General features: G+C 36.8%; 2 protein-coding genes and 1 pseudogene across 2 annotated transcripts; 1 reads left to right on the top strand and 2 right to left on the bottom strand.

Moving 5' to 3' along the window:
• Positions 1-29,741: 29,741 nt before the first annotated feature.
• On the bottom strand, positions 29,742-55,849 carry LOC120121232 (annotated as a pseudogene).
• Positions 55,850-56,744: 895 nt separating this feature from the next.
• On the top strand, positions 56,745-58,767 carry LOC120121234 (40S ribosomal protein SA-like). The gene is made up of 5 exons (XM_039140649.1): positions 56,745-56,957; positions 57,531-57,793; positions 57,900-58,097; positions 58,184-58,400; positions 58,488-58,767. Exons 1-5 carry the CDS (start codon positions 56,816-56,818, stop codon positions 58,586-58,588), a joined length of 921 nt encoding a protein of 306 aa, XP_038996580.1. The 5' UTR covers positions 56,745-56,815; the 3' UTR covers positions 58,589-58,767.
• Positions 58,768-60,965: 2,198 nt separating this feature from the next.
• On the bottom strand, positions 60,966-67,589 carry LOC120121233 (phosphoinositide phosphatase SAC2-like). The gene is made up of 16 exons (XM_039140648.1): positions 67,328-67,589; positions 66,218-66,422; positions 65,959-66,124; positions 65,090-65,312; positions 64,582-64,658; positions 64,205-64,392; positions 64,010-64,107; positions 63,777-63,910; positions 63,557-63,682; positions 62,890-63,205; positions 62,523-62,644; positions 62,327-62,437; positions 61,962-62,123; positions 61,586-61,750; positions 61,355-61,454; positions 60,966-61,233 (listed from the first exon to the last, which is right to left on the bottom strand). Exons 1-16 carry the CDS (start codon positions 67,457-67,459, stop codon positions 61,111-61,113), a joined length of 2,448 nt encoding a protein of 815 aa, XP_038996579.1. The 5' UTR covers positions 67,460-67,589; the 3' UTR covers positions 60,966-61,110.
• Positions 67,590-68,996: the final 1,407 nt, after the last annotated feature.

Raw genomic sequence — 68,996 nt, 5'->3', positions numbered from 1 at the left:
TTTTTTAAAACTTATGTAATTTATGTTTCAATTTTTTTAACAGTGTACTGCGAATTTAAAATGATAATATACTTGTAGTTATTGTACATACCTAATATGTACTGCGAATTTAATGTTGTACCCACCCTTTAACTACAGAAACATGTTCAAAATGAACCTTCGTTTACATATCCATCAACTCCTGAGCACTGAACTTGCACAACAAATTTTTGCCATGGATAATACTGATGTAGACAATGTTAAGCCAACCGGAATGCCATGAAGTACATAATGTTGATGAATCTGACAGATTGGTTGGTCAGCTTCTGTTCACGTGATCAAGCTTGGCACTTTTACAAGGGATTCGCACGGGAACATGGGTTTAGTGCACGTAAGGAACAACACGGCTTGACGTGGAAGGGAATGTGAAGACACAAGAATTTTTTGTTCCAAAGAAGGGTTTCGAGTATCAAAGTCAAATACTGTTGATCGTCAACGTGCTCATACGCCAGTCACAAGAACAGGATGTAAGGCTAGAGTCGTAGTTACAGCAACACAATACAAACGATCAGTGGGTTATAAGTAAGTCTGATCAGAAACATAATCATGCATTGTGCACATCTGCTATGACACCATTTATGCGTTCTAATCGAGCTGTAAGTAGGCTGATATCGATGAGGCAACAACATTGAAAGAGGTCGGTGTTGGCACGTCACAAGTAATGAACTATTTACGCAGCAGGCAGGGGGCTATCATAATGTTGGATTTACACATAAAGACCTCTACAATGCACTTCAAAGAGGTAAAGCAAAGGAAATCGTCGATGGGGATGTGAATGCGTATTGCCTACTTTGATTATAGAAACATGATGATCCCGGGTTTTTTATGACATACTCGGTAGACGAATCGGGGGCATTGTATAATCTTATTTGGTCTGATTCTACATCGAGATCGGATTACACATGCTTCGGTGATGTAATTGCGTTCGACACAACGTACAAAGATAATTTTGTATGGTCGACCAATTATGCCTATTGTTGGTGTCATCATCACCATAACACAATTGTGTTGCCACTGCCATAATCGCTGACGAAACGTCTCAATCTTTCGAGTGGGTGCTACAGAATTTTTAGAAGCCATGATGAATAAATCACCTATTTCTGTTGTAACCGATGGGGATAGGGCAATGCAGAGGGCTATCAATCTGTTATCCCTTATGCTAAGCACAGATTATGTTCTTGGCATCTTCTCGCAATGCACAAGCTAACATTGGTGACCCAAAGTTTACAGCAGCATTCTCAAAATGCATGGCTTCCTGGTGGACAACCAAGGAATTGATATTCAATGGCGTTCGATTGTTTCAGAATTCACGTCCAAAAGCCTCCATGGGTGATTGAGAAGGAAATACACGACACTTATGGGCACAAGCATATCTAACCGGTCATTTCTTTGCCAATATTCGCTCAACAAAGGTGCGAGTCTATGAATGCTTCACTAGCTATTGCACTGAACACAGAAGACATATTTAGATGTTGTTCGTGCAATTGAAGATGGAATTAGTAATGCGTATGACGAGTTGAAGCGGATTACTTAAGTTCCCATACGAAGCCTTCCAGATCACAAACTGGTCGACCTTGAAAGCCATGCCGCGATTTTTACCGCGAATCTTTTCGTGTGTTCCAAGATGAACTTACACGGAGACATTGTACCGGATTGAGGCAGAGATTAAGTCCTTATCAGATGAATGTCAACATTATATTTTGTCAAAGTACGCAGAAAAAAATAGGAAATTGAAATTAGTTTTGATTCTCGTACGAAAACTCTAATTTGCTCCTGCAAAAAATTCGAGACGTTGGACTTCCGTGTCGCCATCAACTTCACATTTTGAAGCAATTGGACTACACATATTTGCCCGGGACTTTGATTCAAAGTAGGTGGACTAATGATGCGAAGGCTTCTGCACCCAGCTATGTTGATTTGAATGTGTCTCCAAAAGTGATGCAAATGGCAAGGTCGCTGCTCTACGTTCAACGTCAAGTAGGTTATGCTACATTGCATCAAAGACAGACGAGTCTTTCAAAACCGCAAGAGATGAGATGAAAAACTAATAGAAGAATTAGAAAACTCGTTGGTTTGAATCATTCAGTCAACCAGAGCATTGTAGTAAACAATGTTCGTGACCCTCAACGAAAACAACGCAAGCGAAAAGAAGTGCCGAGAACAGGTCGAGAAGCAATTAGGCGATGTGGGTACTGCAACGGTGAGGGGCATAACAAACTAACATGTCCTCAAGTCAAGCTAGTTTGAGTACAAGCACACAGCCTACATCAACTGATTTTTTTGAAGACGGAATGGAATGACAACGATCTCCTATATATATCGTAAGTATCAACATCACTCCTATTGTATGTACATATAAATATTTTGAATGAAGGAAGAAAAACCGCGTTACTTCAAATTACCGACACTTTTTAAATGGTATGGACATAAAGTACCGACACAATATTAAAAAGTGTCGATATAGGTTGTAGACCTATTCGCTCATAAACCGTATATTTTATACCGGTTATATTACAAATTATCTATTACTTATAATTATGGGTTCCGATGTGTAAAATGTCGACACTTTTTTAAATTGTATCGACACATTTTTCTTCCAATATGGACATAAAGTACCGACACAATATTAAAAGTGTCGATATAGGTTGTAGACCTATTCGCGCATAAGACGGTATATTTATACCGGTTATATTACAAATTATCTATTACATTATAATTATGGGTTCCGATGTGTAAAATGTCGACACTTTTTTAAATTGTATCGACACATTTTCTTCCAATATGGACATAAAGTACCGACACAATATTAAAAAGTGTCGATATAGGTTGTAGACCTATTCGCGCATAGACCGGTATATTTATACGGTTATATTACAAAATTATCTATTACATTATAATTATGGGTTCCGATGTGTAAAATGTCGACACTTTTTAAATCGTATCGACATTTTCTTCCAATATGGACATAAAGTACCGACACAATATTAAAAGTGTCGATATAGGTTTGTAGACCTATTCGCATAAGACGGTATTTATACCGTTATATTACAAAATTATCTATTTTATTATAATATGTTGAAAGTGTCCATACTTTTATAAAAAGGATCGAAACTTTTTTAAAGATATGTAATTTATGTTTCATATTTTTTAAGTATGTTTCTGTTTCCACCTACAATATTAATTTAATAATTTCATTTGCACAAAAAATTAGTTGATTGTGTTGATATTTTATAAAATAATATTAAGAATTTTTAATTTAACAATAATATATACCGTAACGTAAAAAATTAATCATTAGACGCCTATAATTACTAAATTAATATCTTAAAACTCACTCAAATGTATGTACACATAGAAGCAAATATGGAATAATTAATGAAAATATACATACAATATAATCACACCAAAATTTAAATACACAAGAATGTTCAAATAATGTACCGACAAACAAAATTAATCCGATGAAAAAGGGTGTTTTCTAACGAAGTCCGGAACATTAGAGGCCTTCAACAAATTTTCCAAATACTCTCGTATGTTTCCGCCTTTTTCTGAGGACATACATAAATAATTTCAATTATCAACTAATGAGGTGCAATTTTACTAACAATAAATTAAATTCGCATAAGCATGAATAAATTTGTGTCATACCTAGAGCTTTGTCGTTCGAATGGGAAGCAGCGTCAAAGGTATGTGGACATATGTAATTGTATTTCTATATAAACACATAAGTTGTTAAAATAATCAATGTCTGAACACCTGTTCAACTGATCAGAAACATATTGCATAAATGCTACCTACCGGATTATAAATCATTTTTTCCGCTGAATCATCGACCAAAGTGTATTTAGCTCGTTAAAATCTGGACACGCGTTCCAAACATCATTGAGATCTTTACAATAGGTAACAGAATCGTATGTTTTGCATTTTTTTGATCCTGTTCACAAACAGTCGAACATAAATATGTAGGAATCATAGACAAGGAAAGTCAGCAAACTGTAATGACATTCATCTTACCCACACGAATAGAAAATGCTCGGAAAATACAGGTAGTTTCTCAAGTACACGGTCGACGTTATGCCTGAGATTGTAATCAAGATTGATGAATGTTAACATTCAAATGTATATTAACGATTTTGACTACAGTAATTCAATTGCCTCAAACATGTTCTAACCTCATCTTTGAAGACCAAAGGGCACAACAAAATTGTCGACACAAAATTGCATAAATTCAAATAATCCTCTTCTGAGGACAACATCTACAACATGAAGAAAATGAGATTAAGTTTCTACGCTTATATGTTAAAATAATGGATACAAAAGAATAGAATTAAAAACCTGCCGGCAGTCTTGGGATGTAGGCAAGGACACCATTGAGATCAAAAATTAAAGTTTTCTTGAAGGCGGCGTTGCAGACACGATATACTTGTTTGGATCATCATCTTCATCATCATCGTCATCATCATCATCATCGTCATCTTCATCGTCAGCTTCATCTCTGCGACCGATTGGTTGTCCACATCTGTTAAAAGAAAATAAAATAAAGTTCAGAACGTGTAAATGTTAGAAACATAGATAATGAATTACCTAACTCGTTTGATGTCGTTGACGTAATTCGTTACGCAACATGGAGACTTCACGTTGCAATGATGAAATATGGATCGAAATATCGGATCGCATTCCACTCACAGGGAATCAATATGCTCCCGAAAATTGACCATGTATTCCATCACGGTCTTAATTGTGACATCCTCTGCAACTGTTGCTTCTTCCATCATTGCGTCTCCACTTGGTTGCTCTTCTTCATGGCCAACGGGGTCCATTTCCTCCCTCTCTTGATCTAATCCGACCTCCTTGACACGCTTCCAACCGAGTTTTTCAACAAAATCATATCCCGCTTTTTTAATAAATACCATGTCATCTGCGGGTTAATCGAACAGGGGCGTCATGCGAAAAATCAACTTCCTTCTTCTTCAACAGATGGGTGATGACACATCCATATGGTAGTGTAGTTGAAATTGTTGCTCCCTTTGTGACCATATATACAATTGTATTAAATATGAGTTTTGCAATGTGTGGAGCCGTTTTGGATTTATACTTTGCTATCCACCAATAATCGCTGTCTCGAAGCGTTGAATTTTCCCCCACTAGGCCGGATATACCATGTGAGCATTTTGTGAAACACTCTCGACTCTACATCGAGGTGAATTGGGCTATTTCTAGTAACCCGTTAATTGTAGACCAATCTACACCATTTTCATCTGAATCCCCTGTATTCGCTACACCTAAACCCTCCGCAATAGACTCTGGAGATATATATATCCTTCCCCATGACATGTGTATTAATTCCTATTATATTAGTCTTATTAGGCTCGTGCTGTAAGGAAGCATTGTTTGTAGAAGACTCTAACTAGGTTGGGATAATATCTTGGTTCTACACCAAGGAATTCAAGCCAACCCCAAGATGTAAATGTGGATTTAAAACTAAATGCATATTTATCATCAAACAAGAAACCCAGGTCAATGACACGTTCGGGACGAATCTTCCTTACTTTAAAACTCGTCTGCCATCTTTGTTTCTCCATGTCGGATCTAAAGTCAGAGTTTCGAAGGACCTGATTTCCTCAGAAGAATCGTTTGTTACAGAAGGAGGTGGTTGAGAAGAACTGGGTTGAGAAGAGCTTTGAGAAAGACCTCGCTTCTGACGCTGACGTTTTGGAGCCATTTTGGTTGGATGCTACCCCTATTACAATGGAACACAAACACATTCAGGATAAAAACTCCAATATAGAAATCAATCAAACCCATAAAATATCGATAAATTTACCTGAATATCTGATCGTCACTTATGATAACGGTAGAAGGAAGAAGAGGAGAGGAAGATCTGCCTGCTTGCATTTATGTTTAGGGTTTCTCGATTAAGAGTACTATATAAACGGTGGAAAACACTTGATATTTAAATTAGTATCGACACAAAATATATTAGTGTCGACACATTATTTAGACATATTCTCTCATAAAACCGGTATAATTGTACCGGTTAGATTAAAAAATTACATATTACATTATACTTTTGGGTTCGATGATTTTGGGATCGACACTTTTTATATATGGATCGACACTTTATTGATTCACCTTGTAAAAATTCATTCTGGAAAAAAATATCGACACAAACTATATTAGTGTCGACACATTATTTAGACTTATTCTCTCATAAAACCGGTATAATTGTACCGGTTAGATTAAAAAATTACATATTACATTATACTTTTGGGTTCGATGATTTTGGGATCGACACTTTTTATATATGGATCGACACTTTATTGATTCACCTCGTAAAAATTCATTCTGGAAAAAAAATATCGACACAAACTATATTAGTGTCGACACATTATTTAGACTTATTCTCTCATAAAACCGGTATAATTGTACCGGTTAGATTGAAAATTACATATTACATTATACTTTTGGGTTCGATGATTTTGGGATCGACACTTTTTTATATATGGATCGACACTTTATGGGTGCACCTTGTTTTTAATTCATTCTGGGAAAAAAATATCGACACAAACTATATTAGTGTCGACACATTATTTAGACTTATTCTCTCATAAAACCGGTATAATTGTACCGGTTAGATTGAAAAATTACATATTACATTATACTTTTGGGTTCGATGATTTTGGGATCGACACTTTTTTATATATGGATCGACACTTTATGGGTGCACCTTGTTTTTAATTCATTCTGGGAAAAAAATATCGACACAAACTATATTAGTGTCGACACATTATTTAGACTTATTCTCTCATAAAACCGTATAATTGTACCGGTTAGATTAAAAATTACATATTACATTATACTTTTGGTTCGATGATTTTGGGATCGACACTTTTTATATATGGATCGACACTTATTGATGCACCTTGTAAAAATTCATTCTGGAAAAAAATATCGACACAAACTATATTAGTATCGACATGACCCTTAATGTGTATAAGAAACATGTACAACAACATACTGCTAACTTTTCTCATCTCATTCATATTATATTCACATAAAAAATATAAATCGTATACAAAATTATAATCGTATACAAAATTATAAATCTTATACAAAATTAACTCGACATTTACATCATTGCATCCTTTTGTTATTCTTATGTAATATTGCGGCTTTTGTTATCTCCTGTCTTCGTTCATTTTGATTGTGGCTTACGAGATCATTTAATACTCGCGATCGATCCCAGTCTCCAACAACCTATATTCAATTGTCAGAACGTTAAGTATTGTCAACTACAGCATTCAATCTACGACTTTTAACAATTTTACCACAAACAATTTTTTCTATCCACTTACAAAATCACCAGTTGCCCCTGTAGAACCGATCGATTCCATCCACATCATCACATACATGCCGCAATCATATCTGTTACAAAATTTGAAAACCACACATGTCAATTATGATGAATACTGCATAAATTAAGCTTTCTATTTGTGATAACATCTCATACCCATTCAATTGCTTATTCTTCTTATGCTCCACAAATTTGAAGTTTTTCAAGGGATACTTTCCTAGAGATCCCATGACTCAACCCAAATGCGTTTCTTATTATAAGAATCTAATATTTTAATCTGCATTAAAATAGAAGAAGTTATGCACCAAAAAAATTATGCATTATAATTTACATAATGTCCTTTCATACATACATACATACCAATCTCTTAGCATCCTTCACTCTCTGTTTAGCTGCTTCAGTTGTAACATACTATCATATATTGTTACAACATGATCTACCATATCCAACACCAACAGATACCAGTGTGAATTATGGTAGTTTATTGTGATCATTATCTGCAACAAATTTCACACCCAATTTGACAAAATTCAACATTCTATATCCGAAAACATCATTTGCAATTGGTATGGTGTCTTACCTTCTCACAGTCCGTGAATTTCACATAGTTATCCAATATGACACCCCAGAAGGTAGAAATATTCTCAACACTTTCTTTATTGTTGGCTTCCAACGCCTGTTGCTGTAATTACGCAACAAACATTATTAATTTACCGTCTATAACACTACTTTTCAATATTTATTAATTTAACTCACCACTAAGAGGTATGGAAGGTAGCCAATCCTCCGGTGTGACTTTTGAGAATCGTAGCATATGGTCCAGGCGAGCAAATCGATAACCTAACAAAATTAATTACACAATCAGAACATATTCAATAAGTTTTATTTATTTTCTACTTTCTACTTACCACACCGCCAACCCATTCTGTAGGCTTCAACGTTGCAACGTCGTATACAGTAGCGAATTGATTTCCCATTGATATTACAGAATATCTGTATGAATCATTAGGATTAATATCTTGTCATGAAATATTTAAATATCACTCACAAAACAATATATTTCACTTACCCCGATTCTAACTCGCTATTCCATAAATAATCACAAATTGCAGCTTCGATGTCATCAATTCCAGTTGGAATGTCCGCTTTTTCAACCTACAATTTTGCATACAAATTTTTGTCACAACAACATAATAAAAATCAAATTAAGTATTCTTTTATTAAACTTACCTTCTGCTTCTTCTTCTGGGGTGCAGGACATTCCGAATCCAAAACTGCTGCTATGACACTCTCCGGTGTAAAGCACATTGGGCCTCTCCTTCCTCCTCATTTCTTCCATCTCTTCTTCTTCCTCCTCCCTCTTTTCTTCTTCATATTTTTTCAGTTCATCGTACTTTTTTTCTACATAGCTCTTCATATCTTTTATTTCACCCTTCAATTGAGCTCCTTCATCCGAGTATTTATCAACCACCCCCTTCACCCCCGTAAGTTCATCCTCAAATCAACACCTCCTTCACCACTCCCTCAAATTTCTCTCCCGTCACCATCTTAATATCACCCCTTAACACCGAAACTTCTTTCACCACTTCACCCCTCAACACCTCTACTTCTTTCACCACTCCATCTATTTTTCCTTCCACTACCCCCTTATGCCTCTCGAGTTTCTCTACGACTTGATCAAGTTTCTCTTCGACTCTTGATTGTCTTTGCATGATTTCAAATTGGATTTTTTTGATATCAGCCAATTCAGACATCAAAATGTCGAAGTTACTCTGTTTTGCTTCACCGTCGTCCCACTCACCTTCATCCCCCAATACTTCTTCCCTCAATACAACCATCCCTCCTTTCTTCTCCTCTGCCTCCACTGCCTCCTCTACATCCTTGCCAATAACCTTCAAAAAATTAAATTACAATATTAAGACATTGATTATATTCTTAATATTATTTAATTACATTTATTACCATTTCTTGCTTCTTCCCTCTATCCAACTTCAACTTCACCATCACTCTAACCACCTCTTCCTTCCCCCATGCACGGATGCGTGCCACTCCGGTTCTTTCATAAGCCGGCACTGCCTCACAGCCCGACCAAAAATTGAACAGTGCAACCTGCATTTATAATAAAATTAGAATTTTTATATAAAAACACAAAAAAGTGATTCAACTCATTTACCTCTAAGATTGCTATGCACCCTTTGAGGTATCTCTGGCTGCCCTTTTTAAAGGTGATAATTGATTCAATCAATCTCGAATGGATATATTCAGCCCAATTGAATTCACCCTTCAAGCCTTCATCGCAAATGAGCTTCATATATTCCTTGTTCGTTGACGTATCACCCGTTGGACAAAGAAATATACCGACAAGGTACAATAGAACTCGGGCCTTCAGCTCATCCCCCAAGTAAGATCCACTTTTGATATCCTCTTCAACTTCAGTATATGTCACCTTATGATTCAAACCATATTTGGAGGCAAGTGCTTTCCAGTTCTTACTCCTACAGACTTCTATAACACTTTTGCCTTTGTTTGTACCCCCAATACGGCTGCAGCAGTCGATACCCCCAGAGGGAATGAATAATCACCATACTTAGCCATACATTGACTGACGTCAAATTGTGCCATCAAGGATCGACACAATTCCCTCCGAATAGGTCGATCCCTTACTCCGATCAACGATCCAAAACCTATTTCTCCCAGCACATTCAACTGACCCTTCTCCTTAAGGTGTTTAATTAATAAATTCACCCTTTTAATGCTGCATCTTGTCGAAACTTCCTACATTTTTTAACAATATTAATGTTATAGTTCTTATATATTTTGTATCAACGTATTTAAGTTTAATGAATACCTTATTTTCATGTGCTTTCCTCCGTTCTTTGTATTCTTTACTATCATTCCTTGACTGTGTGATGTAAGGTTCCTTTTCAGCATCACTCATTGAATTCCATTTGGACCTCACATCTTTTTTCACCTAATATTAAACATAAACGTTTCTTAATCAATACATTAACACTAAATACTAATACTACTCAATGTCAATTTCATTTTACATACCGAACCGCTCTGTGTGCCATCTCCCTTCATCCTTTTGCATTCGGCCATACTGTTAACATTTAAAATTTGTAATCAATTTAAAGTTTATCGATACTTTAATCCAATTACCATTTCAACAATAATAACAAAAAGACATTGATACTTACTAGAAGTACATATATCCACCCTTTGGTTGCTTTCGAGTCTCGGCCTCAATTTCAAAGTCATCTGCTCCACCAACAATTTTCCAACCCATTGACTCCATTTTTCCTTCATATATCAGTTTACGCAAATCAAATTATTTTGTTACATACACTTTCAATATACAAATATAGATAACTACTCTTGTGGTAAAACGGTTTTCTTCAAAAGAATTTGAATGGCCACACCAAAATGTGTCGGCACATTTATACAACCTATAATATCATTTTCTACCTATATATTTAATAAAAGTATCGACATTTATCGTTTTCCTTGAATATCTATTTCTACCTGCAATCGGTCCCAAATGCTTCCTTACTCCAAACCCCAAACAACACATAAAAAACCCTATCGCGATTACTGTAATAATAAAAAATTAGGGTTTCGACAACATACTTTTCGATTCGACTGCAGCAACAAACAAACAAACTTCGCTTTAGAAACGCCTTCTGAAATGCAGCAACAATTACTCTTCGATTTCAAAAACTCGTCCGTTCTATCTATTTTCAGAGGATATTTAGCTTATATTTTCATCGGATATGTTATTTATATTTAATCGATACAAATACAAAAGTGTCGATACTTTTATGTCAGTGTCGATACTTTCGAAAGGATAATTACCTATTTCTTTGAAAGTGTCGATAATTTATTACACGTACTTACGAAAGTATCGACACTTTCAATATATCCGGTATCATTTTACCGTTTTTATCATTTTGATACCGGTTTTATCATATTTTTACCTGTTATATCGTTGTGGATCGATATTTTTTTTAAAGTATCGACACATTATAGGCGCTATAACTGCTTCTCTTTTAAATTCACAAGTGTCGATCCTTATATAACGTATCGACACTTTTAATTTTACCGGTTTTATCATTTTGTTACCGGTTTATCATAATTTTACCTGGTATATCGTTTTGGATCGATATATTTCTTAAAAGTATCGACACTTTTTAGGATTTAAAACTGCTTTTAAAGTTATGTAATTTATGTTTCAATTTATTTAATAGTGTTTTATGTTTTCCACCTACAATATTAATTTAATAATTTAATTTACACAAAATTTTATTTGATTGTTTTGATATTTTATAAAATATTATTTAGAATTTAAATTTAACAATATTAACCAAATATAATAATAAATATGTTTTCAACAGTGAAATAAGTATGGACACTTTTATAAAAATGATATATACTTTTTTGAAAGTTATGTAATTTATGTTTCAATTTTTTTAATAGTGTTTCATGTTTTCCACCTACAATATTAATTTAATAATTTCATTTACACAAAAATTATTTGATTGTTTTGATATTTTATAAAATATTATTTAGATTTTAAATTTAACAATATTAACTAAAGATAATAATAATATATTTTCACAGTGAAATAAGTATGGACACTTTTATAAAAAGGATAGATAATTTACAATATAACAGGTAAAAATATGACAAAACCAGATTCATTATGACAAAACCGGTAAATTTACTTGATATGTTAAAGTATGGACACTTTTATAAAAAGGATAGATACTTACCGATAACCAAAGTTTACCGGTTACCAAATTTTTTAATAGTTTTTCATATTTTCTACCTAAAACATTATTAGTTGTCAACATAATAGGTACCGCTAAACCGAATTTATTAAATACATTTTAATGTATCCGGTAATGCTGTATATTAGCCGTATATTAACCCGCCTTTCCTGAGACATTCCCCTGCCAAGCCTGATATCGGCTACTACTCATCATTGACGGGGCGGAGTCATGATTAAATTATAAGGGGATAAATAGGAATTTTAATAGTGATTTACGTCTAAAATAACAGTCATTATATAACGATAAAGATATTATTTGAAATTGTTATTGTACAATCGTAATGCTTTAATAGCATCTATTATTGTAATAATTGTAATAAACGCGACGCAACCAAAAAGATTATCTTAACTATAATTTAAATTCTTGGGATAAGTTGTTTAATTTTTAAAATAAATAGGATATTAAAAAGTAATTAAATCATAAAAAAATTAAGAGATTGAGATTTAATTATACTAATTTTAAAATTTAAATATCTTAAAAATAATTAAATCATATAAATTTTGGGTCAAGAATTAATTATATTTAATTTTAAAACTGATTAAAAATTAGTTGACCCTATTCCTATATGTAATGGGGTATGGAGGAGGTAAGATAGTAGGTTGCCCCCAACGTCAGGTTAAGAGCAACTTCCGTTGGAGACCTCCGGCAATCAGGATTTTAATTTTAAAACTGATAGTATCCCAAAAATAATTATACTAAGAAATTAGGGGGATAAGAACTTAATTGTAATAATTTTAAAATGTTCAATGGCCTAAAATGTAGTTAGCCTGTCAATTTTATGTGGGGCAGCTGCCCCTCCCAAGGTGGCTCCGTCCCTGATCATTGATTAATTACATTTCTTATTGTTAATTACAGTTTACTTGTCATGAGATATTTAAATTAGTAGATACAATGAATGATAATAAATTTAATTAAAAAAATTATTATCATTTAAATATTCGACTCAATCCAGTTTTTAATCCGACCGACAAGAGTCAGTGATCACCGAACATTATGATATAAAATACAAAATGGATTTTGCAGACTGATTACAAGTCACGTAGGAGAACATGCTTACATGAACACATGGGTCAAATTTTTTTTCCGACCTTTTATTATGTGCGAATTATAGATATTATACTTGTAATATATTTTTGTCACTTTTTACCCATATACTTTTCAAAATTTAAAACTTCAAGCAAACAATAGTAGGTAAATTTATTATGTCAATTTTCAATATTAATCCTTGTATTTTCAAGTAACACATTTGACTGTCCATTTACCATTGGGATTAAGATTGGAATTTCAAAATAATAAAAAAAGGTATATGTCGCAACCGTCTTTCGGTTGGGCCCCGGAATTGGGCTTCGACTTGAAATAATTGGATTGGAGTCGCCACCGACCATTTATTTTAAAAAAATAGGTAGATCAGATACCTTATTTCTTACCTGATCTGCGTTTTACCAAAGACGTGTCGGATTCGGGAGCCGGTTACAGTCAAGGAAGGGTTAGCACCCTTGAACTGCCCTTTCGGTACTACGTAATTTCCAGTTATCTTTAATTAAGAAAATTGAAAGTTTAACTTAAAAGGTACAAACAACGATCCGATTACTTACCTTTGATTGATTTAAACACCCCTCAGAGAAATAAAGACATTAAAAAACGAAAATGAATAAAATAAAACGAACAAAGGAAATAATAATGAATATAAAATAAGGAAATAATAAAAAAAAATTAAAAGTGAAACAAATAAATGAGATGAAAGTAACAATAAATAAAGGATAAAAAAACGAATAAATATATACATAATAACCAAATATTGAATAATAAAATAATAAGTAAAAATATATAATAAAATATACATAAGAAAGATATAATAATAAAAATAAAATATATATATATGTAATGAGAAAATAACAAAAAATATAATATAATATAACATAACATAAAAGATAAAAGATCAATAATAGAGAAATATAATAAATAGATAAAAAATTAAATATATATAATATGTAATAATAAATATAATATTTAAAAAAGAATCAAATAAAAAATAAAGAAGTATACGTAAATAATAGAAATGTATATGAAACCAAATAAATGACACAAAATAAAAAAAATACAAGGATTAAATTGAAGTAAAAGCTAGTTGAGTGTCAAAATTGAGAGAAAATAAAAATTAGATGTCAAATTAAGATGGATTCTAGGTCAAAAAAGCCTTTAAAAATCATAGGGGGGCCAAAACTGGGATTAACCCACTTCGAAGCAAAAATGCACGGGTCAGAAAAGACCCACCGGGTCGACTCGCGGATCTCAAATGACCCATGGGTCATGTATATAAGCCAATATTTACCAAATGCTTCATTTTCTCCTTAGCTTAAAACCGAGCCCCCCTATCTCTAAAGTTTCTCTCGTTTATTCAACCGTGTTCTTTATTTGAAGAACACAGCCACCGCTGAAATCCAGAAAACGACCAATGGCCACCCCGCGCCGCCTCGCCGGCCGCCGTTGAACGGTGCCGGCCGTCGTTCATCGGCGGTAAACCCTAAAATTTTATTTTTTCGAAAGCCCTTCACCTCCTCGTTTCAAAAAACCAAAATCGTTTCTTTAAAAAGTAAGCCTCGGGGGCCAGATCTGGGTTCGAAAATCCCGACCTATACCCCTGTTCATCGGCTTTATTAGCGTATTTGAGGTTTGGAACGAGCACAAAATAGAAACAAAACACGAACAACTCCCACATGCAAGCGTATCAAACAAAAAAAGGTAAGGTTTTTACCTCTGTAGCCTTCGAAGTTTTCAATAAAACTACTTGGATTGCTTTGAATATTGGTATAACTTTGCTCGAAATTTTTTGTTTCGTGTAATCCCCTTGTAATCTTTGGTATTCGTAGGATCCCCCTTTACAATGGATGATTGCATCTATTTATAATGAAAAAAAAACCTATTTTTAAATTACACTTTTGAATCCTAATGGAACTCTAATGTTGGATTGTTGCTTTGGTTGATGATGATGGTTGTGATTCTTGCGCCGGATGACTCGGGGACCGTTGGAGAGGCATGCAAGCTGTGGTGTCCTCGAGCGGTTGGAAATAAGGGATGCGTGGCTGCTGGTGAGGGGCGTGCTAGGGTTACGTGGGACTTGGGTTTGGTCCACTGTTGGGCCCTGAAAAGAAAAGAAAAAATGTAAATAAATATATAATATAATTTATAATATAAATATATATATATTATATAACATAAGGACGAAATTTAGTGTCTTCAGCTGCCCCTCTTTGCTCATTGTCGTGTGACGAAAATAGAGCAAAGATTAAAAGACATAAATTTCGTCCATATCGAATATCCTCTGTCGTAAAGTTAAAATTCGATGTTGAAACTGGTTTGTCAATTCGAATCGCGAAATGACTCCCTCGTCGTGAGGCCGAGTTGAACTGGAAGTTTATGAGCACAATATCCTTCGTCGAGAAACTGAAATTGAACTCAAAGCTTTTGGTGAGTGGCCTCTGAATCGTCTTCTGGATCAAGATACTTCGTCGTGAAGGTGGAACTTGAACTGAAGACTTTGGTGTTGACGCTACAGATGACTCCTTCGTAGTGAAGTTGGATTGATCTGTTTGTGAAGTTGGAATTGGCTATGGAATTGAGAAATTGTTTGCTGACAGACGGTCGTCCCTTAGCTGGGAAGTCGAGCTTGTGCTGTCTTGAGTTCAATATCCTTCGCTGTGAAGTTGAAATTGGCTCTGAGTTGGAGAAATGTTTGGTGACAACCAGCGGTCCCTTCGTTGTGAAGTTGAACTTGCGTTGTCTCGAGTCCAATATCCTTCGTTGTGAAGTTGAAATTGGCTCTGAATTTGAGAAATGTTTGTTGACAACCAGCGGTCCCTTCGTCGTGAAGTTGAACTTGCGTTGTCTGGAGTCCAATATCCTTCGTTGTGAAGTTGAAATTGGCTCTGAATTTGAGAAACGTTTGTTGACAACCAGCGGTCCCTTCGTCGTGAAGTTGAACTTGCGTTGTCTGGAGTCCAATATCCTTCGTTGTGAAGTTGAAATTGGCTCTGAATCTGAGAAATGTTTGTTGACAACCAGCGGTCCCTTCGTCGTGAAGTTGAACTTGCGTTGTTTGGAGTCCAATATCCTTCGTTGTGAAGTTGAAATTGGCTCTGAATTTGAGAAATGTTTGTTGACAACCAGCGGTCCCTTCGTCGTGAAGTTGAACTTGCGTTGTCTGGAGTCCAATATCCTTCGTTGTGAAGTTGAAATTGGCTATGGGTAAAACCTGCAAAAATATGCATATATGTGATGTTATGGATGTCATGCTCTTAGGTATGCCTAAAATGCATATGCAACATATGTTATTCTGAGCTCTGGAGAGTAATCTCGATCTCCGGTGGCCTGTCGTTATTGACTCTTGATTTTTGAAAGCTTGAAGTTCCAATCTTTGATCTTGAATTCTTCAAATGTTTGATGATTTTTTTTTTGAAGATGCTTCTCAACTATCTCAAGCATGTGCATGAGCCTTGATCGGCTTCTGGGTACCTGTACTTTTCAATCAATCTTTGTACAGTAATATGCGATTATCTTTCATAAAAAATAAACAAACCATTAGGTTTAAATCTAATTCAAGATGCTCAAAAGGAATTGGAGGAAAGATGGTCTTTATTCATATGGGAGGAGAAGAACAAATAACACATGGCAAACATTCTAGAAAATGAATACGCGATGATGTGTAAATGAACGTCTTAGATCTTGATAATGTGGGCACTTCTGAGCTGAAAAGCCGTTTGATGATTTTGAATGCAGCCTTTGCCGAAGGATTTTTGAAAATGCGACAACGTTTGGGAGAGTGCGACATTTCTCCGATTTGTTGAGTTCGTAGAAGATTCATGTGCCGGGATGTTTCCACCGTTAATATCCAAATCGCCCTTTCCGGGTTTTCAACTTGGACCCATCCTTGGTTGCAAGACGCCCTTTGCGGGTTTTCATCTTGAACCCACCTTATTTTCTCTTCTTTTTTCAATTTAGGGCACCCTTTCGGGTTTTCACCCTAAACGTTTTTCTCTTTTTGTTTTTTTTCGTTTTTTTCATTTTTTTTTCAACTTAGGACGCCCTCTCGGGTTTTCATCCTAAGCGAAGTATTTCTTGACTGCGTCCGAGTTAATGGGATGTGGCAGCTCAGGTCCATCCATTTCAGCCAGGATAAGGGCTCCTCCGGAGAAAGCCTTCTTCACGACATAAGGTCCTTCCCAATTTGGCGTCCATTTTCCTCGGAAATCTTTCTGGACTGGCCAAATTCTTTTTAGCACTAGATCTCCCTCGTGGAATATTCTTGGGCGCACCTTTTTGTCATGTGCTCGGATCATTCGTTTCTGATAGATTTGACCATGATGAATGGCTTTCAGTCTTTTTTCATCTATCAGATTAAGCTGATCATATCTGGATTGTGCCCACTCTGCATCATCCAGTTTGACTTCTGACAAGATCCTGAGAGACGGAATCTCGACTTCAATGGGTAGCACTGCTTCCATTCCATAGGCTAGTGAAAATGGAGTTGCCCCAGTTGAAGTTCGTACCGAGGTTCGATAAGCGAACAAAGCAAAAGGCAACTTCTCATGCCAATCTTTGTAAGTTTCAGTTGTTTTTTCCACTATCTTCTTAATTTTTGTTTGCTGCTTCTACTGCTCCGTTCATCTTTGGTCTGTAAGCAGTGGAATTGTGATGTTTTATGTTGAACTGTTCGCAAGCAGCACTCATCATCTTGTTGTTTAAGTTTGTTGCGTTATCGGTGATAATCCTTTCAGGTAGACCATACCGACATATAATTTCTTTCTTCAGAAACTTGCAAATAGTGGATTGAGTGACACTGGCGTATGACGCAGCCTCTACCCATTTCGTGAAATAGTCAATTGCTACGAGAATGAAACGGTGACCATTCGAAGCCTTCGGATGGATTTGCCCGATAACGTCCATGCCCCACACAGAGAAAGGCCATGGTGACGTCATTACATGAAGCGGATGGGGCGGAACATTTATCTTGTCTCCATAAATCTGACATTTATGACATCTCCTAGCATAGTTGATGCAATCACTTTCCAGTGTGGACCAAAAATATCCGCATCTCATTATTTGTCTTGACATCATATGCCCGTTTGCATGTGCTCCACAAACCCCATCATGTACTTCTTCCACTATCATTTTTGCCTCTTCAGCATCGACGCACCTTAACAGAACTTGGTTATGGCTTTTCTTGTATAAAACCTCTCTATCAAGGACATATCCAGCTGCCACCTTCTAAGGGTTCTCTTCTCGATTTCAGTGGTTTTTTCTGGATAACTCCGATGCTTGATATACTGCAGAATGTCGTAGTACCAAGGCTTAGTGTCTTTCACTTCTTCAATTTGGTAACAATGAGCTGGGTACTCATACGACATGTTAATTGGCATCATTTCAGACACCCCGCCAGCCTTGAATGTGGCTGCCAAGGTAGCTAGAGCGTCAGCCATTTGATTTTCTTCTCTAGGCACGTAGTGGAAGGTGACTTCGTCGAACTTTTCGAGCAGATCCAACACTAGTTTTCGGTACTCTAACAGCTTTATATCCTTGGTTTCCCACTCTCCTCGGAGCTGATAGATTACTAAGGCTGAGTCTCCATACACCCGTAAAGTCTTTATATTTTTCCCCAGTGCAGCCCGAATTCCCAAGACACAGGCTTCGTATTCTGCCATGTTATTGGTACAATCAAAGTTCAGTCTGCTGGTAAATGGGTAGTGACTCCCTTCTGGGGAGACTAGAATTGCCCCGATTCCATGTCCTAGTGCATTTGATGCCCCATCGAAGTGCATTCTCCAGGAACCGTCCGTTGAAATGCTTGCTTCCTCTAAAGATATGGCCATTAAGTCATCGTCTGGGAAATCAAAGTCTAGCGGCTCATAGCTCTCATCAGTTCTGCTCGCCAAAAAATCGGATATGGCGCTGCCTTTTACCGCTTTTTGGCTCACGTATTCGATGTCAAATTCAGACAAAAGCATCTGCCATCGGGCTAACCTTCCGGATAGAGCAGGTACACCCATCATGTATTTTAGAGGGTCTAACTTGGAAATCAGCCAAGTGGTGTGATACAACATGTATTGTCGAAGTCTTTTTGTAGCCCAGACTAGGGCACAACAAACCTTCTCAATAGGAGGATATCGGACCTCGCAATCGGTGAACTTCTTGCTTAAGTAGTAGATGGCTCTTTCCTTCTTCTCAGACTCGTCGTGTTGACCCAGGACACACCCCATGGAGCTCTCGAATATGGAGAGATACAAGAATAGAGGTTTTCCTGGGATAGGGGACATCAGGACAGGAGTGCGAGATAAGTACTCTTTTACCTTCTCGAATGCAATCTGACAGTTTTCATCCCATGCCCCAGGGCTATTTTTTCGAAGAAGGCGAAAGATTGGATCACACTTGTCGGTTAACTGAGATATAAACCGAGCTATGTAATTCAATCTTCCTAAAAAACCTCGGACCTCCTTTTGTGTTTGTGGTGGAGGTAGACTCTGGATAGCCTTGACTTTATCAGGATCAACCTCAATGCCTTTTCTACTGACTACAAAGCCTAATAGCTTCCCGGATGTCACCCCGAAGGTGCACTTGCTAGGATTCAGCCGTAACTGAAATTTTCTCAATCTCTGGAAGAGCTTTCTCAAATTCTCGACATGTTCATTCTCAGTCTGTGCCTTGACAATCATGTCGTCGACATAAACCTCGATTTCTTTGTGCATCATGTCGTGGAACAGGGTCACCATAGCTCTCTGATATGTTGCCCCAGCATTCTTTAATCCGAAAGGCATCACTTTGTAACAGAAAGTTCCCCACATTGTGACGAAAGTGGTCTTCTCCATGTCTTCGGGATGCATCTTGATCTGATTGTACCCCGAAAATCCATCCATGAACGAAAAGTATGCGTTCCCGGCCGTATTGTCCACCAGAGTGTCTATGTGTGGCAGAGGAAAGTTGTCCTTAGGACTTGCCTTGTTAAGGTCCCGGTAATCAACACACATGCGTACTTTCCCGCCCTTTTTCGGCACAGGCACTATGTTGGCCACCCACTCAGGGTATTTGGCCACTTGGAGAAAACCGGCATCAAATTGCTTCTTGACTTCTTCCTTGATCTTAAGGAGCATTTCTGGTCGCATTCTTCTCAGTTTTTGCTGCACTGGTTTGAATTCTGGTTTGATTGGCAGTTTGTGAACTACCATATCTGTGTCTAGTCCCGGCATGTCTTGATACGACCAAGTAAACACATCTTCGTACTCTTGAAGTAAGGCTATCAGGTTTTTTCTTGCCTCAGTCGAAAGAGTTGTGCCGATTTTAACCTCTTTTCGATCTTTCTCAGTGCCCAAATTAAGATTTCGATCGCCTCCTCATGTGGCAGTATTTGCTTTTCTTCTTTTTCTATCATTCTTAACAATTCGGTAGGCAAGTTGTACTCTTCTTCATTATCGCATTCTTCAAATTCCCCAAGACAAATGGTTGATTCAAAATCCACCTCCGGATCAGGGTTATTAGTGCCCACATTATCGTTATCTGGGAACCTGAAAGGAGGAAGATGTGTATGTGTGAGAGGATAATATCCCACACGGAATGGTCAAGAACTAACTTTGAGAATAACTGGAAATGAAGTACTGGAATGAAGGAGATAGATAATGAATAAAAGAAAAATTTGTTTGCCATGGAAAAGAAAAAATGCATCCTTTATTAAACTTAAACAAAATATTTATTCACCCTTACAAAAGATCACCTATTGCCCCGGGTATAGGCAAATAGGGATAGTTCGAATATTACTCTGAAAGATTCTTGTAAACCACAGGTAGTTCTTCCACCGACCAACTGCTAGGCACGAACCCATGTGGCAGAAGGCATATCCCGGATCTATCTCTGTTGTCAACATCTTCTGTGGTCACGGCATTAACGTTCAGATCTTCTATAGTTGTTTCTAACTCGGATGTGGTGGTCTCAAACACATAACCACCTGACTTGAATGTTCTAAAAAGCGGCGGGAATGTCATAGGCTTCCATTGGAGTTCGTTTCCAGTCAATCTGGCCAACCTTCTCTCCCGGTTCTTTTGGATCTCCTTTCTCTTTTCATGATAACTGGGCTGAAAACCGAGCCCAAATTGGTCTAATTTTGAGATTGGAAGGACAGGATTGATCATCCCTTGCAAATATTTCCCAAAACCTTTCCCGGTTCTGGCGCCTTGGCCCAGGGTTTGCTTGATCTCCATCCTTGTGCATTTGGAGAGTCGAGGTCTTGGGATTCTCTTTCCTTCCGCCACGAATGTGGCATTCACAAACTCCAAGGAGCGGAACGAACATTCTACTGCTTCCTCGTCTACTTCGATGTATGGAGCCTCCGTGGTCACGCTTGCCACGATATCTTCCTCAGCGTTGATGATTACTAAGGCCCCGTCAATGACAAATTTAACTTTCTGGTGCAACGTGGAGGGTACTGCACCTGCTTGATGAATCCACGGCCTTCCCAAAAGACAGCTATAGGACGGCATGATATCCATCACAAGGAACTCAACATCATAGGTGGCTGGTCCGATGGTCAATGGTACCTCGATCTTTCCGATTACCTCTCTTTTGGTCCCATCAAAGGCTCGGACCACATTCTGACAAGCTCTCATATGAGAGGTATCTATTGGTAGCCTCTTTAGTGTAACCAAAGGCATCACGTTCAAGGCCGAGCCATTATCGATTAAGACACTTGGTAAAGCGTGCCCCTTACAGTAGGTAGTAATATGTAACGCCTTTGTTCGGCCTCTTCCTCCGGATGGAATCTCATCATCTGAATACGAGATGAGATTATCAGCTTGAATATTATTCACCAGTCGATCCATCTTGCTGACTGGTATGTCTTGTGGCACGAACGTTTGGTTAAGGACATTCAACAACGCTTCTCGGTGTGCTTCCGAGTTTAAAAATAGTGCTAGCATTGAAGTACGTGTAGGTAGGTTGTGGAGCTGTTCTACAATGTTGTACTCGCTGTGCTTCAAGATCTTGAGGAACTCTTTAGCTTCTTCCTCATTTATAGGTTCATTGACAACTAGCACATCTTCCTTGAACGGCTCCAGTGGTCTTTGCCCCACTTTACTATTACCTCCTCCGGAAGTACTCACCTGACACTCGTACTTCCATGGCACTTGCCGATTGTCCTTATATTGAAAAGGGCGAGGTACGGAGATTACCACCTTGGCTGGTGTTGTTACTGTCATGCTTGCCTTAGGGGTAATTATCAAAGGACTACCCCTACCAAATTTTCTATCTGATGATTCTCCGGTGGCACAAACATCTGTTTCCAAAGAATCTAGAATTTCTTCGTAAAACTCCAGCTCTTTCTGGTTCATCATGAGTTGGACTAACGATCTAAACTCTGGGCAATCTTGAACTTTATGTCCTTCTTCGTTGTGATAACAACAATGGTTACAACCTTCATTTTATGTCGTATCTGGATATGGTGCAAGAAGCCCCGCCTTCACCATTTGGCTCCATACCCATGTCAAAGGAGATTTGATCTCTGAAACACTCGATTTAACTTTCCTGCCCCCTTCGGTAGTAACGGCATTGATTCCTGTCTCCTGATGATTGGGCAAGGGATTCTGGGCGACGTTTGGTGCTCCGGAGTTGAAAGTGATCCAATTTTTGTTTCGCATTCGTTGCACAAGTCTTTTGAATGCGAGACAACTTTCAATCGAATGCCCCTGCACACCGCCATGGTATTCACAGTGAGCACTCTCGTCATACCATTTCGGGTAAGGGGGATTATTGGATTCATAGGATAAGGCGACACTGCATGAGTGTCGAAGAGCTGTTGGTATAATTCTTTATACGTCATGGGAATGGGGTCGAACTGTTCCCTTTCCCTTTCTCTTCTTGGTTCTCTCTGGTTCTGTCTAGAAGTACCGGATGGTACAGCTGCTGTGGAATTTGAGCTTGAGATCGTAACCCCTTTGCTGACACTGTAGGTGTTTACATTGTTGATCTCTCGCTCTTTGTTCTTCATGGGAGGTTTTTTACTGGAATCTCCTCCCTCAATCTTTCCTTGTTTAATGGCCAACTCGATCATTTCACCGGCCATGACTAAATCTGAGAAACTTCCCGACGTGATTGCTACCAAATGCCCGAAGTAAGGTGCCTTCAAGGTCTGTACAAATAGCTTTCTTGTTTCTTTTTCATCCAAGGGTGGATGAACTTGCACAGATAAATCCCTCCATCTCTGTGCGTACTGTCGGAAACTCTCACTGTGTTTCTTCTCTAGGCTTTGTAACATGACCCGGTCTGGTCTCATATCGTTGATATGCTTATACTGCTCCAAGAAAGACTTGGCTAAGTCTTTCCACGTCTTGATATGAGTTTGGCTAAGCTGGTTGTACCACCGAATAGCTGAACCGGACAGGCTCTCTTGAAAACAATGGATCAGGAGTTGGTCATTCCCGCCATATCCTGTCATCTTTCGACAGAACATAGTAATATGGGCTGAAGGGCAACTGTTCCCGTCGAACTTCTCAAACTCAGGAACTTTAAACTTTGGTGGAAGCACTAAGTCTGGAACTAGGCTCAGCTCCATTGCGTCCACTCCATAATAATCATGGTCTCCTTGGACCATCTTTATTTGATCTTCTAATATTTTTATCTTTTCTTCCATCTTTTTAGCTTTATCTTCCTCGTCAAAGTCTGGGACATGATAATCATCCGGATGATCATCAGGGATGACTGTAGAAGTTTGTATCTTCACAGCAGGTGCAACTTTCGCTTTGGTAACGAATGAGTCCCCGGGTAGTGCTGCTTTCCCTTTAGTAGCAGATGCGTCCCCAGGTAATATTCCGGGTGAGAGAACCACTTGCGGGGTTGGTGGTATGGCCACCCCCTCGGAAGAGATGACCCCTGATGCACTAGCTTGTTGTAGACCTGATAACTTGGCTACGATTTGGTCGACCAAGGACTCCTGATTTTTCTTGATGGACTCAAGAGTACTTTCACTGTTCTGAGCCATCTTATCTTCTAGTTCCTTTTGAAGTCTTGCCATGTGCTCTTCGATCTTTTCCATTCTGGCTTCTATTTGTCTCTTTTTTGCTCGAGTATTGTGCGGGTGATGTGTATCTGATGCTTGTGGTGGTACACTCGGTGTCTGAGACATGTTCTGTTAGTTAATACGAATGTAAAAACATGGAAAAAACATAAAATAAACAGACATGAAATATAAAATGCAAGAAATGCAATGCATGATGTATGCAATTGGAGGCATTGATCCAGAAAAGTGTTCATTATTATAAATAACCCTTGTTCAGACAAAAATGTCTTATCTTTTAAGAGACAAAAAAAAAATAGATTAAAGGTACATTCGGACTAAATCCTCTAGACCCCGAACAACTTCCAGTAGGTTGACAAGTCTTCTGCCTTCATCTGTCACTGGTTGAATACCTTGTCGAACCACACCAGCTTCCCTTGCTAGGCCGTGAAGATGACGGGCTGCTTTTTGCACTTGATCCAGGAAATCTCGGATGGTTGCGTCTCGGGCCCTCACCCTTCGCTGTGCTTGTTCCCAACGGAAACGCCATTGTAATCCTCCGTCGAATGGCACTATCTGAAGCTCATTTGCTTGCCTCTTGAACCCATCTACAATAGCTTCTAACTCAGCTATTGTCTTGCCATCTTTCTCATGTCGTTTTTCTAAGTCAGCTATCCGAACTCTCAAGCGCTGGTTCTGATATTGACTATCTGCCAAGCGTCTTTGGGCAGTCTTCATTTGTTCTTTCCAAGCTTTCTCATCAGGCCCCTCAAACTTCCTTTTCAGACTATGAGCTTCGTCTTTCCAGTATTCAGAGGTTACCTTCAACTTGGAGTTATCCTTGACCTTATCTTGATACCCCTTTCTCAAGTCTTCGAGCTCAAAACGGACTCTTTTTTGTTCTTTTTCCAATTTTTCTGCCCGATCTTTCTGAGAGTCAGCATCAAGCTTCCACTGATAACGTTCAGCTTCAAGTTCCCTTATCCTTTGCTTCAGCTCATTATTCACTGCTTCAAACTCAGTCTTGGCTATCTCGAGTTCAGAAGGGACATGCCTGAGATGTTCTTCCATGGTCCGGGTGTCATCACAGTCTGGCACAGGGATGTTGTCATTCTTTCTTAATCTTCGCCACTCCACATAATCCGGAGTGAGCATGCTTCTGGCAGCTACAACATCCATCCGGAATACTTTCCTCCACGAATCGGCCGCTTCTTTGATCATCTTTTTATAGCTGTCACCGTGATACTCAAACTCTGACCTAGCCAACCCGCACGTTGCTGGGACAAACTGACGTTCTCCATATTGTCTAAGTGCTAATAGCGGAGCATACCCGACTGCTCCCCAAAGTCCAAGTAAGGTCACAGTGTCGGAGTCACCACATCGAAAAAGAACATCACTGAGGAATAACCAAGGGGCTCTCCAGACAATATCTCGGTCTTGAAGATGCGTGAAGACCTTCATCCATTTTTCTTTCGAAGCGCCTACATGCCATTTTAAGGTAATAAATTCACCTAGAGGTGAATAGGTGGTGCTGAAACGGCGGTAGGCAACCCCGTCAGTCTTCCAGAAGTGGCTGTGAATCCAGACCTGAAGGAGCTGAATGCACCCGGTAAATCTTCCTCCGCCAATTCTTCGGCAATGGTTGAGCGATCGAAAGGTCTCGGCCAAGATGGCTGGTGCTGGGTTAACTCGTTTAGAAAGTTGCTCAAATAATTCCACCACGGCAGCGTCAATGCACCCCAAAGCCTTCGGAAATATGATTAAACCGTACAGACCCAGTGCAAAAAGGTCTATAGTCTTCCACTCATCAGGGTGGTTTTTCATTAGTTGCTTTATATGGATCCACTCGATTCCTTCCCCGCTACCTTTGTGCCGAAGTCGATCAGTCACCCACTTTTCATCAACCCCTGCAATCTTGGCCAGTCCGTTCTTGAAGGGCTGACTCTTGATATGTTTAATATATGCCCTCTCTAGTTTGATGCTTTCGCAGTGCAATAGAGTAGTATACTCTTCGATAGTAGGCACCATGTCTTCCTGGTTAAAGGTGAAACAACTATATCCCGGGTTCCAGAATTGAATTAATGCTCGGAGTAAGGGCTCATCAGTCTTGACATGGAGCAAGAGGGCGATATCACCATATCGTTGGCTGAACTTCTGCTTTCTGTTATTCTTCCAACTGTCCCAAATGTTTCGCAGCTCTTGGACATTATTCTGTTTCAGGCTGACAGCGGCATAACTAACCAGTTCTGACACATAGTTTCCCTGAAGACTGTCTCCCTTCTCTTTCTGAGCCTTCTCGGACCATAGTCGTGCCTCAGCGTTTTCAATCTCTTGTATTACAACACCTTTGTCCATTAATTCGAATTATTTTGTGTATAACAAACGCTTTTTAGGGATCAATAGCCTCTTGTAATGATGCAAATGCTAGAAAACAAACACAAAGGCAAAAACGTTAGTAAAATAAAAATACAAATAAAAAAATGACGGAAGGAAAAAAAGCGTAACAAAAACATGGTTAGGGTAAAAATATCCTAAGTTTTGGAACGTGGTTTCGGGGTAGGCTCTAATTCTTCATGGTCTCCCGGTTTAGGTTTTAAAAAACGGTACCCGAGTTCTCCTTGTCGGTGCCCCCTTGGGCTTGCCAGACCCTTAGTCCTAAACCCATCACAGGCTTGTATGGACTAAGTTAAACTCGAGGGGACACATTCCCTTATGCCCGCACGGTGAATAAATTCACACGAAGACATAAAGTATATGAATCCCGAAGGCTACTTGCTAGGCCCGCACGGTGAATAAATTCACACGAAGGCGTCACTTTCACCCCCACTTAAAATAGGGTTTAGAGCTCGGGTATAGAGCCTTAGATGAAAAAAAACTTTGAAGGCTGAAATCATGAGAAAACGATTAGTCCAACTATTTACTCGAAAATATAATCAAAAGTGAGTAAGAAGGATCGAAATGTTACCTTAAAATTTAAACTTACCCTTTTCGTTAAAAAGACAACTGGAAATTACCTTAGCCTGACTCACTTACCTGTGTCCCCAGCGGAGTCGCCAAGCTGTCGCAACCGTCTTTCGGTTGGGCCCCGGAATTGGGCTTCGACTTGAAATAATTGGATTGGAGTCGCCACCGACCATTTATTTTAAAAAAATAGGTAGATCGGATACCTTATTTCTTACCTGATCTGCGTTTTACCAAAGATGTGTCGGATTCGGGAGCCGGTTACAGTCAAGGAAGGGTTAGCACCCTTGAACTGCCCTTTCGGTACTACGTAATTTCCAGTTATCTTTAATTAAGAAAATTGAAAGTTTAACTTAAAAGGTACAAACAACGATCCGATTACTTACCTTTGATTGATTTAAACACCCCTCAGAGAAATAAAGACATTAAAAAACGAAAATGAATAAAATAAAACGAACAAAGGAAATAATAATGAATATAAAATAAGGAAATAATAAAAAAAATTAAAAGTGAAACAAATAAATGAGATGAAAGTAACAATAAATAAAGGATAAAAAAACGAATAGATATATACATAATAACCAAATATTGAATAATAAAATAATAAGTAAAAATATATAATAAAATATACATAGAAAGATAATAATAAAAATAAATATATATATGTAATGAGAAATAACAAAAAATATATAATATAACATAAAAGATAAAAGATCAATAATAGAGAAATATAATAAATAGATAAAAATTAAATATATATATAATATGTAATAATAAAATATAATATTTAAAAAAAGAATCAAATAAAAAAATAAAGAAGTATACGTAAATAATAGAAATGTATATGAAACCAAATAAATGACACAAAATAAAAAAAATACAAGGATTAAATTGAAGTAAAAGCTAGTTGAGTGTCAAAATTGAGAGAAAATAAAAATTAGATGTCAAATTAAGATGGATTCTAGGTCAAAAAAGCCTTTAAAAATCATAGGGGGGCCAAAACTGGGATTAACCCACTTCGAAGCAAAAATGCACGGGTCAAAAAAGACCCACCGGGTCGACTCGCGGATCTCAAATGACCCATGGGTCATGTATATAAGCCAATATTTACCAAATGCTTCATTTTCTCCTTAGCTTAAAACCGAGCCCCCCCTATCTCTAAAGTTTCTCTCGTTTATTCAACCGTGTTCTTCATTTGAAGAACACGGCCACCGCTGAAATCCAGAAAACGACCAATGGCCACCTCGCGCCGCCTCGCCGGCCGCCGTTGAACGGTGCCGGCCGTCGTTCATCGGCGGTAAACCCTAAAATTTTATTTTTTCGAAAGCCCTTCACCTCCTCGTTTAAAAAAACCAAAATCGTTTCTTTAAAAAGTAAGCCTCGGGGGCCAGATCTGGGTTCGAAAATCCCGACCTATACCCCTGTTCATCGGCTTTATTAGCGTATTTGAGGTTTGGAACGAGCACAAAACGGAAACAAAACACGAACAACTCCCACATGCAAGCGTATCAAACAAAAAAAGGTAAGGTTTTTACCTCTGTAGCCTTCGAAGTTTTCAATAAAACTACTTGGATTGCTTTGAATATTGGTATAACTTTGCTCGAAATTTTTTGTTTCGTGTAATCCCCTTGTAATCTTTGGTATTCGTAGGATCCCCCTTTACAATGGATGATTGCATCTATTTATAATGAAAAAAAAAAACTATTTTTAAATTACACTTTTGAATCCTAATGGAACTCTAATGCTGGATTGTTGCTTTGGTTGATGATGATGGTTGTGATTCTTGCGCCGGATGACTCGGGGACCGTTGGAGAGGCATGCAAGCTGTGGTGTCCTCGAGCGGCTGGAAATAAGGGATGCGTGGCTGCTGGTGAGGGGCGTGCTAGGGTTACGTGGGACTTGGGTTTGGTCCACTGTTGGGCCCTGAAAAGAAAAGAAAAAATGTAAATAAATATATAATATAATTTATAATATAAATATATATATATTATATAACATAAGGACGAAATTTAGTGTCTTCAGTATAAAGACTAAAATTGATAAGTTAGAGCGCAAGCACTAATTACAGCCTGAAAACTTGCATACATGTGACGAGTAAAGTAAAAAATCAGCGATGCAGTTTGTCCATTTTGTATTTTAAGAAAATGTCAATAGCCAAGCACAAAAGCACATTTAACAACAAAAATTTCCATCAAGACATGTATACGTATGATATAACAACAATAAAATTTATAGCATGTAAAGGACAAAAACAAAAATTTTCTAACTTGAACGGTTCCTATCCCTCAATTCACTGTTACCATTGTTCCAGGAGATGTAGCGCATACCGGAACCTGGAATCATTTACCGGCTTTGACTTCTGATGCTCAAAGGATGTTGGAATGTTGTTCATTCGTCTGTTCAGAGCGAGGCGTGTCATGGACAGAGGAGGGTATGAGTTCAGAGGGATCAATTCTCCGGCACGCTATTGAACAAACATTCACGATGTTATATCATGAGATTCGGAATACGCGGTGTAAGGCAGCAATCACTTAGCTGACTTCTTTTTCCCATGTTTAGTCCTTTTTGTTCTTACGGATTCTTTATCGATGGGTGTTAGATTTACTGTAAAACTTTTCTGTTAAACAATCACAAATGCTCTGCAATTTTTTCATTTCACAAGCCTGTATTTATCATTTTTACAACTTCCATGCTAGAAGAATCTATTTATTATGCCAGCTCACCTATGCAATTATAACCATTTTAACAACCTTGCTAATATTTGTTTTATTAGTTAACATTCTCCCTACTTTCTACGGCTTCAACATCACCTCCATAGACATGCATCCTCTTGCGAAACATAGAAAAATAGGCCCTCGACAAGGGTTTGGTTAAACCATCTGCACATTGATGTGAGGCATGAACATAATTAACTGCAACATCACCAGCAACAACCTTTTCCCGAATGAAATGTAAATCCAACTCAACATGTTTCGAACGTGAGTGAAACACTGGGTTTGCGCTCATGGCAATAGAACTTGTATTGTCGCTCCAAATGACAGGCTGACTAGAGCACACTATACCCATATCTTTGAGCAAAGCTGTAAGTCACACAACATCAGTAACAACTTATGTAATCCCACGATACTCTACTCAGTGGTGGACCTTGAGACTGAGCGTTGTCGTTTAGACGACCAAGATACCAGATTTCCGCCAAGGAACACACAAAATCCATAAATGGAACGACGATCATCAATGTTGCTTGCCCAGTCAGCATCGGTAAATGCTTCAAGTTGAATTCCAGTGTTATTTTTATGGAATATTAATCCATAATCCATAATCCAAAGTGCCACTGAGATAACGAATAATACGCTTCACGACTATCCAATGTTGTTCACACGGAGCATGCATATATTAAGCCACGCGATTTACACTAAACGCAATATTCGGACGTGTATGATTGAGATATAATAGAGCTCCCACGACACTTCTAGACATTTGAGCATCTGGTAATAGACTTCCACCATTCTTACTTAATTTTGGTGATAAAACCATTGGTGTTAGCACCGAATGAGTACTACGCATTCCAGCTTTGTCAAGCAACTCAAGAATGAACTTCATTTGTCGTAGAACTAACTTCTGATCATTTCGTGTAACTTCCAATCCCAAAAAGAAATTCAATTCCCCTAAATATTTTAAAGAGAATTCATTACCTAAGAGCATCACCACTTGTGCAACATCCTCATCATCATGACCCGTGATGATAATGTCATCAACGTATATAAGAACATATACCATCTTGTCACCAAGTCGACGAATAACAATGAGGCATCAACCTGAGTACCATTGAAACCAATCCGAATTAAGAAGGTTCGTAACTTTGCATACCAGCTACGAGGAGCCTGTTTGAGACTATACAACGCTTTCTCCAACTTGCATACCAATTGAGAGCCATCGACTGTAGATTTTTCAAATCCGGTGGCTGCATCATGTACACTTCTTCATTCAGTTCCCCATTGAGAAAAGCATTGTTGACGTCGACTTGTCGCAACTTCCACCCATGCATCACGGCTAATGATAAAACAACCTTAACTGTGGACGATTTGATGACAGAACTAAAGGTGTCATGGAAGTCCTAACCAGGAACTTGAGCAAAGCCTTTTGCTACAAGTCTGGCTTTATGTCGTGCAACTGACCCATCAGCATTCTTTTTAATTCGGAACAACCATTTACATCCGATAGCCATCCGACCATGAGGTAACGAAACTAATCGCCAAGTGTCGTTTTGAACCAACGCATTGTATTCAGTCATAACAACCTCCTTCCATATGGGTGAGAGCAAAGCTTGTTGAATTGACACTGGTTCATCGCCATCGATCATAGAATGCACAGAGAAAGCTTTGGGTTTAAAAGTTCCAACTTTACTCCTGGTAACCATAGGATGGATATTGGACATGGAAGGAAGAGGTCCATATACTGTACCCGTAGCAGCAGCTTCAGGTGGAACAAAAGTTGATGACCCTTGAAGTGAATTTCTAGAACTAGCTGTTGAATTTTCAGTCGCATGTATTGTTTGTAAGTCATCAGACGAGTGAGTTTGAACAACTGAATTTGTGGGGATCATATTTGCTTGTCCCATGTTATCATATGCATTTGCAACCGAGAGAGAAGATACCAAAGTTCCACTTGAACCGGAACTAGGATTGTCGTGCAACGTAGCTGGAGCAAGAACATGATTTAGTTGTTGAGTGCCTGGAACCTGAACAATCTTGGTGTATGGCATCAAGGACATCGTAGTGGAAGCAGGAATCAACTCTATAACATGTCCTGCAAAAGGAAAAGTGCCCTCGTCAAACTTAACGTGTCGAGAAATAAATATTCGTCCATCCAGTGCCATGCATAAATAACCCTCGTGTTGCACGCTATAACCCAAAAAAGTGCAAGCTTGTGACCGGAAAGCAAGCTTGTGTGACTGAAATGGCCGAAGATATGGGAAACAACTACATCCAAAGACACGTAGGTGTTCATAACTCGAATTTTTACCAAATAACTTGCTGAACGGAGTCGAGCCGTGTAGAACTTTTGTAGGCAATCTGTTGATCAAATAAATTGTCGTAACAATACCATATGACTAATACTTTAGTGGTAATGAGGCCTGAGCAAGAAGCGTAAGAGCCATTTCAACAATGTGACGATGTTTGCGCTCAACAATTCCATTTTGTTGAGACGTGTGAGGGCAAGTGAGTCGATGACGTATCCCAAGTTCTTGAAGAGCTTTAGTGAAAGGACGAAACTCTCCACTCTAATCACTCTGAACTTCCTTTATTTCCTTATTAAATTGTACACGAATTAATCTTTGGAACAGTTTGAAGGCATACAAAGCTTGGGACTTCTCTTTTAACAGATAAACCCAATTATACCTGGTACATGCATCAACACACGACATATAGTATCGATATCCATTGGACACAACGTGAGGAGGCCCCCATAGACCACAAATATTAAGTGAAATAGCTTGGTATAAGTATTAACAGATGGAGAAAAAGGTAGAGAATGACTTTTTCCAGAGTGACAAGCAACGGAAACAAATTCATCATTAACCAAAGTTGTATCAACATTACATTCTCTACACACTTTGAGTAATGTATCCCGAGAACGATGTCCTAATTGGTTATGCCATAAGCGAAAATCAACAACCCCACGAGCTACATTACACTCAGCATGATCATTATTCCTTAGCAAGATAGAGTCAAACTCATAGAGACCATCTTTCTCACATCCTTCAAGTAACACCGCTCTTGTAGCTTTATCCCGAACTACACATCTATGAGCATGGAATTCAAGAAATATGTGGTTATCTTTGGCAAGCTTAGAAATCGATACTAAGTTCTTCGATATATAAGGAACGTGAAGTAAATTATTTAACGTTAAAGAATGATCACAGCCATATAAACGAGAATGACCAATACTGGAAATAGATAAGTCATTACCATTACCAACCACAAGCTTACCCTGTCCGGTGTACTCCTCTCGACTAACGACATTATCTACATTCGACGTCACATGATGGGTGGCACCTGAATCAACAATCCATTTCCCAGATGATCGAGCAACACCACAACTACCCATATTGGACTTAGGAGCACATTCAGCCGCAGCTACTGTAGCATTGGCATCCCACACTCCTTGACAACCACACACAAGTGATGAGGAAAAAACACAAGAATGAGCAGCTGGATTGACAGTCGAAGAAGAACGACCCGCACAGACCCCTTGAAAATTTTGGTCGAACCTATACCAGCAACGGTTCACTAAGTGGCCAATTTTCCCACAAAGTTGACATTGAATCCGAGGCTTACCATGACCTCGACCACCCTGGCGATAAGCAGAAAAACTAGGAGACGATCCAGTTGAAGGAACAACTCCATTCACCAGCACGTCAGAAACCTGAAGGTTCGCAAGATTTGCGCTGATCGTCAAACCGCCATAAGCACTTGTTGTTTCCATAAGATAAAGTTGTGTTCATCCAAGACGACACTGAGTCGTTTGTTGGTGAAGATCTTCTGCAGCGTCGCCGATGATACGTCTGTATCACCCATCTCACCACCAGCAGAACAAAGGAAAAAAAACTAAGGAAGGTAAATACCCACATACCCCAAGACTCTCGATACCATGTTAGATTTACTATAAAACTTTTCTGTTAAACAATCACAAATGCTCTGCAATTTTTTCATTTCACAAGCATGTATTTATCATTTTTACAACCTCAATACTAGAAGAATCTATTTGTTATGCCAGCTCACCTATGCAGTTATAACCATTTTAACAACCTTGCTAATATTTGTTTTATTGGTTAACAATGGGACTATCCTCGTGTAGAAAATGTTCATAGTCTTCATGACTAGCAAAGGGAGAAGCTGAAGTCTTTTTACCAGACTTCCGTTTCCTTTTTCGTTGATGAAACTCACCATCATCATCACTAAGATTGTCTGAATCTCCAAGAGGGATGAGATCATCACTATCATCATCAATCTGATGACTGCCGGCAATAGCATCGTCCAAGGGTAAGTAAATCTCTGCATCACTGGCATCACCTATCAAATCTTCGTCATCTTCGTCGGCAACATGGTCTAGATTGTCATAGTCTTAGTCCCCATTTTCATCTAAGGATGGATTGGTCGAGTCCAACAAATTCTCCATCTCTTCATTGTCACTTTCATCACCACCATCCACATAATCGTCATCCATTTCATTGCCACCAACATCAAAAAATTCTTCAGTAGCTTCTTCCTTTGCAGCTTTCTTCTTCTTCTTCTTTGGTTTCTTCGAGGAATTCATTTTGTTCATATAAAATTTGTGAAAGACGAGATCTTCCGGAGGAACATCTGTTTCAGCTAATTACAGAATCTCTTGTCCAATCAGATAATTGTTCATATCAAGATGAAAAAACAGAAAAATAATAAGTCACCAAAATTTTGAGGTTATTGGCTTGGCAGCTAGGACTAAAACCACAAAGCAAAAAGGGACCTTGAATGAGAAGATAATGGTAACCTTTTTAGCAGGCTCAATTTGGGATCCACCATGCCCTGAGCTTGCTTTCGGTTTCTTTTCCATGAAGTAGTCCAGAAAAGCGGTAAGTGATAGGTCATTCAATGGATTTCCATTGTAAACAATATTGACCCCAGAAAGAAGGGTTGAAGCCATGGTGGCAACAGAAGTGTGAACATGCATTGAAAGTATCATCAGCTCCCACCAGCTTGCACGATCAGTGTTTCTGTTGAGATAGTCATACACGGAGTCATGGAACAAAATCATTATTGAAAACCGAAGAATGAAATCAAAGATAAAATTCCGGTGCAGTTGATACAATGAGTATTCGTAAGAAAAAAGACCATTGACCAAGTAATTGTTTTGCAGTTCCTCTCTTGACTCAGAAACTCTTGCTTTGTTAATAAGCAGAATGATAATGATATCGATTTATATGAAGACAACTTCGCCAGTCACATGTACTCGTATATAAGTAGTAACTTTATGGAACTCCACAAACTGAACAAAGATGGCAGGAAAAATACCTATAAGAAGGTTCCCTGTGCCTGGGATCATATCCTCCAGGCAAGAAAGACTTGTTAGTGGATTTTGGAGGTTTCGATGCATTTTGATCAGACATTGTTCTGGGTTTCTGGAGATGAAGATCCTTTGGAATCTCTCTAATAATCAACTCATTTCCATCTTCAGAAATATCTGCATCAGAATAAGATGGCAAAACACCTGCATCTTCTGAAGAATCACTGTCAGACTTGGCAGCTTCACTGCCATGGATATCAGCATTATTTTCTTCTTTCTTTGATGCCAAGCTAGGATCAGTGACAGTTTCCTCTATGATATCTTCAAAATGTTCAAGATCTTCATCAATTGACTCATTCTGGAGCATCGTATTCCTGAAAAAGAGAAAAAAACTCTGGTAAGAAGAGAAAAAACTTATAAGCATGACAAAATTCAGTGCATGACATTTTTAAATGAAATCAGTGTTAGTTACCATAATTGTGGCCTTGCTTTGAGAACTTCTGATATAAGAAAAAGGAAGCCACAGGCATACTGGGGAGGTTGTTGAAGTGCAACCTGGCAGATGTTTGAATTGTTACATTTTGAAGATAGTACAGAAACCAAAAGCTACAGAAATCAGAAAACATCCAGTTCATTTTTACAACAGATATTCAAATTGTTAACATTTGTAGATATACACCTACTCAAAGCTAAAGAGAATGCAATGCAATGCTTACCTGCAATATACGTTTTGAAAAGGTAGATACACGTTTCAAGTTGATGTCGCCTTTCATGGCTCTCAGAAGAAGCCCGATAAACATTTCTGCCTGAAAAGACGAGCCATGTGATTTTTTTGGAATTTTTTTTAAAAGTAATAGAATCCTAGTGAATTGTGATACTGTTGGAAGAAGAAACAATCACAAACAAACTTTACAATCATGTTCCACACAATTACAAAAACAATCAATATACCCGAATGTCCAAGAGTATACCAAGGAACCCTTTTAAGGAAGCTTTATGAAATACATTTATTTCCAAAATTTCTTACATACATAAAGGAACGTGTTCCCCCCCACCCCAACAACAATTATAAAACCCCAGCAGCATTAGATCACAAACATATTGCATTGGAAGAAAAAATTAACCAAACTCAGCTTCACTTGCCTTGGATGAATTCATAGCAGCAGGAAGTAATAGTTTTGAGTACAAGGCCCGGTAAAATCGGTCACTGACAACCTGATTCTTTGATGATATTTTATAAAGAAGCATCAGTGCTTGAACTCCTACATTAAAGTTCTTGGAATGAACTTGCAAATCATCCATTTTAACATCCAAGATTATGGTAAACCTCATCAATGACTAGCAACAAAAATCTATCCGCATGTTCTAACTGTCTAATAATAATAAAAGTGTCATATTCTGCCTACCAGTTGGAAGATAATTGGTGTTTCTATATCAACAATGTCATCAGCTTCATCGCTTGAAACATAAGGAAATGCTCTATTAACTCCCTGTAAACGTGCAAAAGAAGAAACCATGGAAGTTGGATTGCAAATCTTTTTCAAATAATGCAAAGTAACTTTCAGACGGACAATACTGACCATGAGGAGAGCAGACAAAAGCCTTGAATCCAATTCAACATGTGATTCTCCACTGCCTTTTCTTTTGTTCTCCTTGGGCCTATGAGTGCTTTTTACTACTTTGTTGCTTTCATTATCTGGTTGCTGACTTTTTCCTACCTCAGAAATCAGTACCTGAAATTGTGAAATATAAAATCTCTTCTTTCCACAAACTCACTGTCGGAACCGCTCTTTCGGTTGGGTCCCGGAATTGGGCTTCGACTTGGATTAAATGAATTGGGTTGGAGTCGCCACCGACCACTTTAAAATCTTACCTAATCTATGTTGTACCAGAAACGTGTCGGGTTCGAGAGTCGGTTACGGTCAATGAATGATTAACACCCTTGAACTGCCCTTTCGGTACCAATTAATTTATCGGTTGCCTTAGTTGCGAAAAGTTAAAATTAAAATTAAAATTTAAAGTATTTGATTCAAATTGTTTACCTCTGATTGACTGGAGTTTCTAAAAAACAATCGAAAATGTTAGACAAAAGATAATACATAAATAGTAAATAAATAAAAGAAAAAGAAAAAAAATAGATAAATATAAATCGATGAAAAAATAATATTAAATAAATAAAAATCACAAATCATAAAGAAAAAGAAATAAAATGAAAAAAAAGGATAAATAGAATAAAATGAAAAGGAAAAAAATTAAAAAAAAGATAGTTAAAAAATAAATATTAAATAAATGAAAAATGTTAACTAAAAAAATAATAAAAAAGAAAAACAAATGCATTATGTTAGTGACTGAAATAAAATACGCATAAAATTAGAAGTTAGAAATTAAAATAATGAAAACTAACATCAATGACTAAAATGTAAACATTTCAAGTTACAAGGACCGAATACATAGTTTACCCGCACACAAAAATGCGCAGAAAGCCCCCCAGCAAAACGGTGTTGTTCTACGCGTATTATATATAGGGTATTTTAGGCAAAAAAAAAACCATTCATCCCTCTCATTTCTCATTTCTCGTTCTCTCTCTAAGAAAGAGACCCCAAATTCTCTCTGCCCTCTCTCTAACAAGCTCGATGGTAGGTCACAACTGGTGGTTCCTCCGCCGCACCGGGCACCATGTCGGCCGCCGATGACGGTGGCCGAGATACCTAAACTTTTCTCAAGTGCTCTTCTCTATACTCCAAACAAGGATCTGAGGCCTGATTCCCCTAAAAGCGTCACAGCCGACGTAGATCTAAGAGTAAAGGTTCGACCTTTATCGTTTTTTTCGACGATGACCTTTAGTTTCCCGTCAAGCTTCGGCTTGGTTTTGGTTTGTGTCTTGAGCGACTGTTATTGGTTTGGTTTTTTTGCTGGGCTTCGGCCTTCGGTTGTGTTTCGTTGTGTTGTGTGGTTTACTGTTGATATCTCTATGTTGTTGTCTGGTGTACTCATTGGTTCTGTTGGTTTATTATTGGGTTTGTGGATGTTGCTGATAGTTGCTCTTTTGTGGTCGATGATAGTCTTTTGCTCGGTGTAGTTGATGTTCAGTGTACTGTTTTCCTCGTAGTCCCGCACTGTTGGCCTCACCAAGGTTTTTATAGCTCGATTTTGGTCGTTTGGGTTTCGACGATCTCGGGATCGTGGTGGGTTGTTGTTGAGTACCCCAGGATGGTTCAGTCTCGGGGATCTCGGCCGGACACTTCTGGCCGTTTGGCATGACTATTTACTGGCCATGTTGCTCTCCCATGCGGCGCAGTGCTGCGAGACATGTTGCCTTAGGGTTTCCCAAACCCTAAGGGTCTTGGGTTGGTTCAAGCCCAACTGTTTGACCTGTGCACTGAATTGGATTCTTGGACCTAGACAAACACCGAAAAAAACGATTAAATAAATAATAAAAACAATAATAAATAAAAAAGAATAAAATACTATATGATATATAAAGAAAAAAAATGTTTTAAAACTTTATATAATATATATTTCAAAGATATTTTCAAAACCATATATTATATAATTTTAAAAATGTTTTCAAACTATATGTTATAGTTTTCAAAAACGTTTTAAAATTATATTATATGTTTTCAAAAATGTTTTTTTAAAACTATATATTATATAAATTTCAAAATGATTTTAAAACTGTATATTATATAAGTTTTCAAAATGGTTTTAAAATCTACATATTATATATGTTTTCTAAAAACGTTTTAAAAACTATATATTATATAGTTTTCAAAGGTATTTTTTTAAAAACTATATATTATATACATTTTCAAAATATTTTTTTTTAAATCATATATTATATACGTATTTTTCAAAAACCATTTTGCGAACTATATAATATATATGTATATATATATATATATGTGTGTGTGTGTATAAAAAGAAAATAAAATAAATATGGACGAAAATGAGTGTCTACAGTTGCCCCTCTTTGTCCTTTTTCGTGGAACGAAAAATAGGACAGATAAAAAGACACAAATTTTCGTTCGGTGGAGTTGAAGAATAACTCCCTGTCAAATTGAGTTGCAGATGGCTAATTCGTCGTGAAGTCGAGTCCACCTTGAATTGATATGAAATTGAAGCCGTAGTTCGGAATTTGGACCATAATGTGGCTTCTTGTTGTTAACTTTGGTCTTCTTCTCGGTTTAAAGACCTTGGTTGGAAAATTCGAATGAAAAATAGTTCTTTGACTCCACCATGTGGTTGATAGACCTTCGAGCTGAATGAAATCGAACTCGACAGGTCTTCATTGACAGATAGTTTTTCTCGACTTAAGTTATGCTTCCGGAAAAACGGTTTTTTGTCACCATGGCACGGTTAACCTAGGTCTTCTTCCCGGCTTGAAAACCTTGATTGCAGCCGGACAGTAGTGTCATTGAGGTATCATCGAGCTGAATGGAATCGAACTCGATAATTTTATTAACGAATAACCCTTCTTGCCTTGAGCTATGCTGTAAATGATGTGCCTTGGAGCTGAGCGTAGTCGAACTCAAAGGTCTTTGGGTTTGAAGAGAAACATTTTCAAAGGTTTTTTTTTGTTTCAAGATAAACAATTTCAAAGGTTTTTTTGTGTTTCAATAGAAACATTTTCAAAGGTTTTTTTTTTGTGTTTCAAGAGAAACTGTCTTAGAGGAGGCAAACTTTTGTTTCAAGGGAAACTGTCTCAAGAGAGACAAAATTTGTTTCAAGGGAAACAATCTCAAAGATTTTTGTTGATAGATAATCATTCTAGCCTTGAGTTATGCTGTAAATGATGTGCCCTCGGAGCTGAGTGTAATCGAACTCGGGGGTATTTGGCAGATAGCCCTTCTCAACTTAAGTTATGCTGCAAATGATGTGCCTTTGAGCTGAGTGTAATCGAACTCAAAGGTCTTTGGTTGGCAGATAACCCCTCCATCGTAAGTTAAACTGCAAATGATATGCCTTGGAGCTGAGCGTAGTCAAACTCGAATGTCTTTTGCTGACAGATAACCCTTCTAGCCTTGAGTTATTCTGTAAATGATGTGCCCTCGAAGCTGAGTGTAATCGAATTCGAGGGTCTTTGGCAGATAGCCATTCTCGACTTAAGCTATGCTGCAAATGATGTGCCTTAGAGCTGAGCTTAGTCGAACTCGAAGGTCTTTGGTTGGCAGATAACCCTTCTCGACTTAAGTTATGCTACAAATGATATGCCTTGAAGCTGAGCGTAGTCGAACTCGAAGGTCTTTGGCAGATAACCCTTCTCGACTTAAGCTATATTGCAAATGATGTGCCTTGAAGCTGAGCGAAGTCGAACTCGAAGGTCTCTTGGTTACAGATAACCCTTCTAGCCTTGAGTTATGCTGTAAATTATATGCCCTCGAAGCTGAATGTAATCAAACCCGAGGGTCTTTGGCAGATAGCCCTTCTCGACTTAAGCTATGCTGCAAATGATATGCCTTGGAGCTGAACGTAGTAGAACTCGAAGGTCTTTGGTTGGCAGATAACCCTTCTCGACTTAAGTTATGCTACAAATGATATGCCTTGGAGCTGAGCATAGTCGAACTCAAAGGTCTTTTGGTGACAGATAACCCTTCTAGCCTTGAGTTATGTTGTAAATAATGTGCCCTAGGAGCTGAGTGTAATCGAACTCGAGGGTCTTTGGCAGATAGCCCTTCTCGACTTAAGCTATGCTGCAAATAGTTTCTTTAAGAAATGGCTTCCCTTCACGGGTCTAAGCCGATTATGATTCTTCAGGTGGTTCCTTTGAGTGAGTCTGAACCAAATGAGACGATCTTTGAATGACTCCCTTTTTACGGAAAAGTCCACTGATAAATTCTGACAGCCGGATATCTTCCATTGTAGAATTGAAATCTGGCTTGAAGACATTAACTGGAAACATGCTGCTCATTGTTGAGTTGAGTTGAGCTGAACTGGATTTGATCTGAATTGGTTCTCGAACCTATCTAAAATTGATTCTGAGATCTGTAGATATGTCAAGTCGGTTGAGGTGTAGCTTCCCATTGTTGAGTTAAGCAACTACCATCGTTCTTTAAAGGTACTTGCGAATCGAGTATCCTTCATCCTGAAGTCGAAACTTGACTCTAAAAGCTGCAAAAATCTTGTATGCTAAAATGATGAATGTGATGCACCTAAGTATGTCCAAGATGCATGCAACATGAATGAATTATGTGTTATCTCTTGGACGGAGTCTCATGTTTTGTCTGCCAATCTGGTCATTGGAATCGATCGTGCCCCATTATCTTTTCGAGCTTTGGCCTCATTTCAAATCTGAGACTCTTCTGTTTGAAAATATTTTTCTTCTTTTTCTTGTTTTAGGAGGGAAAAGGATAAAAAATGTTAAAATATTGCTCCTTAATTCATGCTCGCAATTGAATCAAATTATAAACATGAGTTCAAAGCATATCAAAGGAATCAATAGCTCTTTTAATGCTTTCAGAGTTATAGTTCTTTGACAAATGTTCGAATGGATGAGTTGTCTTTAGGTTGACCTAAGGTTTCAGCCATAAAAGGGTCATTTTTTTCATTTATTGCAACATGCTTTTTCTTTGGCTCGTCATTTTAATTGGATGCGAACAAAATGACGCAACTAGCATTATCAATTGCTAGACTTTCTATTTCGATTCTCTAAAATCTTCCATTTGTTCAAGCATTTTAGGCTCCTCTAACAAAGGCAGTGTGAAAATATCGGTCTAAAAATGAAATTCCTGAGTGCTCGTGTGTATTTGACTATAACAGGTGTTCCTTAACTCCCTTAGTCCATTTTACTGAAACTCCTTATTTAAATTTGCCATTAAATGGCTAGTTGGATCCGTAAAGTCGGGGTGTTTAACCAATTGCCCTAGAGGGACAACTTAATATATAAACACCTTTATCAAGTTAGCTGAATCTTATCCATAAAGCTGAGGCGTTTAACCAATTGCCTTAGAGGGACAACTCAAACTTTATTGCATAGTATAATTACCTTTATCAGGCTAGCTAAATATTATTCATAAAGCCGGAGCGTTTAACCAATTGCTCTAGAGGGACAACTCAAGCTTTATTGTATATATATAATATTATAATCTGGGTATACGGATCCAATTTCTTAAGTTTGTCAAGAAGAACCTGTTATAGTGTAGGTGTTTTTGAAAGTCAAGGAATCTCATCTATAGAGTTCAATTTCCAAGCAACTGACCTAAACTAGATTTGCCTACTCGACTATTCCATATGTGAAGATTATTATCATCACTGAACGTCTTAAATAAAAAAGTATAATAATCGTCATATGCAAAAGATGGCTCATGTTGTCTGTACATATGCACATCTAAATGCCAAGCCTTATGAATAGAGAAGGTTATGTTGGTTCTTGTAAATGGTGTTCGAGTTTTTCGGGGTAAAGTCCTTGTTTTTTCAGTTTTTTATCATGTTAACTTGTCAAAGATCTGTAATTTTGAATCATTTACGGAGTTTTTTAATTCAGTCGATATTCAAATAATTTCAAGTTGTAAAGTTGATTCAATGCTCCGCATAAATTCATTGAAATATCCAAAGAACGTTCAAAAACAAGTTCCAAACATAAGAAAGTTCAAAAAAAAATTCAAACAACACGCCTTAAAATCGAATAAGGCCTCATCAGGATGCCTCATTTGCCATGACTCTTTCTGCTTTGGGAGTGTCATTGCTTTCATCATAAAATTCCAGCTCTTTTCTATCCATTATTAGCTGGATCAAGGCTCTAAATTTGACACATTCTTGCACATCATGTCCATCTTCATTGTGATAACAGCAATGACTGCCACCTTTGGCATCTGATGTGCTAGGATGTGGTGGAAGAAACCCCGCATTTATCATTTGCCTCCATACCAAATCAAGAGGTGTTTTCACTTCGGAAACTCTGGTTTTGGCCTTTTTACCCTTTTCATCGGTGATTGCACTTTCTTTATTCTCTTGATGATTAGGTAGAGGGTTCTGTGCAATATGGGGTGATTCTGAATTATTAAAATGAATCCAACCCCTATTGTGCATCCTTTGGATAACCCTCTAAAATGGGATGTAATTTTTAATAGCGTGCCCCGGAACACCGCCATGATATTCACAGTGCGTATTTTTTCATACCACCTGGGGTATAGGGGCTTCAAAGGTATCTCGGGATAGGGTGACACCACATGTGCGTTAAACAGTTGTTGGTAGAGTTCCTTGTATGTCATGGGAATGGGATCGAAATGCTCTTTTTCTCTTCTTGGCCTTTGCCTAGAAGAGGATACAGCTGCAAACGATTTTGAAATGTTGATGATCTCTCTTTCTTTCTTCTTCAGATGAGGCTTTCCACTTTTCCTACCTCTTGGTTTAATGGTAATTTCTACCATCATTATTTTGACCTCTTCATCAGATTTCAAAATGCGGTAACTATCCCAAATATCTTGAAGTCCTGGTAAGATTCTGGGTGAGACAACCACTTGTGGGGTAGGTGGCATGGTTACCCCTTCCGATGAGTCTGCCCCAGGAACACTTGTTTGACGTAGGCCAGTTAACTTGGCAATGATCTGATCGACCAAAGACTCTTGGCCTTTCGTGATTGCATCTAGGGTACTCTGGCTATTCTGATTTATCTTTTCTTCTTACTCTCTCTGGAGCTTCAACATATTCTCTTCGATTTGAGTAATTATGGCTTCCATCTTCTCTTCGGTTTAAATGAGGACGACACGTGTCCAAAGCTTGTGGAGGTATGTCCAATGTTTGTACCCTTCCATTATGAAAATCTCTTGCTAGTTCATGTGAATGCAATGAAAAAAAAGAAAAATATGCAAAATATGCAAGAATGCATGATGCATGATACATGATACATGAAATGTTCGAGGCATTGAAAACAAATGTGCCTCTTATTCTGAATAATCCTTATTGAGGACAAAAGTGTTTTATCTTTTAAGAGACAAAAATATCCTGAGAGCTTCTGATATGTTGTCTGGTCTTCTGCATTCTTCTGTCATCGGTTAAAAAACCTGTCGAACCATTCTGGCTTCTCTAGATGAACTGTGCAAATGTTAAGTTGCTTTTTGTAATGGCCCAAGAAGTCTTGAATGACTGCATCTCTGGCATTTATCTTTTGATGAACATGTTCCCAACGAATACATCATTGGAGCCCTCAATTGATAGGAACTGTATGAAGTTCATTTGTCTGTTTTTTTGAATTCGTCAGCAGAGTCTCCAATTTCAGCTGTCGTTTCGCCATTGTCGTCTTTGAAGGGACTCCCAAGATCAATAACCTTCATCTTGCCCCTGCAACCTCTACCAGTCAGTTCTTCAAATATAGACTTTCATTGTGCTTGATGTTGACCCGGTTCATTCTGAGTCCTTTATAATGCAGCAGAGTGATATACTCTTCAATTGTTAGCACCACGTCTTCCGGATTGAATGTGACACATAGTCGCATTGTAGACTGTCCTCTGTATTTTCATCTCTTGTATTACAACCCCTTTGTCCATTAATTCAGATTATTTTGCGTGTAACAAACACATTTTTGGTGGATTAACGCCTCTTTTAAATGATGCAAATGATGAAAATAAAAGAAAACAAAACAAAAAATGAAAATAGTTAGTGAGGTAAATAAAAATAATAAAAATGAAAAATCCTACCCCACATGCTTTAATTCCTACCCGGACAAGATCTCTATCTCGCATGCTAATTTCAAACAAATCCTAATCGTATATTTGTCTAGTTCGCATGCTTTGAACAGAAAATAAAGCATGAAACAAAGCAGCCTAGGGTTTGGAATGAGGTTTTGGGGTGGGCTCTAATTCCTTTAGTCTCCCAGTTTAGGTTCTAAAATGGTACCCGGGTTCTCTTTACCGGTGCCCCCTTGGTCTTACCAGACCCTTAGTCCTAAGCCCATTACAAGCTTGTGTGGACTAAGTTAAACTCGAGAGGAAACATTCCCTTATGCTTGCACGGTGAATAAATTCACACGAAGACATAAGGTATATGAATCTCGAAGGCTACTTGCTAGGCCCGCACGGTGAATAAATTCACACGAAGGCGTCGCTTTACCCCCACTTAAATCAGGGTTCAGAGCTCAGGTATAGAGCTAGAGATGAAAACTTTGAAAAATCTGAAATCATTAAAAAATGTCAGTACAACTATTTATTTGAAAAAATAATCAAAGATAAATAATTGGAATCGAATAAATAAATTTAAATTTAAATTTACCATTTTCTCATAAAAAGATAACCGAAAATTAATTTCAGCCTGACTCACTTACTTATCCCCAACGGAGTTAAAAAGCTGTCGGAACCGCTCTTTTGGTTGGGCCCAGAATTGGGCTTCGACTTGGATTAAATGAATTGGGTTGGAGTCACCACCGACCACTTTAAAACGAATTTAGGTGGGTCGGACACCATCTTACCTTATATGTGTTGTACTAGAAATGTGTCGGGTTCGAGAGTCAGTTACGGTCAATGAAGGATTAACACCCTTGAATCGCCCTTTCGGTATCAATTAATTTGTCGGTTGCCTTAGTTGCGAAAAAGTTAAAAATTTAAATTAAAATTTAAAGTATTCGATTCAAATTGTTTACCTTTGATTGACTGGAGTTTCTAAAAAACAATCAAAAATGTTAGACAAAAGATATTAAATAATTATTAAATAAATAAAAGAAAAATAAAAAAATAGATAAATATAAATCGAGGAAAAAATAATATTAAATAAATAAAAATCACAAAGTCATAAAGGAAAAGAAATAAAATGGAAAAGAAATGATAAATAGAATAAAATGAAAAGGAAAAAAATTAAAAGAAGAAAGATAATTAAAAAAACAAATATTAAATAAATGAAAAATGTTAACTACAAAAAAAAATGCATTATGTTAGTGACTGAAATAAAATACGCATAAAATTAGAAGTTAGAAATTAAAATAATGAAAACTAACATCAGTGACTAAAATTTAAACATTTCAAGTTACAATGACCGAATACATAGTTTACCCGCACGCAAAATGCGCAGAAAGCCCCTGAGCAAAACGGCGTCGTTCTACGCGTATTATATATAGGGTATTTTAGGTAAAAAAAACCACTCATCCCTCTCATTTCTCGTTCTCTCTCTAAGAATGAGAGACCTCAAATTCTCTCTAGTAAGCTCGATGGCCGGTCACAACTGGTGGTTCCTCTGCCGCGCCGGGCACCATGTCGGCCGCCGATGACGGTGGCCGAGATACCTAAACTTTTCTCAAGTGCTCCTCTCTATACTCCAAACAAGGATCCGAGGCCCGATTCCCCTAAAAGCGTCACAGCCGACGTAGATCTAAGAGTAAAGGTTTAACCTTTACCGTGTTTTTCGACGGGGACCTTTTCTTTCCCGTCGAGCTTCGGCTTGGTTTTGGTTTATGTCTTGAGCGACTGTTATTGGTTTGATTTTTTTGTAGGGCTTCGGCCTTCGGTTGTGTTTCGCTGTGTTGTGTGGTTTACTGTTGATATCTCTTTGTTGTTGTCTGGTGTACTCGTTGGTTATGTTGGTTTATTGTTGGGTTTGTGGATGTTGTTGATGGTTGCTCTTTTGTGGTCGATGATGGTCTTTTGCTTGGTGTAGTTGATGTTCGGTGTATTATTTTCCTCGTAGTCCAGTACTGTTGGCCTCACCGAGGCTTTTATAGCTCGGTTTTGGCCGTTTGGGTTTCGACGATCTCGGGATCGTGGTGGGTTGTTGCCAAGTACCCCGGGATGGTTCAATCCCGGGGATCTCGGCCGGACACTTCTGGCCGTTTGGCATGACTGTTAACTGGTCGTGTTGCTCTCCCATGCGGCGAAGTGCTGTGAGACATGTTGCCTTAGGGTTTCCCAAACCCTAAGGGTATTAGGCTGGTTCAGGCCCAACTGTTTGACCTGTGCACTGACTGGATTCTTGGACCTGGACAAACACCGAAAAAAATGATTAAATAAATAATAAAAACAAAAACAAATAATAAATAAAATAGAATAAAATACTATATGATATATAAAGAAAAAATGTTTTAAAACTTTATATAATATATATTTCAAAGATATTTTCAAAACCATATATTATATAATTTAAAAATGTTTTCAAACTATATGTTATAGCTTTCAAAAACGTTTTAAAATTATATTATATGTTTTTAAAAATGTTTTTTAAAACTATATATTATATAAATTTCAAAATGATTTTAAAACTATATATTATATAAGTTTTCAAAATGGTTTTAAAATCTATATATTATATATGTTTTCTAAAAACGTTTTAAAAACTATATATTATATAGTTTTCAAAGGTATTTTTTTAAAACTATATATTATATATATTTTCAAAATGTTTTTTTAAAAATCATATATTATATACGTATTTTTCAAAAACCATTTTGCGAACTAGATAATATATATATACACGTGTGTGTATAAAAAGAAAATAAAATAAAATAAATATGGACGAAAATGAGTGTCTACACTTACTAATCATACTACAGGTTTACAACTATGCATCTAGAGATTAATATTAAATCTACATCCAAGTAGTTAGTTACATCAAATAAGACGTGGGAGATGCAGCCATACAAACAAAATCCTGTAACTAAATGAGTGTGTGTATAAAAGAAAATAAAATAAAATAAATATGGACGAAAATGAGTGTCTACACTTACTAATCATACTACAAGTTTACAACTATGCATCTAGAGATTAATATTAAATCTACATCCAAGTAGTTAGTTACATCAAATAAAACGTGGGAGATGCAGCCATACAAACAAAATCCTGTAACTAAATACAAACCACACATACCTTAAAAAGTGCAAAGTATACTTCTATCATACGTTTTGCTACCCTTGGCCCGTCTCCTTTGTGACTCAAACGAATTTGGCTCAAAAAATTGACCTGTACATCACAAAAGGCTTATTAGCAAGTTCCATGCTAAAACCAATAAAGAATGAATTGCATCATAACTTTGACCAATGAAGTTCAAAAGAGTTGCTGACAAAACATAAAAATAAGACCTTATATCGACAATGGATTCGTAATTCTTAAGAATGCGACCAGTTCTTACACTATTTTATACAGATATAAAGTTCTAATCATCAGAAGCAAATTCAAACAAATTGTGAGCAATAGAAGTCAAAGCAAATTTTTGTGGTAAGAAACATGCTCAATACTAGCTGTTAAATACAAAATACTTGCTTATTTTTTAGCTTTCTGAAGAAGCAACTATGACTTAAAAAAGAGATGAAATTATCTTCCTTAATGGATGACTTGAAGTAACATGCAAACCGCATTCACTAATTAGCAAATTTTCATGATTCGCTATCCTATAGTGAGAAATTATCATGCTACAGTGGTAGAAAAGATAGTACGATACAAAACTTAAAATATCTTATTAGCACAAGAATTGGATGGACATACAACATGGTACTTGGCACGTAGTCCTAAATGAGGCCTGAAAAGGAAAGTATCCACTTCATCAATAACCACAGCCTGCCAAAACAGAAAGCTCTTAGATCCTGCCCTACGATTATAATATATCACCTTCTCTAGCCAAGAGGCAAGGCAGTAAGACAATTTCTCTTATATACCACAATATCAATGATCTTAAGATAAAAATTTACCTAGCTTTGAAATACCTCTCCCTTCAAAGAAAAACTCGAACCTATAATTTTGTATGCAAAATGCAACATCTAAATACAACACAAATGACTGAAAACACAAAGCTACCAGAGGTCATACCTTTATATTAGGGTGATCAGTTAGAAGGCTTGATAAATAAAAGTCAGCATTTAATGCACCCTTATTTTGAGGATCTCCAAGCTGTAATAACCAGAATATGATTAGACGAAATTATCACAGCTTAAAAAGTTGTTACAGTATCTAGACAAAATTATCAACTTACTTTGTTTACTAGAGAACATAGCAGCTTATGCTCTGGTTTGCTCTGTAGCAGTATATACATGGTCTGCAAAATATAAAGAAGTTAAGGCATGCAATATAACCTGATGGCAACAAGAATGCAAGAAGAATAAACATTCCTATTTACTCATATTAGAATATGAGATTCCATCCCCTGAAAAAAAATGACCTTACAAAATTCATATCAAGATGCTCTATCTATGATCTATTTCCAGTTCAACTAAATTCAGAAGCATCCAGTCAGCTTAAGTTACCATGTAAAATAGGAATTCCAACAAAAGCATTAAACTGAAAAATAAAAAAAAGCTTTGATGATTACACAATTTACACAGAAGACACATTTTTAGTCATTCTTCCAGAAAAAGTGAGATCTGCGAATGATCACAAGCAGTGCATAGATTAGCAGATAAGACTAACCTTTCGTGCCTTATCTTTCAGAGCAGGTAACATATCTCTTGATGCCTCCTTGACTGCATTGATAAAACGTTCATACCTGAAAATTTTGAAGAGAACTCAAGTTGTTTTACCTTTGGGTTAATTTTGCAAATCATTTCAGGTTTAACGCTTGAGTTATTCAGGTTTGTTACAGCCATTGGTAAAATTTGTTGAGTTTGAAAATGAAATTAGTTCGGTTTTGAGCTAGACATAAGATGGTATGGTTTGAATCATTGGACTTGTTAATTGGGATTCATGTCATCTTGATTTCAGTAGGTAGGGTACAAGTTCTCAATTGTGGGTCAAATTGGGTTCAGATCAGTTTTCAACTTAAGACAAGTTGAGTGGGTCATCTGGGTTCGTGTTAGTTTTGATGGCTCTGGACTGAAACTGCAGGAAGTTTTCCCCCCTTACATATTCAGTTATTAACAAGTACAGGTAAACCACACAATGTAAACATTAAGCTTAATCAACTACAGCTTGCATGGTCAGTCAAATTATAGGGGGTCAACTTACAGGAATCATAAACCACATGCATGCCTAAATTAGTTCCAAGGACCATCCTGATTAAAATTTTACAAAGCAACCAACTTAGGAAGCTTTTGAATGTCACGCAACTCCCACAAGTTGTAAGAGGAAAAAAATTAAACATACCTTTGCTTCAAGCAGTCTTCCCAATACCACAAAAGCAGAAGGGAAAAACCATCTTTTGTCTCTGGAAGATCATTAACAGGACGTTGTAAAAGTGTTTTCAGCTTTCGATCAGGCAATAACCTGTAAAAAAACGAAGCGCGTAACAATTGACAAAAACCATCAAACTATGTCAACATACACTTCCCACGTTAGATTTTGGAAAATCTACAAACCAACTAAATCTAGATATCTTTTGGAAGTGCATAGCGGTGATTCATGTCTATAATGTCATCATCTTGAACGCCTAATAAAGGACAACTACTAGAGATGGAGATTAACAAACTATAGCACATCTTAGCACATAAAGCTCTTAAACCTCTTACCTTAGCCAATACTTACTGATAACTTTCACTCTATCTTGATACATGCATCACAAGGCTCACATCAAATGAAGAAGTAATAACTCTTCCAAATGATACACTCGTCCAAGCTTTGGAAAAGAAGATTAGAACAACATCAGATTTGAGACGACTTTTTGAATGAGATCCTGATCTTATTTGGTCAACTTGTCTTCTGGAGATACAACCACATGTCTTTTATCTTTCCAACGGTTCTTGAATCGCATCAATCCGATATCGAAAACTTAAGATACATTCATTTTAGTGAAGACATCGCATGCAAAAATTCCTATACTAGATTAATATGTGATTTTATAAATATTACGAATTTTCAATATTTATATTTGATTATTTGTAATATAATTTAATATAGGATGATGCATTATCTTTTAGGATTAGATTTATTATTTTATTAGGAATTAAGGTTGGGTTAAAATATTATTTTTAGTTATTATTATTTTATTAGGAATTAGAGTTAAGACATGTTTAGTTTATTATTATTTTATTAGGAATTAGAGTTAAGACATGTTTAGTTTATTATTATTTTATTCATTAGTTATGTACGAACTTTAAAATTTTCTTTCGAGTGTTTTGATTTCAGGATGGGCGACAATAACAACAAGACACTTATGGCTATCTTAGCCGCACTTGCACGACTCATGACTCAAATTGAAATATTTGATGAACTTACCAATACCGTGAGAGAATGACAAGAACCACAACTGGATCTATCAAACCAGAATCCAAGACCAAACAATGTTGAACTTTTGGTACCCAGGTGAGAACAACCACGTTTCCAAACACCCAAACTCTTTGCAAAACCAAAGTTCACGATCTCGTCTTTCAAAAGAGACAACGAACCAGACATGTACACCGATTGGGAAGGAAAAGTTGATCTCAGGTTCGCATACCATGACTGCCCCCAAGCTAAACAAGTTCCCCTTATCACCATGCAATTCGAAGGATATGCTCGAACATGGTGGATGCAAACAAGGAAAAAGATCCAGAACTTCCAAATTCCAATAATTACTTCTTGGACCGGCCTCAAACAAACCATGAGAAAGCGATTCCTACCGACACATTATACACGAGAAGTTAAACTACGACTACACCGACTTCGACAAGGTAGAAGTTTAGTTGAAGACTACTATAAGGAGATGCAGTCATTACTCAATAAGGCTAACATAATCGAAAAAGAAGAGGTCATTGTGTCAAGATTATTTGTCGGCTTAAACTCAAACTTCATTGATCTTCTTGATCTATATGGGTACGAAAACCTTGAAGATACACTAAAGAAAGCAATGACAATCAAAGAACAAATCCAAAGGAGATCCCGATTCATAGAACATTACCAAGGTACTTCATCCACTTACCAAGGTAATCCTTCAAATCCTTCCTCATCTTCTACTCCATCTTCTATGAAAAAGCTAAAAGATGACAAACTTGACAAGGAGAAAGAACGACCAACAAAGAATGACACACTTTCAGCCTCTAAAGATCAAATGATAATTTGTGAGGAAGTGGAAAAAAAGAAAAAGCAAAGAAAGAGGCAAAAGCAAAAGAGGTCACTAATTACAAAAGCCAAAAGAATAATGACCCATGGGAGGTGAGTGAACCTAAATGTGAGAAAAAAAGAGTGACTCAAAATATATTTGTGAGCACAAAAGAATTGAGAGAGAACCTTCTTTACAAACAACCTTACATCATTGTTCGCTTTAGGGAATCAATTGTTTCGATTTCTAACATTAACAAGGATTTGCCTAGTGTGTTTTCATCTTTGTTACAGGATTTTCGAGAAGTTTTAGGTGATCCACCTAATGGATTACCACTAGAAAGAGGAAAACAACACCAAACCAATCTAATTCAAGGTTTCATCATACCTCGTCAAACATACAATCTCGAAGAAACCAAAGAGTTAGATTTGTTACAAAAAGGCTACATCCAAGAAAGCCTTAGTCGTGACGCCATATTAATGACGAAACATGACTTGAACAACTCCACATGCTTTATAGTTCGTGTACAGGGAATCCATGTAAATGATGAGAAAGTAAAAGCAACACGAGACTGGACCACACCATCTTCCATTGCCAAGAGTTGTCGAATAGTGCTAGGTGACCATCCTGACGGGTTACCACTCGAAATCCCTAATCACTATGACATCAATGAAGAGTCATGATTTACGAGACTCCAAAGACCAAGGTAAACAAAGCATAATAGACGATGCACTACCATGAAGGTATACTCTTAAGCATACTACTATTCCAAGAATTGAACATATCAAAGATGTATATCACAATAACTCTGATATTTCTGATATTTCTACCTATACTTTTAAAAGTGCTTTTAATGAGCTTTATCTTGTATATGAGTTTCCTTGCCAACTAAACAGGTTCTACAGTCCAGAAATATCCTTCTAAGAATTCTTAATTCATGAACCACACTTAGAAGACTTAAGAGATTACTTTAACATGATTTTTAAACACTCATTCTCGCCAAACACGAATAACACCATGGAGAAATTATCTAAAGCAATCATGCAGAAAGCCAATAGTGGTCAGTGCCATGTTGAATTTCAACCTAAACATCAGATTATAAGACTTGTATGCAAAAGAGGATTTCAAGACTATAAGAAATCAGTTCCTACAAAGAAAAAACCTTGACTAACACGCATAATGACACATCACATTGATCCTGGTAAATGTTTTACAAGTTTTACTTTCAACACATCTAATTCTCTTTCTCTTGGATTTTTAGATTTGAGGACGTATCTTTTTGATGAGTGGGGGAATGATACATGCACCAGAGTCAATAATACATGTTTCTTTGGACTAATGTTTCTACTCGAACCTATTAGAAGAACAAAGTCTCGAAGATTCAAAGTATATCTATTCGGTAAGCATAATATGAATGAATCATTAAACTATTCTAATGTTGCTCCCTTTAATGTTTCAGATTCGAGGTCGAATATTTTTGAAGAAAAGAAGGATGATACATGCATCACAAGGCTCACATCAAAGGAAGAAGTAATAACTCTTCCAAATGATCCACTCGTCCAAGCTTTGGAAAAGAAGATTAGAACAATAGCAAACTTGCGAGGACTTTCTGAATGGGATCCTGATCTTATTTGGTCAACATGTCTTCTGGAGATACAACTGTCTGTCTCTTATCTTTCTAAGGTTCTTGAATTGCATCAATCTAATATCGGGAAATCAAGATATATTCATTTTAGTGAAGACTGCACATGCATAAATTCCTATACGAGATTAATACGTGATTTTGTAAATATTACGAATTTTCAATATTTATATTGATTATTTGCAATATAATTTAATATAGGATGATGCATTATCTTTTAAGATTAGATTTATTATTTTATTAGGAATTAAGGTTGAGTTAAAATATTGTTTTTAGTTATTATTATTTTATTAGGAATTAGAGTTAAGACATGTTTAGTTTATTATTATTTTATTCATTAGTTATTTAGGACCTTAACTCAACCCCTATATAAAGGAGGCTTCATTCAACTTTTTAAATCAGATTTCTTTGATTAATAATACAACTAGAGTTCGTTTTTACAAGTGTTGATTGTCTTGTGCCTTCGAAGCTTCTTCTCATGGAGTTCTTTCAAGTTCTTGTGAGGGAGATTAATCTTCACACTCCAATTTGCCTTTTCATCGCGACTAGGAGGGTTGATTAGAGCCATGTTATCGAGTTTGCCTTTTCGTTGCGACTAGGAGGGTTCGATAGGACACTTATCCATCTATTTTCCACAAATCCATCATCACCATCATCATCTTTACCGTTCACCTTCATAAGGGAGTCACCTTATACTAGTCATCCCCCTTTGTTCTTCATCAAGTCTAGAGCTTTCTACGTTTGATTCTTCAACAAGAGCAACGTTCATTAACCTGCCACCGCTTCCCTATTATATCTTAATGTAGCACGTGGTGAACTACATGAAAGTATGAGATTGAAAAGAAACTCGAGAAGAAAGAAAGAGGATTAGTTATGCAAGAGTGGAAGGGAAGAGAGAAAATACTCACTTCGAAATAAAAAGTTCTTTTAAAGCTTCAAATCCAGTAAATGCATATCGATTTCCTACTTTTGATGTTACTAATCCTGTAACAGTGAAGTAAATTTGAACAATTGCAGATCAGCAAAAAGGAGTAATATCCAAAGACAATTAAATACACACATGTAATAATATTTGTGTAGATCAACACATTTTGGCATTAGTACATTACTCAAAAGAAACTCATGAAAATGTTTCTGAATGAACAACATTCAACATGTAAAACTAAACCCACGCCACAAATCAAATTCAATGAAATCATAGATCTAGCAAAACATACTCACTAGAAAATTTAGTTTAACAGTAATAGTTTTGCAAGCAAACGCAACCAAGAGTTCTTCAAATAAGCATAAATTCAATAGTGACCAATGGGTCAAACACGCCGCAATCATAATGAAATGCATTACAACGATAAGCTCAACAGTTAAAACTTTCCCAACTCCTCAAACTTGAAACTTAACATCAGAAAAAAAAAAGGGCCATACCCAAAAGCCCATCAAGCGACTTCAAATTAGCAACAGGATTATCCACAACCACAAATAAAAAAGCAGAAACTTTATCAGCAGTCGTCCCTGACCTCTGACTAACCAACACCATCTTCATATACATCCCTTTGGATAACTCATAATCTTTCCCATATTGCTACATCAATTTTTCCCCAAGCTCTCTCTTCTTCTCCACCAATCTCTTCAACTCTTCCATGTTTCTCACATCCACATATATTTCTCTTTTCCCTCATCCCCAAACACTTTCTTCTTTAACTCCGATTCATCCTCGTACCACACACTCAAAGAACTCACTTTCACCAAAGGCAGAGCTGGCAAATTCTTAAACTTATCAGGCTCTTTAGAAAACCTATTACTTTGATTATTGTATTCAATGGACAAAACTGGAGGCTTGGGCTTTGCTCTTTGTTTATTTTTTGTGTTTTTATCAGTTTTGGGAGTTTGGGTATTGTTAGGTCTCTTTTCAAGTTGTGAACTCTGGTTTTTGGTGTTGGTGTTTTTGGAGGCTTCAGGGAATCGACTTTACGAAAATCGACATCGTTAAAGCCCGAATAAGGGAGAGAAGAATCTGAAGCCAAGCCGAGAGAGGAAGCAAATGATGTTATGTCGGATTTCAGGAGTTCAACGTCTTGTGGGGTTTTCGACTTCGACATTTTTTCTTTTGCATTAGACATCAAAGAGAGAAAAGAGAACGGAGATGAATAGGTTTAGTTGTTTAGGGTTTAACATCAATGATGGGCAAGAATTTGGGTCTAATAATAGATTTAGTCCCTATATTTTATTGAATGTGACAACAGAGATAAGTTGTATAAAACTATCAATTTCGTCTCGAATTTGAAATCAAAAACTGAAGTTCGGCTTGATACAAAAGCTCGCGAGCTTAATTTTTTAAGCTTGAATCGAAGTCAAAATTAAAAATTGAAGTTTGATTCGAGCTCGAATAAATTTAAACTCGAAACACTAGCAAATTATACTTAATTGAAGCTTAAACTCGAACATGAATCTTAAATACATGAATATTGCATTAAAAACAATGAATAAATATTACTATATTAATAATTTAATTTAAAATCTAAAAAGATAATATATTTTTTTTCCATGAGTTTTTTGACTCAGTTGTAGTTTATTTAATTTTGTTAAATTTTGAATCAAATCTATTTAGTTCCAGTATTTATCAAACTTTGACCAAATAAAATTTAAATAAATCATATTTTATCTTGTTTAATTTAACTCTAATCTTAGTGTTATAAATGTAGCCAATTAAGTTTTAGAGAATTGTCACATGTTAAGCTTCTATATTATTCCGAATTAATCGATTACATAACTGAATACGGGTTGTTAAAAAATATATATTAATTCACAAATTATTTAATATAATTTGATAACTCGTACATTGCAGGGATAAGAGTTTTGATATATATATATATATATATATATAGGGCTTTAGTAATTTAAAGGAAATACTAAAAAGACAAGAGCCCATAAGCATCATTTCCTTTAACTAGGGCTTTGGCAACCCTAGTTTATAAGGAACTGAAAATTTGCTTAATCTGTCTCTAGCCCCTGCCTCTGCCTTTTCCATTCACAAATTCTTCTCTCCGGCAATCCGAGAAAACAACATGGCGACAGCCCCGACATCCGCAAGGCAGCTTTCTCCTAAAGAAGCCGACATCCAGATGATGTTGGCCGCCGAAGTACATCTCGGTACCAAGAACTGTGATTTCCAAATGGAGCGTTACGTTTTCAAGCGTCGCAATGACGGTAAGTTTTCATTTTTTCATTTTTAAAAAAAAAAATCTATACCCATTTCTATGCTGGGTTTCTGCTGCTGAAACTTAAGTTTTCAGTGTTTCTTTTCATGAATTTTGTATATTAAGATTTGGATTGTTTTTCAGTAGTATGAGTGTTGGGATTCTTTGATTTATTAGATTATCGAAGAATATGTTTTTTTTTAAGACATGAGATCTATTAAACGCGTTGCTTTTACTATATTTATATTAGTTTGTTAAACACCTTAATAGGCCATATATATATATATATATATATATATATATATATATACTAGATGAAATTATTTATGGTAATGGAAATTTTGATTTGGTTGGTGTGTATTATACAATTTGTTGCCTACAGAAATGGGTTTTTCTAGTTATGTTGGGTTTTTTGAGCTTGTACGTGCTGTTATTGATATGTTTGCTTGCAAATGTATCAGTTGAATTTACAGTCATAGAATGGTATTATGTATTAGTATTTGTCTATTTGCTTGTCATTTACATGTAAATGTGCATTAATATCTGTTTTTATTGATGGAATTATCTTGTATGTCTTTGATAGGAATTTACATTATCAACCTTGGCAAGACTTGGGAGAAGCTTCAGCTTGCTGCTCGAGTAATCGTCGCTATTGAGAACCCTCAGGACATCATTGTCCAATCTGCAAGGCCCTATGGTCAGACAGCTGTGCTGAAATTTGCACAGTACACTGGTTGTCATGCAATTGCCGGAAGGCACACCCCTGGTACATTCACTAACCAGATGCAGACATCTTTCAGCGAGCCTCGTCTTCTTATCCTCACAGACCCCAGGACTGATCACCAGGTAAATTGTATGCTATGGTCGAATTGAGTTGGAGTTTTATTGTGTCCTAATAAACAGTGAATTGAATGGTTTTGGATTAGTTAACAACTGAGTGTGTTCTCTGCAGCCCATCAAGGAAGGAGCTCTCGGAAACATTCCGACCATTGCCTTTTGTGATACCGACTCGCCGATGCGATATGTTGACATTGGTATCCCCTCTAACAACAAGGGAAAGCACAGCATCGGTTGCCTTTTCTGGCTGTTGGCAAGGATGGTTCTTCAGATGCGTGGTACAATTGCTCCCGGACAGAAGTGGGATGTGATGGTAAAAGTATTTTCACTTTCACAATATCTCCTATACAATTTGAACGTGTTGTAATTTGTTTGTTCTTTTGCATGGTTTGTATGCAGGTGGATCTGTTCTTCTACAGGGAGCCTGAGGAAGTTAAAGAGCCAGAAGAGGAGAAGGCTGTTGTGGCCCCTGATTACGGACTCCCTGCTGCAGATTATGGAATGGGTGCCTTAGCATCTGATCAGTGGCCTTCACAAATAGGCGATCAATGGTCTGCTGATATGGTTCAGGCACCTATTTCTGGTGTCCCTGCTGCTGTTAACTGGGGTGACCAAGGTAGTATCTTCTCTCTGTTTATATTATTTAATTTACATCTTACTTATTGTTTCCTTTGCTTAATCTACTTTGAAATTTCAAATGCAGTTGCAGTTGGTGCCGATGGGTGGGATGCAGCAGCTGCTCCAGCACAAATCCCAGATGTTCCTGTCGATGTCACGGCCCCTGCTCCCACAGGTTGGGAATGAGGGGGATTCGTTTTTATATTTTGGCAAAAATGTTTTGTTTTAAAATGAGCCATTTTGGACTTTGTGTGTACTGGCAATAGTGTTGTAGACATCGATGGCTTTAGAAATTTTTGTTATTCTGTTGTTGGAATCATAAGTTTTGAATTTGTATTGTGGTATATGCATTAATGGCTTCTTGTTATCAGGTGTTAAAATTGTATGTTTTGCATTATCACCCAACCTAAATACCAACAATGATAAAAGAAAGTTACAAATTCTACCATGCATCTCCTTGTGTTACTACCCTCTGATATGGCTAAATAATCAACAATGATCGGATCAAGTGGTATTGTCCAAAGCTGGATTCCAAGCAAGAAATGTTATGTTCATTAACTTTTCTAATTTTTAATGTCATTGTACATTCAATACATTACGAGTATAAACATGATTTTCGAGGATTAATAGGAAATTTACATTTGTGTCGAGTACGTGTTTGTTAAAACTTGGATCTAATTACAAATATGTATGCATATCAAAGTATTGATGACTTTCAAGTTCATTATTTGGATAAACTGAATTCGGTTGTGGTGGAGGTTATCATTCGTGATATCACCGCTATCCCTCCTAAAATGGATGCGGATGTAGATTATCCGACCTGGCTCTGGGATCCGGCCGGTCTGTGCACTGTTAGTACTGCCTATCAGGCTATCCATCGAAATGACTGGGACCCGAAGAATACTGTATGGAACCTGGCTTGGCATTTTGATGGACCCCAGCGAATCAGGAACTTCATTTGGCTTACCTTGAAAAATCTTCTCTCGAGTAATGTTGGGAGAACGAGACAGAGCATATCTTTGGATCCTTCTTGCCCGATATGTGGTGCTCATGAAGAGAATATCCTTCAGGCTCTCAGGGATTGTCCCGATGCTCAGAATACTTGGATGCAAGTTTTGCCGAGCCAAAGAACAGGGAGTTTCTTCACTCAATCTCTATTTGCTTGGGCCTGGGCTATTTCCGTCGCTACAAGAATAAAGTTCCAGACTCCGCTGTCTGGGTAGCAACGAAGGAGGCAAGTTTGGAAACCTCCGCCCCATGGCGTGATCAAGCTTAATACTGATGGTGCAGTCAATCCTCGAAACCTTGGGTGCTGCTAGTGGTGGCGTCATCCGAGACCATGAACTCATGAAGGTAATTGGATTGCGGGTTTTAAACGACATATCGGTAATTGCTCGATTCTTCACTCTAAGCTTTGGGGTCTTTTAGACGGGCTTCATGTGGCATGGAGGAACTGGCACATTCCAGTGGAAATGGATAATGCGAAGGACATCTGCCTGGTTATTGGTCCGAATCAAAATAATGAACCGACTATTCTTCGTAGGATACGGGATGTGATGCAACAAAACTGGAAGGTCGAATTAACTCTCATCCCCCGGGAAGCGAATAACATGGCTGATGCTATTGCTCGTCATGGTTACACGATGCAGTTAGGTCTTTCGGAATGGCAAAGGTCACCGGACTTCATCGCTGCTGCAGCAAGAGAAGCAGGTAACAAAAAAAAAAATGAATTTTTTTTAAAACCTATTTGGATGTCATTTGATAAAAATATCGTTTGATATATTTATGTGATTTTTAACTCTTAATCTTTATATTTAAACCCTAAACTTATAACCTTAATAGGATACATATATCAATTTTAAAATCTGGATCTGGTTTGTGAAGAAAAAAATTAACTGTTAGTATATAAAAATAATTTATGATCAATTTTATTAATTATTTCATTTAATGAAGAGTTTTATACTTTAATTTTAGTCATTAAATCTTTTTAATTTAATTTTATTATTAGTTAATATAATATACGTAAATTGTAAATTTAATTACTATTCCCGATATGATTAATATTAACAAAGAATAAGCACATAGATAGTGAAGTTGTTTTGAAGTCCCTCTCTCTTCCTTGATTCAAAGAAAAAAGGCTTACCAAGTAATTTTCCGCCCAAAATTTTCAATTTAACATTACTTGAAATGAACCAAAAATATAGTATTCCAATATTCAAGCTAACAACAATGTACCATACAAGAGACCCGTAACATGAAATGATAAATTTGTGAACGCACGTTTATATATTTCCCAAAAAGATATTATAATGAAGCACGAGGAAATACGGTCAACAATAATGTTAAGGGATTCTCAATCATACGGCAGAAATCTATTTGTGAAATATTTACAAGCTTTAGAACTCAAAATCTCTATGGCGTTTCTGCAGATTGAGCCAGTCGGAGCTCCAAAATGAATTAGCTATGGTATCAATTTACACCACCTAAACCTGGAGACCCCTGATGAACTCAGCGTTATTAAAGCAAAATAGGTCGTATCATCGGATATAACACGAGCTGAAAAATTGCTTTTCCTTCGGCAGAAGCCAGACCTTCTACGCTTTAAGCCGATTTATTTGTATTATTTTGAATTGATATCTATCCTTCGGATGGATTCAATTTGTTTCTTGTTGTGGTTGAAATGAATTCTATCACGAATCTATAACGAACTAGTTCGACTTGACGTTTATCGGAAGAAGCAAATCTCCATTAGTTACCCAATCTACGAAGCTCTCAGAATATTCACCGATGATACCACCACGAGTCACTTCGGATGCAGTTTGGTCCACTCCCTAAACAAATAAAGCAGCTTAAACATTAGCATCTCTAAGCTTAGTTAACATTAATATATTCTCTGCATATAAAACCTGGGTGGACGTGGGCTCGAAAGGGGAACAGAAACAGAGTACTGACCTTTATGTTAGAACCAGATTCACTTGGAGATATAGCCGTGTCAAGTCTTAGTTCATCACCAACAATTTCAGTAATTTCAGAGGATAGACCAGTGGTAGACCTGCAGAAACATGCCAAGATGGGTTAGCTAAGAATGCAAAAAAAAAGCAGAAATAATTGGTGGTGGCAAAACGATTAACTGATTTCAGAGAGATATTTGAAGTACGGTTACGGAAGGCGACATCTAACTACCTTCCATACACATCACCATCAAATGAATTTCCCGATGATGAAAGCCAGTCCATATCAAAATTGGTGCAATTACATTTATCCACGCTTTCATAACATATGCGATTACTTTGAAGAACCTGGTCCTGCGTTTCTCCGAAAAGTTGCTTGCAAGACAATCTTGTAAACCTAGAAAACCAAAAAAAAAATGGTATGCGAGACATCTGATGACTTAAAACATCTGAGGTGATTTGTTCACAAATTTGGCATGTGTTACAACCAAAGAATAAAATGTTTACGGTGTTGATTAGAGACAAAGATTTGCTATAAAGATCTAAAGAAAACAACTACACACACAACAGAAATTTGAAACAATCCTGGGAATGAAGTTCATGCACACCTGGAACAAGTAAGGTCACGAGTTGGCATCTCTCGAGTGGATTCCGAAAGATCATGGGTAGCTTTGCCTCTATTTTCAGACAGAGGCTGATGATGTTTGACAGTTGATGCACCCATGGGACAAAGGATGTTGCCATCAGACAGAGATCTTTTAAAAGATGTCCTGTAGATATTAGGAAGGGACCTCATCAGTGGTTTATTACAAGAAAGGTTAGATTTACCATTTTAACATAGGAAAAAATATTGCTCGACACCTGCATATTATATCTAGAAACAGAATTATTTGGTAACATGTAGTCTCAAAAACTATCATTGGAACTAGAAATTGGTATAAAATCTATTAGCGAATTTGGACTCTCGATATACCTAGCATCTGCATTAAGAAGATTAGAACCACGACTTCCAACGCTATGTTGGTCTGAATCCAACTCCCAGAGTGCTGGTTTACTTTGTTGCGGCTGAAAATGACCCAAGAACCTGCATAGGATGATGCCAAAATCTACTAGTGTTATTATCCACCACCATCCTCTTGTAAATCTATCGTAACTTGTTTTAAACTTACAAATTAATGGCACTTTGCTTTTCTGCATCCATGTATGCATTGCTATAATAACGTTGCAAAGATCTAAAGAACTCCTGCGACTGAGTTGCTGCTGGCCATTGACCTCTCCTTTGGCAAAATATCTGTTTGACATGACCAATGCAGATTAATGAAATGTACCCGGAGCATAATACAGGTTTCACTGAAAGCCACCCCATGTTACTACCACAAGGTTTCAGGGTTTAATATGCCATCTAAAGAACCTAAAAATAAGTTGAGGGCCATGGATAGAGCATTTATTAAATTTGATAAAAGTTTTTTATTTATTTATTCATCAATTTCTTTGGGGATGATTACAAAAACTCCCTAAATCTCCCAGAAGGATTACCTTGTTGTGTGCTGCAGAGCCACCATATTGTAGAGCAAGTGTGTCACCCATTTTTTCATAAACTACCATTAAATCCTCCGCCAAAGCACTATTTTGATCAATAATTTGGGATTCTGTGAACCCCATAGCATGGAGCTGGCGTCCAAGAGCCATTAAACCATAAGAATATTGCGCAACATTAGTGCGATCTAGGCAGTCGATGCAGTTGGTTCTAAGTACTCCATTCTGGAACATGAGGCGCTTTACATTTTCAATGGAATTCTGTTTATCATCACTTTTGTCGGAATGGATCTGAACAAGGTGCTCATCATTTTGCCTGAAAAACAATTGAAACCAAAGTAGTATACATAATTAAACGCGAATGACTAGAAAAAGCATTAGCAAAACAAAAACAAAAAATGGTTCTATTTTCAAGGAAAAAGCAAATGCAATAGAGAACAGATAGCACTATAAGAATCATAAGCAAAATGATTCATTCCGGCAATAATTGAGATAATTCATGACAGGGCAGTGCAAACATATATTCTTTGATCAAATAGCTAGTGGCAATTAGCAAAAGAGATTAGGAATTTTACATGTTTACATTTGAACAATAGACTGGACTTATTAACAAAGACAAACAACCCAGCATCATAAAAAATATGATCAAATCATATATAATACTTACACCAAGTATGATAAATTCAACAACCCCTCAGGTATGCGATTTGGTGTTACTTGACAGTAAAAGATGCCTGTTAAGTTTAATGCATAATCAGCCACTTTGCCTAGAAGTTCCAACACATTTGTAGATCTGCAAAAAGATGAAAAGCTCTATTCAATTAACCATCTTTTAAAAGATCAGTAAGAAATTTACGCTATCAAGTCAAGTAGGGATGAATAAGTACTTTCTGGAGTGTCTATTTAGGTCCCAGTGAAGAAACCGTAAACGCTTCTCCTTGGATAAAATTTTATTGAGAAATCTGATGGACTTTGCAAACTCCGTACGAAGAATAGCTTCCCGAGGTTTCTTCTCAGATCTCTGTTAATCACCAGAATAGAAAGCAGAAAAAAATCAGGAAACATCGAAGATGGAAGAAATCACAAAGATTATGGAAACTGACTGTCAGCCATGGCCTACCTTTATCAAATTCAATATGATTATTGGATTTCCATATCTCCTTGCAAGATTTTCAAAATGTAGTTTTGTGGCCTCATAATTTGGATCCTTTTTTGATACTGGAAACAAGAGGTGAAATTAAGAAAATATACTGTAATTACCAAGTAAAAGCACAGATTTATGGCTCTCATTTTGTTATTAAGAAAGAATACATACATATAATGTCAGGTTTCAAATTCAAGCGTGAAGTTTCCTGGGACCAGAAAAGGGGGATAGAGCCTCTATTCTGGACAATAGAACTTATTTGTGTGGGGCATCCTTCAGGAACATCTTCAAACACAATTTGTTCCGTCTCGACATCATTTGCTACTCTACCTTTCTCATTCACGCCACGTTTTAGATATCTATGCAATAGAGCAGAAATAAGAAAGTGAGTCATGTCTGAATGAAGATCGGCAACAAAAGTTGGTGAAAGAAAAGTTTGCCTATCAATAGCTAATTTCCTAATAAATTGTGAACCAAAATAAATGGTAAAGGGAGGTTCTAATTAATGCGGCAGACATTTCGATCAATAGCTTGTAAAGCATCTAAACCTTGTTCCAGCATAATGTCGAGAACGCCTTGCAATGAGCATTAACTTGATGTCCCTGCCAGAGACAGATAGTTTGACCTGGATAGCACAGTGAGAAATTCAAATGTCAAATCAAAATTTTACAGCCATGCCTCAAAAGGAAACATCAATATTTGCAAATATGTTCAGCATAAGATGAAAGTATGAACCTTCATTATTTAACAGCTTTAGTTACTTCATTTTAACATTTCAACTACAGCTTTGTAAAGGGGTTAGTTTTGCATAATTCTAAAGACTATCGACAAAATAGTTCCTTTAAATAAAATAGAATTGAAGAAATTACAAATCTGACAGGCATCCTAATATTGACGATCATAAATCTAAATTCCTTTAAGGAACAAGTTCTTAGCATGAACCAAATACAGAAACTGAATGAAAATAAAATTAACTACAACTTAACAATCTTCTTGCAGATCCTTCCATATTCACCTACCATGCAAAATCAATGAATATGAAAGAGTGTATCATACCTGCTTGAAAAAGCCATATACCAGTGCGACAGTCCACAGAGTATTCTTGAGATTATTCCGGATTCCTCGAGTTAAGAACTCATTCCAGACAAACGTTGTTTCATAATGTACTAATCCTGTCTCATTCTTACATAAATTTCTTTGGAGGCTATGCATTACATTGTATGAGTAGCTGAAAAAGAAGTCCTTTCTAAGATCCACTGTGCACAGGAGCTTCTTGTATCTATTTCAACAAGGACAAAGAAGAAGGAAAGGATTTCCACGTTAATAAATGTTAGTTACTAGATGAACTGAAAACAATAAAAAGACTGAAATATAAGTTATAACCAGGAAACTAAAGAGAAAGATAGTAATCTCCCCCCAGAAACCCTGATGATACCTTCTCTCATTCAACACGTAATATTAACATCACACAGCAAGATGTTAACCCCTGTACATATGCAAGAAATGAACTGGCAGTAGCCTCCACAAATAGTACTAAAAGAAGATGCTACGATAAACTGGTCAAAGCTGACTTTATTGGCTCAACGGGATATAAAGGGGGGGGATATATTTAATCAAGAAAGTGGTTAATTCCAACCGCATCAGCCAACATCAATGATATAACATGAAGTACAACAAAAGCAGTACAGAAATTACCTCCAGACCATGGAACTACTCTTCTACTTTAAAAAAAGAACTCCAGAACTCCAGAACTCAAACTATTGTCCCAAAGAACATAATTAATTGGGAAGAAGATAAAACAACCACAACTCGACACAATTCTATTTAAATACAAGTGGACAATGAATACTGTAAGTGTTAATTTCATATGTTTTCGTATAAATACCAAGGATAGATTACATTTACAAGTAGAATTGACAAAAGACCTTTTTTCATTCTTAGAATAAGCCATATTTGACTGGACAGAAGAACTGGGAATTGTTATCATCTCGCTCTTGGTAATGGAATATATATTATGGCCACAAATTGCACCAATCTTCCTTCTTTTCGTGATCAGCAACATGTAATAAGGTCCCAAAAATTTCACAAACCCTAAATTAATGAGAGAGATTCATTAGATAATGCTAAAATGGATGACAGTGGAAGGGTGGAGAATCTGAGTGACTGAGTAATAATATTACATACCAATAATTCCATAGCAAGCTGTAACAAATTTAAGTCCACCTGTGGACCTGTTTCCGTCATGTATCCGTCTTAACAGATCAGAACATTCAATTTCTGAATATGTAGTGGGGTCTTCAATAATATTAAGTTCAGAAGGCTCTAATCGATCAACCTTTAATACCCTCCAAATGGTTCCGTTCTTGTCTCTTCCAATCATATATAAATTCTGTCACACAAGGAATATACAAATGTTGCATTAATATTGTGTAATGGAGATGGAAGTGGCGTAATTATAATGCAAAAAAATTTGGGAAAGAATAAAACAAAAGGAGCAACAATATTTTATCAGAACCACAGAGAAAAACAGAAAAAAATATTTTTATAGATGTAGAACTTGCATTGAGCAAAGTGACTATTTGAATACCGAACAAGGAAGGTTTGTGTAGCTCCCAAGCTTACTAACAATCACTTACCATGACCTCAAGAGCAATGAATAGCATTATGAGATAAAAGAAGACTCTAACACTTCATAGGAGATCATTGCAGCTAAAGAGAATTGTACACAAAAGAAAATCCAAACAAGAATATACAGAGAACTACAAACGTATTAATATTATTACATGAAGACTTTACCCTGCTAAGCTGAATTTAGAAAACTAGAATGTTCGAATATTGTATTGTAGATGTATAAAACTTCGAATATTTAAATAACTGAACCACTGCTTATAATAACAAGCAAAAATAAATTGACGATGGAAATTAAACTGCATAATCAGACTTCCTATTGAGAATTACATAAGCTAAAAAATCCAAGTCAACACACACAAATACGATATCAGAGATAAGTATATCAAGATTTAGGAAATTACAGAGCAGCTATCAGCTAAATCTAAAAATCACCATAATTTCATAAATACTCAAATTATATACATGTATATATAAAGAATTGGTTAGTAAATCGCCAAAAAGATTAAACAGCCGGAGGAAACCAAAAAAAGCCAAAAAGATCAGAAGAGCATTAGCGTGTTAAAGTCAAAAAGCTTAAACGAAGTCCAACTGCCGTATACACAAGCTTATGAAAACATGAAACAAAACGAATACATATACGAGCGGGAGAGAAAGAAAATATACCGAGCGAGTCTCGTAAAGTCTAAATTTCAGCAAATAACAAGGATTCGGATTGATTCCACCATGACTGCGATTCTCGGCTGCCATTAGCTTTTTCGGATTCCGAGTTCCCCGAGCCTCAAAGCTCGGATTCATTCAAGATACAGATCACCGAAGAACAACGAAAAAGAAGAATAAAACAAAAGAACTCACTCAATTTACAAAATTCAATCTATATTATGTAATGATAAAAACACAGAAAAAAATTTAAAAAAAACGTCACGACTTCACGACACAGAGTTCAGCCTGAAGAAAAACAGGAAAAACAATAAAATGGAAAAAATGGTATTAATCTGGGAGAAAACGGCGCGACTTGCTGGAAAGGAGGGAGAGATCGAGAAGAAGATGCAGAGAAGAGAAACGTGCAGCTAATGGAGAGATGGAAACCACGAAAATCAAACTAAAAATAAAACTAATATATGCGAAACTATAAATAAATGTTTTTTTTTCTAAAATAAATTACACGAGATAGTGGCGTGTTTTAAATTTTAATTAATTAGTGTTTTTTCCACGATAACTTGGGTTTCCGTTATGAGTTTGTTTTTCAACCGATTATTGGTTTGACGAGTTATTTATGACTCGGACATATATTGTCGTTCTAACTCGATTGAACCGGTAGCTGAGACGGAATCAAGTGTGTCCCTGCTTATATTTTAGGGTAAATTACAGAAGTGGTCCCTTTTGTTTGAGTTCTATAAAGTTTTCCTCACTAAATTAAAAAAATATAATATTTGGCCACTTTCGTTTCGTTTTATTAAGACATGATCACTGAAAGTTAATGAACGTTAAACCTTTAATGGTTTGTTGATGTATCATGATAAATATATAAAATTAAAATTACATCATTTTCACATAGATAATACATTGATTAAGTTTTGATTATTTTCCTTTCATATTTGTACACTTCTGCTCATCGAATTCAAAAAAACAAAAGTTTTGGTCACTTACGTTATCGTTTTATTAAATTTTGGTCACTTACGTTATCATTTTATCGAGACGTTTCTCTGCCCAGCGACGGAGAGTGCAAATAGTACACCTCAAAGAGTGTAACTAGTCTCGAAAAAAGTAAGTGTTTATCCTCCTTGAATCAGATGAAACACTGAGTTGTAGAGTCGCCACCAATCTTTTAATTTGGTGAGATTGGTCACCAAAATGTCATATTATTCTAATAAAATTCCTAAGAATAATATTAAAATAATACAACTCGGGTCTGCTTACCATAAAAATGAGTTCGGGAGTCGATTATGTATGGGGAAGGATTAGCACCCCCATAAAGCCCAAAATTGGTACCGGTATTTATTAATTAATGTATTTGCAATAAATTATAAATTTGTTCTTTAAATTTAAATTTACAAATAACTTAAGATAGATAAATACTAAATATTTAATATAAATATTATTAATCCTATTATAATATTTAATATTAAAACCATATCAAATTAATTTAATAAATTATGTATGATAATAATCCTAATAGTAAAAATATCAATAGTAATTAACCATATAATAATTATAATTAATGATTAATACATAAAATAACAATATTAACTATTATAATTTGAAATAGTACTGAAATAATGTACTAATTATGTAATTTACCCTAAATTACTAATACATAATCAAAATATAAACT

The sequence above is a fragment of the Hibiscus syriacus genome, unplaced genomic scaffold (genome assembly GCF_006381635.1).
Source record: "Hibiscus syriacus cultivar Baekdansim isolate YM2019G1 unplaced genomic scaffold, ASM638163v2 tig00110365_pilon, whole genome shotgun sequence".
NCBI classification, from domain to species: Eukaryota; Viridiplantae; Streptophyta; class Magnoliopsida; order Malvales; family Malvaceae; genus Hibiscus; species Hibiscus syriacus.
Note: the sequence above shows the minus strand (reverse complement) of the source record. Positions and strands in the feature narration are given on the sequence as shown.

Bases quoted from the DNA above. Each gene is read 5' to 3' on its own strand.
- LOC120121234 (XM_039140649.1), top strand. From the start codon at position 56,816: ATGGCGACAGCCCCGACATCCGCAAGGCAGCTTTCTCCTAAAGAAGCC. The intron at 56,958-57,530 runs GTAAGTTTTCAT...TGTCTTTGATAG, and splicing joins TTTCAAGCGTCGCAATGACG to GAATTTACATTATCAACCTT. The intron at 57,794-57,899 runs GTAAATTGTATG...TGTTCTCTGCAG, and splicing joins ACCCCAGGACTGATCACCAG to CCCATCAAGGAAGGAGCTCT.
- LOC120121233 (XM_039140648.1), bottom strand. From the start codon at position 67,459: ATGAATCCGAGCTTTGAGGCTCGGGGAACTCGGAATCCGAAAAAGCTA. The intron at 65,313-65,958 runs GTCTTTTGTCAA...TTGTTGAAATAG, and splicing joins TATTCTAAGAATGAAAAAAG to ATACAAGAAGCTCCTGTGCA. The intron at 64,108-64,204 runs GTATGTATTCTT...TCTTGTTTCCAG, and splicing joins TTTGAAACCTGACATTATAT to TATCAAAAAAGGATCCAAAT.